The 50,909-nt window shown below is 42.2% G+C and overlaps 3 protein-coding genes across 4 annotated transcripts; 1 reads left to right on the top strand and 2 right to left on the bottom strand.

Moving 5' to 3' along the window:
- Nucleotides 1-7,527: 7,527 nt before the first annotated feature.
- cbx7a (chromobox homolog 7a) lies at nucleotides 7,528-13,082 on the bottom strand. The gene is made up of 6 exons (XM_026165635.2): nucleotides 12,754-13,082; nucleotides 11,608-11,651; nucleotides 11,409-11,474; nucleotides 11,226-11,292; nucleotides 9,227-9,527; nucleotides 7,528-9,134 (listed from the first exon to the last, which is right to left on the bottom strand). The coding sequence occupies exons 1-6, from the start codon at nucleotides 12,820-12,822 to the stop codon at nucleotides 8,608-8,610; spliced, it is 1,074 nt and encodes a 357-aa protein (XP_026021420.2). The 5' UTR covers nucleotides 12,823-13,082; the 3' UTR covers nucleotides 7,528-8,607.
- A 5,924-nt stretch (nucleotides 13,083-19,006) lies between these two features.
- top3a (DNA topoisomerase III alpha) lies at nucleotides 19,007-37,707 on the bottom strand. Of its 2 annotated transcripts, none has more exons than XM_026165607.2 (19): nucleotides 37,568-37,707; nucleotides 35,360-35,419; nucleotides 35,197-35,270; nucleotides 35,030-35,105; nucleotides 34,764-34,872; nucleotides 34,504-34,647; nucleotides 34,232-34,402; nucleotides 34,033-34,133; nucleotides 32,623-32,697; nucleotides 32,416-32,498; nucleotides 31,913-32,123; nucleotides 31,584-31,769; nucleotides 31,301-31,430; nucleotides 30,528-30,641; nucleotides 30,269-30,434; nucleotides 29,993-30,139; nucleotides 29,240-29,362; nucleotides 22,450-23,198; nucleotides 19,007-19,980 (listed from the first exon to the last, which is right to left on the bottom strand). In XM_026165607.2, the coding sequence occupies exons 2-19, from the start codon at nucleotides 35,408-35,410 to the stop codon at nucleotides 19,817-19,819; spliced, it is 2,874 nt and encodes a 957-aa protein (XP_026021392.2). In that variant the 5' UTR covers nucleotides 35,411-35,419; nucleotides 37,568-37,707; the 3' UTR covers nucleotides 19,007-19,816. The 2 variants fall into 2 exon arrangements, with proteins under 2 accessions (XP_026021392.2, XP_026021391.2); XM_026165606.2 differs by lacking the exon at nucleotides 37,568-37,707 and adding an exon at nucleotides 36,511-37,054.
- Nucleotides 37,584-47,993, top strand: smcr8a (Smith-Magenis syndrome chromosome region, candidate 8a). The gene is made up of 3 exons (XM_026165608.2): nucleotides 37,584-38,774; nucleotides 40,405-42,174; nucleotides 44,815-47,993. The coding sequence occupies exons 1-3, from the start codon at nucleotides 38,173-38,175 to the stop codon at nucleotides 45,269-45,271; spliced, it is 2,829 nt and encodes a 942-aa protein (XP_026021393.2). The 5' UTR covers nucleotides 37,584-38,172; the 3' UTR covers nucleotides 45,272-47,993.
- Nucleotides 47,994-50,909: the final 2,916 nt, after the last annotated feature.

Consider the following 50,909-nt stretch of genomic DNA (forward strand, 5'->3'; position numbering starts at 1 on the left):
CACATCTCTCTGGATATTTCTGTGAGTGTGTGGAGTTACAAAAAGCACCCATTTATGGCATCGCAGTTCAGTTCTTTGTTTGTAACATCTAACCCTGAACACTTTGTCATTGCCAAGAACAAGGTCAAGAAATGTGACGCTTGCTAAACCCTGAACCTGCTTCATGCTGAAGGCTCCCGGCCACGATGCACCGAAGATAGCTTACAACAAAGGACACAAAATTCAAAGAACAAGCTTGGAACACCCTGATGGTTGCAGAGCGGTACATCATAACTAATTAACAACCAGCCCAAAGAGCTTATATGAGTGTATCATTAATTAAATATAAACAGTTACTTAATGGTTATCAGTAAGTAGACCTAATCCACCAACTTCTCCATTACTCCTTTATTATTTCTGCATCCGTGCATTGCTGATTCCTCCATGTTTCAACTTCTAAATCCTCCAGTACAGTACAGTCACCTCTGAGTATTTTGACTATATCGTCTATCTTATGCATAATTTCCAACTCCAGGCCGTATACACTTGAATGGATATTGGATTCAGGGATGTCAGGGGATGTGTCTTTGTGTAATGAGGGAGAATGCGGCCTAAGGAGATCAACAGCCCATTTCAAGATAGAAGATAAATAATAGGCAGTGTCTTTTCCTTGGGCGAAATGGGACAAAAAAAGAGATTTGACTGACTCTGACAAGCAAAATAGAAAAAGTAAAAAGTTTTTCAGAGGGGTGCAGCATGTGCCATGATCACAGAACCATCAAACATTTTGTTGGCAGTAGTCAAAAAGTTCACAAAAACATGCTGTGAAAAGAAAAGATGCAAATGAATTGCCAGAAATTGGAGAAGAATCAAATGTGAAGGTGCCAGGAAGCCGTTATCCTCCAGCGCTGTCATAATCCAGTACTGCAGCCTACCTGCAGTGCCCAGATGGTAAAAGGCGTTCAGTGCTCAGAGACACGGAAGCTGCGTATCCGACTGAAAAGTCAAGACCGGGCCAAGAAATATCCAAGGACAAACTTATGGACCAATGAGATGAGAGTAACTCTTGACAGAGGATATGGATGGTGGCTCTTCCACTTCAAATCAGACTCCAAGGTGGAGGTGAGGTACTGGTGTGGGCTGGTGTTATTAAAGATGAGAAGGTCTGCATCTTTCAAGAAGACTGTGAATTTTATACTGGCTAATGTTCCATCGCAGGCCTTAAAGATGAAAGAATAATGACACACGGATTCAGTCCCAAACCACACCTAAATCCCACCGAGAGCCTGTGGGAGAGTCACTGTGAAGGAAAACAGCACACCTCTCTGAACAGTGTCTGGGAGGCCGCGGATGCTGCAGGAAAGGTTGATCGTCAGCAGATCAAGAAACTGACAGATGCCATGAATGGAGGTGTCTGGCAACAGCTTTGGTGTTTCAGTTTGGATGTATCCGTAGGTCGGCATACCTTCTTTGAACAACATGTGACAATCAAAGCAATTTTATCCCTTTATGAGCCAGCCCCTGTGAGAAACTGAAACAGTGATTCAAGAATGTGTAGTTTCCCTCACATTCAGCAGAATCTGCAAAGCTTCAGACGTCTTGGTGTCTTGGGTCTGTTGGATAATAGACAGCCTAACCTTCCTCTGATTACAACAGAAAGGATTCCCTTCACATACATTAGGTAAAAGCCATGCTCCACAAAAGTGCATGCCCTGTGCTCATCCATTTCTACTTGTTGTTATTGAAAGCCCTGTGTTAGTTTTTCTCTCCCCATGATCGTGGGAATTGACACTGATTTTTCTCTCTTCCAGTTAAACACTGTTATTTCAGCAGCGCCACCATTTCCCGTGCTGCACTCCTCTGACACGCTGACCCATGAATCACACTGTTCACTAGAATCTCATGGCGTCACTTACAGGAATGTTTTGCGTGAGAGCATTATGCCCTCTAGTGGAGGGTTTAAAAAAAACAAACAAAAAAAAAAACCCAACCAAATTTCAAACCACTGGATGAAGAATACAGTGTTGTTTGTCTTTAAAGAGGCATTGATAGAAGTGTGTGAGTGACTGAAGAGAAATGAAGAGAAGTTTGGCAATATGTGTTCAGGTTACTGTCTCCTCTTTGATCATTAGAAACTGAAATATGTGGAATAAAGCAGGACTTTCTTACCTTCAGTTTTGTACTTGATAACTGAAAGGCATGCTCTGCTCTGTTGGACTGAGATCAGGTCAGAATCTCCCGTTTCATTTCATCAGGCTGCTTCTATCAGCAGTCACATCAACCAGGCCCGCTCCGGAGCAGGTTAAGATTCAGATTAGAGATCAACAGGTATGAAATCAGCACCCAGTGACAAATCAGTTCTCCAGAAAATTGCATCACCATCAGTATCAGTAATAAATAATGATCAATTCTGATTTTAGACACAACTTTAATTCTTAATTGTTTTTCCCCTGTTGCCTGAAAGCAATTTTACCACAACCTCTCACTGACCTCACATCAAATTGAATTCTGTCTTTATATTTAAACGTTGCTCTCACACCCTTAAACAACAAGTAAATGGAGTGGGTTATTCTTTGGTGTAAAATTGGCTTTTTCCTTTTACATTTTCACTGACTCTCTTTTACTCGAAGTACAGCTACTAGCACACAGGACAAACAGCAAGAATATCTGTTCAATCAGTCACATTAACTTCACTCTGACCGGCCTACTGAAGTGATTTCCACGTCTCCTTTATCAGGCCATGTGCAGCAATACAGAAGCAAAGCATATAAAGGTTCTCTGTAAAGGAGTCCTAACAACATGACACTCTGCAGCCACACGTGATTTACGGAGGCTCTAGAACTCAACTTTGATCACAGAGGAGGATGGATGTGTCTGAAGATGAAGACCATCTTGAGGTCATTTCTGATTCTGATGATTTCCAAATGAGGAAAATGCCAATCATATCCCTGCAAGCACGACAATCGCATCAGAAAATGGTAAAATATAATGATCTTCATCCTCAAATGCACATCAGGCAAAACTGTTGGCATGAAGCATAATGAAGACAGCACCAGGGCCCACTAGGATGGCACGTGATAGACATCAAGTCAGCTTTTGAGCCCAATTCAATACAGACAGACAGACATGCTCAAAATGACTAAAGTGACTGTGGATTTTGGGGGGAGAACTGGAAGCTGGATAAAATGCATTTGTATGGATGTTTGAGGGTCCCATGTATGGTCAAAGGTTCAATCAACAGCCAGTTTGTGGGATGCAGAGACATATTTTATGCCATGATGGCCCTGGAGACTATGTTTTCTGCAGAGTAAGCCAATTTGACAATTGAGAGACAAGCACTGCCAGATGAGAGAAAGACAAATTGGCACCTATTGTTAGACTAGATTAAAAAAAACAATGTCATGAAAAATGATTGTATTTTATATGTAAGTCCTTCCAGTGTATATAATGAAAAACTAGTGATATCCTCACTGAACCCCCATGTGTGAGATGTAAGAAACTAATTGTATACTGCACTAATTATTGAATGAAATAGTAATGGAGTTAATAATGCTAAATAACGTGTATCGTAATTTTCTAAAAGTTTCTGACACTTTTAGATAACTAAATATGCCCCAAGTCAAACTGACCCAGGAACAGCGTTGCTGTACCGGAGAAATGAACATGAGGGTTAATCACCATTTGATAAGGTGTCTGGAGTGGGGATCATTTCTGTGAAAACAGGTCAGCTCATGAGCGGTTTCTCTTTGCATCATTCTGCTACAAGTTAATCTAGGTTTCATCTTTTTTTTTTTTTTTTCTCAAAGATATTTTTATTGAGTTGAAGCAACAAAGAAAAGCAAATACACGCAGAATTGACAAACACCAAACAAGCAAGTTTCACAGCGACTGTTAAAACTGAAATATCAGAATACAGATTAATGACACACTCACATGTCTTATAATTGCTTCCAGCAGTTTATCCCCTACCCACAACGCTTAGAACCCCTATCCCTCAGACCAGGAAGGAAAAAACCAAACAAACAAAGCAAGAAAAAAGAAGCAAACAAATAAAAACAACATCACAGATAAATCAAAAACAAAATAAGAAAAACACACAAACGACTAACAATAAATAAATAAATAAATAAGTAAATAAATAAAAAGAAGAAGAAGGGGGGAGGATTTACTGAGCAACGCTGGAAGTCGGGTTTGTAGCCTGGAGGCTGGAAAAGTATTTCAGGAATTGCCCCCACACCTTGTAAAACTTACCGCTGTTGTTGCTAATCGCATACCGGATCTTTTCAAGGCTCAGATAGTACATAAGGTCCCTCAGCCACTGAGCCTGGGTGGGCAAAGGGGCACCCCTCCATCTTAGGAGGATTGTACGTCTAGCTACAAGGGAGGCGAAGGAGAGCATGCAACGCTGTGACGAGGTCAACCGTGCATCAGCCTCTCCAGTGGTGCCAAAAAGCGCAACTAAAGGGTCAGGATCCATATGGTGTCCAACAAGTAGGGATAAGGTCTGAAATATATCTCTCCAGAATCCTTCGAGGCTAGGGCACTTCCAGAACATATGAATAAGGGAAGCCTCCGCACTCCCACACTTATCACAGGTAGGGTCAACGTTCGGATACATACGGGATAGTTTGACTTTGGAGAGATGGAACCTATGCACAACCTTAAATTGTAAAAGACAGTGGCGGGCACATAGGGACGTGGAATTAACTAATTTGAGTATTAAGTCCCATGTATCCATAGACAGGGACTGATTTAAATCTTGTTCCCAGGCCGTTTTAATCCGATCTATCGAAGAACCGTTCATGCTCACCAGCCTGTCATAAATAAGAGAGATAAACCCTTTACGTGTTGGGATTAGGGTGAGGAGCATATCCCCTGGGCTTGCAGCTGGCGCTACCGGAAAGTTTGGAATCTGAGATTGGAGGAAATGTCTGGTCTGCAAATATCTGAAAAAATGTGTACGTGGGAGATTAAATTTTTCAGAAAGCTGGGCAAAAGATGCAAAAGTATTGTCAAAAAATAGATCATTGAAACATGTAATGCCCTTATCATGCCAATCTCGAAATATAGGATCAGATAGTGATGGCTGAAAAAGGGGGTTAGAAAGAATTGGACTTAGAAGAGAGAAACCTGTTAATCCAAAATGCTTCCTCATCTGAGCCCACACCCTCACCGTGTGCCAGACAACTGGGTTATCGATTGTCTTGTTTGGGGGAAGGGGGAGTGAAGATCCAATCAGGGCCAGGACAGAAGAGCCTGTGGGCGAGTTCAACTCCATGAGCACCCAGGATGGGCAATTACCCTTGTTGTGGAAGTAAAGCCAAGATATAATGTAGCGCATGTTTGCTGACCAATAGTAATATCGAAGGTTAGGCAGTGCCAGGCCTCCACGACTCTTGGGTTTTTGGAGTTGAGCCTTGTTCAATCGAGGGCGTTTACCCCTCCATATATAAGACGAGATAATTGAGTCCAAGGAATCAAAGAAGGATTTGGGGATAAATACTGGTAACAATTGGAAGAGATACAAAAATTTAGGAAGTATATTCATTTTGATTGAGTTGATTCTTCCCACCAAAGAGGTGGAGAGAGGGGACCACTGTGCCAGATGTTTTTTTGCATTATTTAACAGAGGAAGGAAGTTCGCTTTGAAGAGACATTTATGTGTCCTTGTAATAATTACACCTAGATATGTAAATTGATTCCCTGCTATTCTAAAGGGGAGGGTAGTATAGTCAAACACTGGTGCCCCTCCATCCACAGGAAACAACTCACTTTTACATAGGTTGAGCTTGTATCCTGAAAACTGGCCAAATTGGCGAAGTATGGATAACATTGCAGGTACAGATATTTTGGGGTTTGAAATAAAAATTAAAAGATCATCGGCATACAAGGATACTTTATGTTCAGCACCTTTCCTCCGGATCCCATTGATCTCCCCACAGCTGCGGAGTGCAATGGCGAGTGGTTCTATAGCCAGATTGAAAAGAAGAGGACTTAAGGGGCATCCCTGACGGGTTCCTCGTTGGAGGTTGAAAGGCCGCGACTGTATGGAATTAGTAAAAACTGAAGCGTTAGGGCACATATATAATAACCTTATCCATGAAATAAATTTCGATCCAAAATTGAATTTATCTAGGATCGTGAATAAATATTTCCACTCTACCCGATCAAATGCCTTCTCCGCATCTAGGGAGAGAATGCACTCAGGACCCTGATTGGAAGGGGTGTATAATACATCCAATAGTCGGCGGATATTGGAATAAGAGTAACGATTCTTAATGAAGCCTGTTTGATCTTCGGATATAACTGAGGGCAAGATATTTTCCAGCCTACGCGCCAAAACCTTGGCCAAAATTTTAGCATCAACATTTAATAGAGAGATTGGCCTAAAGGATGAGCATTCCACAGGATCCTTACCTTTCTTTGGGACAAGAGCAATACTTGCCTCGTAAAAGGATGGCGGAAGTCTACCACACTTCCATGAGTCGGAAAGGGTTAAATGTAGTTGAGGTAAAAGCAAGGGTGAGAATGCTTTGAAAAATTCTACAGGAAAGCCGTCAGGGCCAGGGGATTTCCCAGGCTGCAATGAGGAGATGGCTGCGCTCAGCTCCTCTGGCGTGATGGGTTCATCCAATCTGTTTTTACTATCAGAGGAAAGCATAGGTACATTCAAAGTCTTTAGAAAGTTATCCATTAAAGTGCTTTCCTGCGGGAATTCGGAGGTGTAAAGTTGGGAGTAAAAAGCCCTAAACGTATCATTAATTTTGGAAGGGTCCGAAGTGATATTACCATTAGCCATTCTAATCTTCGTGATATGTTGTTTTGCCTGGAAGCCCCTTAACTGGCTGGCAAGCATCTTACCCGATTTATCGTAGGTTTCATCTTTTAAAAGAAATTTCCAGAGCTGTGCAGGCTCTGACACAGTCTAATCGAACCTTCTTGTTATTGAGTTTAACCAGTGGCTTGTACCTTGTTGTGAACATTCATGAAGGCGTCTTTTGATTTCAGACTTTGACGATACACCTACCTCACCTCCTCGAGTGTCCTTGACTTGGCTGGATGTGGTCTAACATCTAACCAAGGTCTGGTCTTTCACGCTGCTTTGAGCTGCATTCATTCTCTTTTTAAGACTGTACCAACTGGTTTTTGCTCTCCGTGTAAGGCCAAAAAAACCCCAAATAAATGGTTCACTTACATGTTTTTGTGCCTTGTTCTCCAAATTTCAGTGAACAGCTACCAAATGCAACTTTTCTCTGCTTTATTTATCATGACACGACAAGGGCGTGAAACTGCTCGTCAGTTGGTTGTTAGGTTTCGATAGTGGGTTTGAAACAAATCTCTCATCACGAGGCACTAAAGCAAAACTACAACAAAGAAGGTTCATTGTCAAAAAACAACAACAAAAAAAACCAAAAACCTTCCCAAGAAATGAATAAATAAATTTGGATACATCTGTGTTTCATGACTGGCTTCGTCATCTCTTTCAGAAAGGTAACACAGAAACATGTCTTTATACCCACCCCCTCTAAGCACACTCCAGGCGGCAGCTACTGTTGTACACATTTATTGGAAATAGAGTCAAAGTAAAAATGTATTTTTTAAGAGAGAAGACATCTTTGACTTTTCATGTTTGTCAGAGAGAAAGAGACTTGTTTGGACACACCGAGTGACATAAGTTAGTTTAGCTTATACGTGTGACATGCAATAAATAAAAGCGCACTACGGTCCGGCTGAATGTACACTTGCTTTCATTTGCACATTACCTACACAGCAGCTGAGTAAAACGACACCTCCTGTTTTGATATGCACAAAGGCTAGTGAAGAGAGTGGACTATCAAATGGTAATACAAAAATAGAACCAGGTAGCATTTCATACTTGAAAAATAAAGGGACAGACAAAGGGCGAACACGGCTGAGTACTTGTTTTTGTGCATCCATCCTCCTTGAAGCGCAGAACTTCATCTAAGCGACAGGCATTAATTCTCTGTCTTTGTTTTTTTGTTTTTTTTCTTGCTTTTGTGACAGAAATAAACCTCTTCAACAAAGCACAGGACAGGGCTTTGAGCATGTGTGGCACAGACTGACAGGGCATGCGGTTAGCTCTGTGCAAATACTAAAAAAAATAATTAAATGACAAAAGAAACATCTTTACAAAATCATTTGTAAGAAAGAGGAGCGACTGAAAACGGGCCCCGAGAACCGATCTGAGTGTGAGACCAATGTCTTGCTGGAAAGCACTGAGAAAAGTAGCTGCATCTGAGTAGTTATCTGAACTGCATCGTTTCAGGCTGCTGTCTCACGTGTGTCTCACTCTCGGTAAACCCAGCGGCCCCGGGGAAGAAACCAGCCAGAGACCTATTTAGTCTGCTGGATTCTTATGGATAATTTGAGCACTTTTTTAAGGGCCTCAGGCTTCCTATCACATCTAATAAATGAGCCACAATAATAAAATTACCACTCACTTTTTATGCAAAGGCAAAAATTTCTTCACTGAACTCAGCGGGAAATGAATGTAGCTTTGTAAACATGTAGAGTTATCTTACATACGTGACCATTTTACATGTACAAAATGAGTGGCAAGTCTAATTATGGTTATTCTGAGCTCTCGGTGCCACTCGTCACCCTTGTTCAGTAGCCCTTAAAGAAGCCTTCGGCCACCCTCGCTTCTTTAAACGTCACCGTCACAGAGTTTATAGTCACTTTTGTCAAGATGACGGTCTTCGGCTGATCTGCTGTTGGGGAAGCAGTCTCTGGGGCGACGATCGAATCGTCGCCTCTCGCTTCCTCCTTCCTCACCTCAGCCAGGGAGCAGACGGTAGCGGCGTCACCTGCCGTCCCCCTGCTCCCCCGAATGCTCACTATCACTGAGGTTGCATTGCTTCTCTCCGGGCCTGACTCCCAGCCCTCTTCTCCTCTGTCCGAATCTGACCTGTCACTCACAGAAACTGCATCGCCCAGTCTGGCCTCAGATGCAGAGGTGCTGTCCTTTGATTGGCTGCGCACAAGCATTGGCTTCGGTGTCGAATCGCACTCGCCCATAATGTCGATCCACGTGTGCGAGCTTACCGGCATCAGGTCACCACCCAACTTCTCCCCCACCTGCAGCTCCAGGTCATGTTGCTCGAGCAAAGCAGGTGAGCTGCACTCTGACAGGCCTGAAAAGAGATGGTGACACATCTTGTTCATTTTTAAGGGTCAAAGGTCATGGTGGGGCTACTGCGTTTTGTTATCAGCTTGACAAACCAACCATATAAACTGCCTTCACATCTCTCCCCCATGGTGCTCTCAGACTTCTCTTCTTCACTGGTGCCGCCCCAGTCCTCCTCCATGGGCTCCATCTTCTTCTTCTGCAGATGCATACGTTTGCCATCTCGCCCTCCTTTGGCCACCCTCTGCCAGCCATTCCTCCTCACCTGGCGCTGGTACATGCTGCCGTGCTCAACGTGGTCCACGTCTGTGCTCATGGAGCGGGTGAGGGAGAGGCGAATGCGGGGCGGAGGCTTCTCCGTCATCTTGTGAGCGCTGCGGAGGTCCATGGCAAAGACATTCTGGGGGAGAGCAGAGATGGTGGCAGGTCAGAAGCTGTATGACTGCGCACACAAGCAGGAAGCAAATACAGTTCTGTCTTTTGAGTTACTTACAGTGGAAACATAGGATGCATTTCATTTTTGACAGACAGCACGTGTATGGGAAATGTAGTCGTAAAGAAAATGCTGTGATATTCAGTTTACTTCTGCAGCCAACACCACTATCCAAACTGCAAACATTAGCTGTTTAGCATGTTTAACACCTTTGTTTTATTTTTGTTTTTTAGAAATGTCTTAATTCTGCAGAAATTGGTTGACAGGATGGTTTTAGCTAGGATTAGCTAGGATGGTGGAATACTAACCAAAAAATAAATACATAAATAAATAAAACAATCCTGCTGCTGTGAATACCGTATTTATAAGTACAGAAAATGTGCCAATATCTGCCATTAAAATCAGATTAAAAGATGTATATTTACAGATTTACTGCAGTTTGATACAAGTAATGGAAACAGTCATCATCTCACGAAACACCAGAACTGTTCTAAACTCGCTTCAAAAACAAGTAAATGGAGCTTAAAGGTGCAAAATGCAAATTCCAAACCAGCTATGCCCGGCTTGCCTTTTTTAAAAGTACCACCTATTTACCACAACAGGCAGCAGTGAGTTAGTGTTGCATGCATACTGTGTCGGTCCAAAGAAGGAGCACTGCACAGTGCACACAGTCTGTGACTCTGTCCAAGTGTTAATGCATGATTTTCTTTTAAGGACCCTCTCTGGTCCTCATCGTCATGGTGATATCAAGAGCTTGACTTGGCTAATTTGTGATGCTCTGATATCCACGTGTGGGACAAAGCTTGACAGCAACTCTTACAAATTGCACCTTTAACGACTGAAGTGATAATGACACAGTGAGAGCAACGACCATTCGGGGGTCACACCCCTCGCTTTAGAAACGTCTTTTAAAAACTACTGAGGCCATTGCGCCTTGATCTCTGCTGGGGTTTTGTATCTTAGTGATTGATTATCAGCGCTAATGGGTCACTCTGTAAAGAAACTGATGTTTTAAACTGTTAAAACATCTGGACAATAATGAACTGTGAAGAAAAAACAACAAAAGTATTGTTCACAATGATACAGCATTGGGGTTTTTTTTGTTTCCTCATATTTCCAGCTGTTTATGAGAAGTAAATGTTTCAACCAAAGGGGCATTCTGGCAATGTTATACATGAAACTTACATTTGAGTACCATTCAGCTAGTAAAGCGAGCTTGAAAAATAATCCTGCTGATGTCATGGTGATGTAATTGGGGTTATTGGGCTGGAGCTTGAGATCAAGTTGCATTAGCAGCAGGGTTACAGGTCAGGCGGTTCAGGCGGCAGAAGGCAGAGTTTGTTGGGTGCTAATGGTAAGGTCTGTGATTTGACACTGAACCTAAGGCGCTCCCATCAGAGGAACTTTAGGCCAATAAGTAACTAAGAAGAAAAAAGTCCCAGGATTCCTACATCCCAAAAATTTGTAAGCTTAATGTTAAATTGATGGAATACCCCTTTAATATCTTTTTTATTTGTTTGTTGTGTGTGTGCACAAATACCAAAAGTCATCACCTGGATAAATGTGCAACTGCCTTTAAACAAACAAGCCTGGCCAGCAGTTAGGATTAATGAAGGAAGATACAACAAAGGTTTGTGAGACAAGAGGAAAGGTAAGTGTCGCTACCCGCAGGATGGGCCTCCTCGGTCTAAGACCTTTCCTGCGATAGGTCAGAGTTCTTATCTTCTCCCGGCTGGAAAAGAAGCAGACAGAGAGAGAGAGAGAGAGAGGTCAGAAACAAAAGCAAGAATATGAAAGTGTGACTAACAGAATGAAAGGAAAACCACAACAGTTTCTGTAATTACGCACTTCTCCTCGTAGGCCAGAACAAGGAGAGGGTCCAAAATATTGTCCTCTGGTTCCCAGGTACTGTACCTGCCAGCGCACACACACACACACCCAAGATGTCAGTCTATCTAGTATGAAGAAGCACATTCTATAAACGCTCATAAATATACACCGGATGAGGGGAATGAGGTCACTAGATGATTACTCAAGGCTTACTCACTTTTGGGGCCATCCCTGCCATTTCAATAGATACTCCACAGCACCCTGAGGAGAGACAGAGGGGTGGGGGTGGTGTACACTTAGAGATGATGCAGCACACACACAAAACACGTGCTCCAGCGCATACAGAACCAAGCTGCTGTCGCTTTAAAGTGTGGATGGGAGGGACAGAGGGAGAGTCACGAGGATTTTTACTTCTTTTTTTTTTAAAGGGGTGTTTTTGTGAGGGGTGACGTCAATGACAGCGAGGCTGAGTGGCTGCAGCTAGTCTCTCGCTGGCGATGACGTGACCGAACGTGGCTACAGCAGGTGCCGGTTTCTACGATTCTCGTGCACGTTCTAGAACAGCCCTCCGCTCGTATAGGTGGGGCCACACGTGAAGATGAGGGGAGGCGGGGGCATGTAAACAACGCGGTGCTGCGCAATTTTATCTTAAAAAAATTAAAATCTTTTTTTACTTTTTAAATTATCAGCTCGAAAATCAATGCTCGCAGTTTGTCCCAGTGAAGACGAGATAAAAACAAAACAAAACAAGAGCAGCTCCGACGTGCGCACAGTGCGCGCTTTCAGGAGAAGAACGTGTTTGTTTACAGGCTCTATTAAACTTATGCGAGAGCGCATTTCTACATTATAGTGCGCTCGTGCTGCTCAAATTATCACCCCCAAATCCCCCCACCACCCCCAACTGCAAAAAATCAATGGGCCACCACCACGAAGGAGTCAGCGACGGATTTACGCAGCGCTCACCATCTAACCGAAAATAAAGTGCGCAGCTGCCCGCATAGCTACTGGCCGTCAGACCTGTTTTCAGGTCACACACCCCCCTTCTTCTTCCTCCACACATTTCACTACAACTGCGTAGGCTCCTCCAAAACACGAACACGCTGCAGCAGCTGCAGCGCCAGCCGTTGCACATGAAGGTTACAGGATGCGACTCGTGCGCTAAAACAGTGTTAAAGTTTGGCGCAGTTGCATGAAAACAGATCGGTGTTGTGTCTTAGCGTAAAAGCTGGAGAAGGATTTGGGAGCGACAAAAGTGCGTAGCCAGGTTTTGTTTGTGCATGGCAACCGGAGCAGAGCGCTCCTTCAAGAGGGAAAACAAACACAGGCGATTAAGTTTTTCTGTGAGTTACGTGCTCATTCTTACCTTTCTCACCCTCTTATTTGTTATCGACTCCACTGCAAACACTTGGTCTCCAATTGAAGACAGCTCCATCGCTGATCGCTGAATCCTGAGCAGGACGCGAACTGGGTATCTATGCTTTTTCGGTTGTTGTTGTTGTTTTTGTTGGCTTTTTTGTTGTTGTTTTTTGTCGCAGTGCAAAAATTTAAATAACAGATACTATTTAAAGACGAGTATGTGTGGGGAAAACCCTCGCACTGTCACAGCGGATGCTCGCTTGTTTTTCTGCCTTCGCTTCTTCCCCTTCACGCCTGCTCCTGCTGCCTGCCTCTCTCAGTGTTTAAAATCTGCGACACATCAACAGCAGCTTTAAGTCCTGCGCGCTCTCACACTGTTGCGTAGGGGCCGAGCCTCCAAGATTCGTGCCCGCACCCGCGAGGCCGCGCACGCAAGTTAGACTAGAGTGCAGGAGAGGGGCAGAGGGAAAGAGATCACGAGGACAGGATTATTAAGGGTTACAGCTAGGGGAGCTGCTGCTTTTTTGCTCATGAATTATTATTGCTTTTGTCGTTCATAAGTCAAAATTTCGGGTGACTGTCTGGGAATTTCTATTAAATAACTCCATATTTAATAGATTTTTACTCAATAACGCGAAATTTCAAATTGGCTATCTCGAACTTTCGACTTATTCAGGTGTTAGAATAGCTAACACGAAATCTGAACTTACCTCTGTCTGAATTTTTTTTCTAAATTAAACATGATTTTTTTTAACATAGCTGACTATGTTAAGCTTAAAATGTGTAGCTTCCTGTAGAAACTTACTTAAATCGCGAATTTATTATATAAATAAGCATTTTTTTTTGTATTTCTACCATTTAAAAGGTGTTTAAAAACACTTAAGAATTACATTAATTTATAACCCAATTGTTGTGATTGATTCCACCCTCCATGGCCCCCCTATTGTAGAAACAGAGCTTCCATAGCATCCAGTTTTCTTAAAATGTTAAAGCCAGATTCTCAGTTTTGTTTGGCTCATCAACTTAATTTCGCATTAATGCAGAAAAAGGAGGAAGAAGGTAGGATTCTTCTGAACAAGGCTAACAAAATATTGTCAACCACCTCCACCCCCCCAGTAGCAAAGGTCAATGTACACATGTAGTGTGTAGATGCTATCAATCTTTCCATCAAGCTCTGCACCAAAAAGCTAAAAAGTTCACTCACTGAAAACTACAAAGACACTATGTCAGTCTGGTCTAAGATCATAATATGACTTTTAGGGATTTATTGTTTTTTAATTTTCCCACTTTCACAAGTCCTTAGATGCACCACTGGACTCCAGCCTGAGCATGAAACAATATGAGCTCTATGTATTTTTATGTAACAGAAGTAAAGCTCAGCAAAGATCAGAATCTGCAATGGAAATGAAAGCCTCGCCTTCTCTCTCTCCCTCTCCCGTGGAAACGTCCACCCCTTCAACCACGTTTGATCCAAATATGGAACGAAAGAGCTAAACACTGACAGAAAGTCTTAATTTTACATCCTGAATGCTAAGCAACCTCTCTGCAGAGAGGAGAGCTGGAAATACAGCTGACTATAACTAAGATGAAGGTCTCAGCGATTAAATAATAACTGCTCATGCGATCAAGGAAAAAGAAAAAAAAGATGTTGTTTAACAGTGTGATCTCACGCACTTTTCAAACTTTATACCTGAGCATCTATTCACCCAGCCCCCAGGTGAGAACAGCTCATAAAGGTGGCACAAGTATTGTGGAAAAAGGGCCCAGAGCCAAATTCCTACTGTCTTTCATTGAGGTTGGTGTGGATCAGTTTACAGAAAAGAAAAAAAAAACTCTTTGTAACTCCACACAAACACAATTCATCCACACGGCCTGTGGTCCACGCTCTCTCTGCACCTGGAGCACTTGCATCACTTACGCATTGGGTGCCATGGCAACTGTTTCCACGGCAACAACTGAAAAGCTGGATGATGATGATGATGATGATGACACAGCAGGAGGAGTTGACAAACACTTCAAGGATGAGGAATGAGCTGAACTTGTCGACTTTTGACCTCCCAGTTTTGAGATTATATAAACATGTTAATCCAATGACACTGTTGTGTGCATGTTTAAATGTAGCCTCCGAGATATGAAGCAACAAACTGCTGTGAAAACACAGGACAGATGTGAATGTTGTTACCTTACACGCACAACATACTAACAACTAGAGATGGCACGATACCACTTTTTTATGTCCGATACCGATACCGATATCATAAATTTGGATATCTGCCGATACCGATATGAATCCGATATAGTGTTTTTTAATCAACAAAACTGTTTTTTAAATATCTTGCTGCATTTTGTATAAGTTCATACTCAAGTTTAAAACAACAACTACACTAAAGCTATTCTGTTATACCTGTATGCAAAAAAAATGTTTCATAGTTCAGCAATACTGATCAATCTAATAAACTTAAACCTACACCATCCTCCCTATTCTGGTATTTTAAAGAGTACTTAGCATAAATATTAAGCAACCTAACTAATAGGGTTCCAACTCCCAGCAACAACAAAAATAAATAAATAAAAAATAGGGAACCACCCCTCACGCTCCACCTCATGATGCTTAATCGACGTAATCAATCTTAATTTGATGCAGTGTGAAAAAAATGCACAGAAATCAATTATTTTTCAAGAAATATTAAATAGATTCAACATCTTTCTTCAACAAAATTGCAGACTGCACAGATGGTACCTTCCCAAAGGAAAAAGTACTATAGCTTACTAGGGTATATATATTAGACTTAATAGTTACTATATACAGTAATGGACTTCTATTCATTTTGCATCAAATTAAAACTTTGGGTGTCAGATAATTATTTATTAAAAGCTAGACATTTTAAATGAGAATAAGAAAGAAAAGTATGTCTTTGTGCCCCCTTTTCCCAGTTAATGCCCTATCGGCCCCCCTGGCTAAACTTTGCTAGATCCGCCCCTGCACAGTTACCAGCGTCAGCTACGTAGAAAAAGATCCTGGAGTAGAAAGTAATAATAAATACATTCTAACAACAGCTGATCAAGCTTAAACGTGCTGCTGTTGTTCAGCCGCTGGTTTCCTCTTTCTGGTGCAAAGTGGGCCAAAAGCAAACTAGAGACACGGACTCACGACAGAAAAGCCGATCAGCTGATCGTTAAGCAGTTTCATGATTGAAGTAGCAGCAAGAAGAGGCAGTCGCTCCATATATCGTTTGTTAAGCTTAACGCAGGAATGCTTTACAAACATTCAGAGATGGACTTACACACTTGCTTTACTTCTCTCGGGGATAACTTTGTCGGAGATGAAATGCCGGGTTGCTAGCGAAGCTCCAAATGCTATCCAGAGCACCAACAGGTCCCGCATGCCACAGCCGCTCTATCACGTGAGGTATACTGCTCAGACGTGCTAACGTTCTGAGGTGAGTTACGGCGTGTTGCAAGTTTTGTGAGGTGCTTTCGTGATATTTAATGGATCGGATTACATTTTTTATTTTTCTCCGATATCCGATCCAGTAATTTAGGTCAGTATCGGACCGATACCGATACGTAATATCGGATCGGTCCATCTCTACTAACAACAGACAATTTAAAAATGTCAAGTGTATTTTTCAGTCAAGAGAAGCTTGAAATGATCCAGAACTTGTAAACATGTGAAATCATCCTATTGCAGCTTGTTTCTATTGCTCATTTAGGGCGGGGCTAATCCAGCATTTGGGCGGGGCTGATTTATAGACGATATTTGCTGATATGTCAGTATCGGCATTTGTAACGGCTAAAAATGCAGAATGAAAACATAACGGCGAGATGAGAGACACACCTTTCACCGTGTTATGAGTGTTGGATTGTGTTCACCACGTGTTTGGACCTAAAGCTACAAAGAACAACCTGCTGATCTGAGCAGAGTCAGGCAGACTAAACAAGTAATCTGTGACTTGTTGTGATGATAAAAGACGATTATTTTAAAGTTTTGTTGTCATGTTATTTTAGTGAAGACTCACAAATAACAGCACTGTTATGCTGGAATGTGTTTAGGTTTTGAGTGCCTGAAAGATAATAAAAAAACCGTCTGAAATTGGCCACACTTTACTTATTTAACACAACATCAATGGAAAGCATTTTAAAAAGTAGCTGTAACATATTGTAACAACCTGATGAGATTGTGAACAGTGGTTATGAGAAGTTTGCAGGAGTATGAAATGCAGTAATTTACAGTGACCTTATTAAGCATTAATAAACTGTTAAGAACTGAAAGGTTATCAGATTATATGGTTACATGAAGAGTGACAGAAATATTAACACGTTTTAACATTTAGAATTAATTCCGTACTCACTGTTTACTTAAAACAAAGATCATTTACTGGTCCAAACAGCAGAGAATATACATCCTCATCCTTTGATTTAAGAACTACTGCATGATCACCATCATTATAAGAACCAAAGTCAGTCACCCCAGTTTATATTGACTGGGAGCATGAAAGCTAGATTGTGATTAGATTAATATCTTTACCATGACTCAGTGTTTTAATTATTACTTCCTTCCCTGGTCAGTGGCTGTGCCTTAAAAACTTTCAATTTTTAGCTGCACACACAATTTAAAAATTTAAATCTACGCCAAGATGCCCCTGATGATATAATGATGACCTCACTGAAGCTATTCTGTCAGAGTTTTTTGAGCAGAAGAACTTGTAAAAGTGGCAGAGTGCCCTTTTAATCTGATTTTGTGCAGTGAGTATTTCCACACGGGCGCTTTAATAACCAGCAGTGAGTTTGCACAGAGCGCTGTGGTGTTTTAGTTCCGGTAAAGTCCATAAAGCTCTGGTGATCTGACCGCCTGTTCTTTATGGTCCTATAGGGAAGAGTACACCTATCAGTCTGAAATACGGGATAAATGCGCCTCTTTTCCCGTAAGTAGGAGGTCATTCCTGCAATTCAGAGAAGAGATACGGCGGTCACATGACTCGTTATCTGCCCGGATACTACTGTAGCGGATTTGGGAGTCGGGATGGAGCGGCAAACACAACACGGCAGGACAGATCACAGCGCTCGCTCCCACCCACATGTTATGACTCACATATGAGTCACCAAACGTGCCAGTAAAATCAGGGCTGCTTCACTGGAATACGACCAGCGAAAAACATTAGTGTAACTTACAGCCCAGTACCGGGAATCCACGGGTTTATTTCTCCTGTCCTACACCCGCAAGGGGTGCATTTCAAGGGAACAAAGGCAAAAGGCATTTATGGGAAGACGGAACCGGTCAGACTTTTCCCTGGAACACAAAACTGCACAACTTTAGGAGAAAGAACTTGTTTACACTCAGCATTTGGTTTTAAATAGGCCTATGGGTGTGCGTTTCTGTAGTCGGGCCTTGTGGTGGAAAGATTGCAAAGTTGCAGAGAAATTTTGACTACGTCTGTGTACTCGAGTGTTTTTGCACACTACGGTTCATCCCGTGAAAAATCACGGAGTGATTTGAAAGAAGTCATGCAAATCTTACCTTCAGACTATTACGCAACATACAGTCTGAGCTACAGGCCTTAGTATGGCTATATTATCAAAAATAACTGTATGAAATATGCTCGCACTCCCTCTGTGTTACAATTATTTTTTAACACAGAAAGACTATATTTTATTTTATTAATACACAAAAAACTCACAAACATGAAGCAAGTGCAACAGAAATATATAAAAGCAAAGACGTAGTCATTTATATAATCATTAATGAAAAATGTGCTTGGTACAAACTGAATGTGACTGCATTAAATTAAAGGTGCACTTTCACGGGCTCAAAATTATTGGGGGTAAAAAAAAAAAAAAAAAGCACATTCATTACAATTATGAGATCCTTTAATGTACCTGTAAAAGTCTTCATGAAGGAAAGATTTTGCATGGCTTCATAAGTGTTATTGGATATGAAAGTTACATACTGAGAGATGTTGTGGGGAACCTTTTTTAGATTTGGTTGACTCTATTCCTACTTTACTTATGCATCGGAGTATTTCAGGCCAGAGCAAGTCTGTTTTCATTCATGCATGCTCTGCTTAGTCATAAATTTTGTTTCGTTTCCAAAGTAGGGCCGACTGAAAGTTTAAGACTCAAAACCAAAAGTAAATGAACAAAGAGAAGCAAACAACAGACTCAAAATAAAAGCAAAAGCTAAAGCTAATGGAAAACCCCGAACACTCCAAGCGAAACCAAAAGTTCCCTCTGTCATGACTGCAGAGATTCAATGTACTATAAAATGTTAAAATGAGTTTATTAACTTTTATCAGTGCGAACATCAGATGACCAGTCCAACCTTTGCAGTGTAAAAACAATTTTTTCCCCCCGCCTTTTTCTTCCACCTCCATAAATCGATACATGAAAATATTCAGATATCAATACATTTGGCCGATTAGTCTTGACCGGCATGCACGCCGTCTTTTAAAATGAAGTTCATTTGTCAGAGATGGCGTTGCTCCTGAGTCAGAAATATACAGGATTTTAGTTAGGATTTCGAGATTGTAAAAAGCAGAAAAAGACAGTGGAGTGGAGGATCGGTTGATCCAAGGCCATGTGAGCAAATTTTCAATAACTTGCTAAGCGCTTTCAGGTTGCTGTGGTTACAAACGCGAGTAATAAAACTAGTTCAGCACTTCAGCGTTTGTCTCAGAGTTTATTTTATGTGTGCTCTCCAGCATACATGGATCGTGTACAGTTCTGATTGGTTTGTTTTACACTTCAATATTAGCTTGACCTTATTTGTCCTCCCAAGCCCCACAGAAGAGTCGCTCATCTGGAACTGATCTGAGTACAGCTGAGGCATCGGTGCTGAGTGAAAACAAAAAGAAAAGCTGCAGTTTATGCTGCTGTTGGGCACTTTTGGTATTGGTTTGGCCAACACATGTGGGTGGAACACTTTCTGTTTTGCACACACTTATCCTGTTGACCCAGTTGCTTTGCAGATGCCCCACTCTATGTATAGTCCAAGTTGTTTAAAATTTAAAACTGAAGTCACAGACTTCATTAACTCTGCCCAATTATGGGGTGGCTTCAGTCACAGACAGCGGTCATCGCTGAGGACAGGTGACTCGGGTGTGTCCTGGCATGTGGCAGATGCCACAGGTGCGAGGTTTCTTAGCAGCAGGGGGTCTGTTAGCACTCGGACCTCCCATCATCTTCCTTCCCTTCCTCCCGCCGTCTCCATCACTATAAAATCCACCACCAAAACCACCTGACACGGGGAAACAGAGATCAGAGTTAAAAGAGTCAAAGTTACCAGTTATAGCATAGAAAGTACCAAAGAATTTTTTTCAGCATGTTGGGACTGCAGGTACATGTCATGTTGATGCCTCAAGGTCTCTGTGTTCGTGAGTTGTGACAGTACTTTCTTTTTTACCATCAAATGGTGAGCATAATATCCTTTTTTTTCTTAAACAAACATAATGTGCTTTGTAGAACTTTCGTAGAATTTTACAGCCAAATCACTGCAGTCAAGGTCCACTAAAACTCAATAGCATACACTGCAAATGCCTGTCTATAATACATTTATAATGTCAAGTACGCTTGCTTTTACTGAGATGACTCATCTTTTCAGAGAATCTATTAGAAAGTCTTGTATTGCTTGGTCTGAAAACCTGAATATGTCCACGAAGAATATAAAAGGTGGACGTAGTCACTGGAATGTGACAGAGCGCATCCAGGAAATTTTGTAGATCAAGTGAGCAGTTTGGCAGTTTTTCCATCTACTTCTGTACTCAGACTTCCTTCTGCCACCGAATGAGTCAGTCCCTGCTGGCCAGTAGAAGCACTACAGGTTTAATGAATGCACTTTGACTCTGGGTTCAATCTGAGACCTGAAAACTATGCCCATCCTTTTTATCCTAGACAGATAAGACCAGATAATTAAGATTAAGATGAAGATTAAAAAATTTCAGCTGGTAAACTAAAAGTCTTCATGCCAAGTTTTGATGGCGTGTAACAATAAAGAACACCGACTGGATTTCCCTAAGTATCCTGTCAATACTTTATTGGTCCATACTTTATTAGTATACATTATCACTTCTTGCATCAGTTTTATGATTTGTTGTTGATAATGTTTCGCTGTGTGTTACTTTCTTATCACATGTGAACTCTCGCTGCAGTATGAATAAAGAAATTTGGACCTGATAATAACGGTGTGTTTTGAAGGGTGACTATGCTTAATCAAACCACACTGCTTCAGTTATTACAGATAAAGCTTTAATTGGTTCATGTGGGCATCTACAGAGCCAAGGTTATTAAAAAAACACTTCTGTATTTATTTACAAGTATTAGAGCCCGATCAATATAGGATTTTTAATATCGATACCGATATTTTGGTTACTTAATCATCTGATATTTTGGCTGATATTACTTTTTAGCCACACCAAACACAAAGAGAGATCCCTGACATTTGTTATGTGTAGTTATTCAATACACTGTTGAGGTACCTAAGATAACAAGCAGTTTAAGAAACTGCAAGTGGATTTGCAAAGTGCACGTGGTCGACAAACTGTGCAACGTCAACACTAATAACGTGGCTGAAGGGTGCTTCTCCTGCCTCGTCTTTATTTCTTTAATTTACATTTATTGACTGTTATAATTGTCAAGAACGACATAATAGTGCATAGTTAATATCAGCCTGCAGATGAATCAGTCAGGCTCTAACATTTGTCTCGTAATATGGTCATATTAGAGACATTTTGAATTTGTTGTTTACAAACATCTGCCAATGTCAACCATGTGACTTAACCCAGTGAAAGTGGGTACACCAGTATAAGATCAGTGTCTATGCGCTGCGAAGATCAGCTTCCAAAACATAAGTCAAACTAGTTTTCTATTTTTAGGCTGTATTTATGTTTTGGAAAAAAGATACGTGTAGTTTGTAGATGCTATCCATATGAGACCAACTTGTTGATAAAGGTTCACAGTGAAGGCAAAACACAATCTGAAAATGAGCTCATCCTCATGTTGTCCTTGTGACTCACTCGTTCCTACGCATAATATGTGTTTCAGGTGAAGCCAATACAAAGGCAGTATATCCGCAGCGCATCCACGTCAAAGCCCAGGCTCAATAGCAATGACCTCAATAGAGCTGGTGACTCCATACGTTGTAACAATAAAGCAGTTCTGTTAGGAAGTTTGTGACGAGATTTCCCTGAAAATCAAGCAGCTGCTAGAAACACTTGTTCAACTATTTGTCCTGCCAGGAATGTGTTTGTCCATACTTGTTAAAGGAAATAAAGATGAGAATTAAGTTTATGCCCATTTAACAAAGTAATCTAACTAATTACATACTTTTCCTTTTCACTACCTGAGCCAAAGAAGTTACGTGATTGGTTCAGACTGTTTGTTTTTTCTGTCTGCCTGTTTGTTAAACGAATGACTCAAAAGGTTGTGGAAAGATTTGCATTTTTATCAGAGGCGGGGCCTAACTCATGTGTAAGTGACTGATGACTATGAGTCACTGTGTATGGATCCAGGAATTTTAGGAAGCATTCTTCACTGTTTTGTGTGTAATGTGCATCATATCTTCACAAATGCATATTGAATTGAAGTAAGAGATAACAGTGACACAGCTCGTGCATGTGTAGAGGGAATTTTCAGCCCTGTTGGAGGTATGTGGTCTGACATTGGATTATGATTAGGAGCTCAGAGGAGGATTTGTGTGTGAGAGCCCCACCTGGTGGAGGTACGTTCTCATCAGCCCACTGAAAGAAGCCACACTGCTGCTCTCTTGGCTTCCCACAGGTGTGGAACATGCGACCCTTGTTTGGACCGTCCTTCTGCACCGTTCGCGTCACGGCTGCCTCGTTGCAGTTGCACATCACCTGTTCCAAATGTCCTGGTGCACCCGCTTCCTGCCCTCTGCTTCCTTCAGATGTGTTTCTGAATCCCAGAGATGGCCTAGGAGGCTGGGAAGTCCTCGGTGCTGGCGGTGGCAGCCCTCGATTCTGTGGCGCCCCCTGCTGACTTGGTTGATCTGCCCAAAGAAAGAAGTTGCAGCTCCCGGCGTTGCACTTGTAAAACTGCCGGCCTTGATTAGGGCCGTCTTTGCGCACAGTCAGGAGGAGTGCATCCTGACCACAGTTGCACACGATCGCGTCACTGCTGGCGTTTATACTCATACTGCGGCCACCTGGTGGAGACGTCGGCTGTGGGGTCCAGGAGGGCACAGGCGGGAGAGAATGGCGAGGATTAGAGATTCGGGTTCTGGACGGATCAGGTCTGGGTGGCCTTGGAGGTGGAGGATGAGGGTCATCTCCTCTTCCACCCCCTCCTCCAACTCCTGCACCACCACCACCTCCCCCTGGTCTGAGATATTTCAGGTCCAGCACTTCTCGGAGGATCTCGTCACAGCCACCGATGCAGCCCACAAACTCCAGAGGCATCATGGGAGGAAGGCTACCCCTGCGGAACTTGAACTTCAACCTGAAGAAGGGAGGACACACAGGAGGCAACCTCAGTATGCACATCTAATAAATGAGCTGTGCTGTGTGGCAATCCATCACTTATTTAACATCCAAAGAGAGTAAGTCACTCTAAATGAGTCAAGTAAGCTACGGGTAAGCTCAGTCCTCTTAGCTTGCTTGACTCATTCAGAGTGGGCAATTTTAGTACAATCAACACAATCAGAATCAAATACCTCAGGTAATTTCAATTATTATACTATTTGTTCAGCAGGCCGACTGTTTCCACCCACAAAAGTCAAGTGGGTATGTGATGGCTGTGGTGTGGAGTATTAAGATTTCACAGTTCACTGTTAAAAAAAATCCTCCTGCATAACGTTATTGCAGAAAAGATTCTTAAACACATTCTTGACATAAATAGTTATATTACGGCAGAGGAGGGCAGAAGGCTGGTGGCGCTGACTGGTTGGGACCTTTCTGGATTGGGATCTTCTCCCTGCACCTGTGTGAGTTTTCTTCAGATAGTCCGACTGACTCGTGACCCTGCCTCTCGCTCTGTCGCTGACAGGCTCCAGTTCACCACACTCTTGTGGATCTGCACATGTGCTGCAGAAACACCATGAAGCTAAGACATCAATGATGACAAATTTCTAAAAAACAAAAAACCCAAGCTTTGCTTTCTGCACTTTTTTCTAAAAAAATGTTTTCTATTAATTATTATTGGTCAATATTTGTGCCAATACCAACATGTATTTGACACTCCAGCATGGCCCCATGAATGGATCTATCAGCTTGCTAATCCACCCCTTTGATGCAGAATGACGATCATCATTGTTAGACATAAAGTATGTAGAGATATGAATAAACTCTAGAAGATGAATCCTAATTACTTAAATATTTCCACTGACAATGAGGTTCATTCTGTTGTTCTGTGCTCGGCTGTGACTAAAAGACATTAGAAGGAAACGCTTAAAACCCCCACACACATCTGGATGTCTTAAGGTACAGGGTTTCTAACATGATATAATTGGCTCAGTGGTAACGACGTGTGAGTCACTTTTGCGCTTCTGCATGGACATTTGATTAATATGTGCTTCACTGGCGTAATTAAATTTGATCCACAGAGACGATTTATCAGTGAACCAAAGGCATATCATATAGAAGTTTAATTCCATGCAGTGACATTTTCTGTCACCCTCTGTCAATTTTAGTGGCTGTAGGTAACTGAAATTACCAGTAACTCAGGAGTATACACCATGACTTATGACTGAAATGTAATAAAATATATATTCTCATAGAAAACTGTGTGAAGCACTGAGGACAAACAGTCCACCATAAAGTGGCTTTTTCAAAAATCTGTACATAAGAAAAGTTGGTAAAACAGGGCAAGTTGCCGTGGCAACAAGTGAGGCGGTAGCACCAAGCAACAGTCTACTCCTGCGCACATCTGCATTTATCAGCATATGAAGTTATCCAACAAGCTGCACAGTGATATCTGATTTAAAAAAAAAACCAAAAAACTACATCGCTGACATTGTTCTGGAGAGAGGGCTGGAGCTCAACTTTGAGCTCGCCACCAGATTGGTTGCCATGGTAACAGATGCTGGTGTGGAGCACTTTGGCTCACTGCGAGTGAGCGTGCCCTATATTTGGACTGAGCTGAGCCACGTGCTCGTAGGGTTAACGCCTACTTGTGTAAACAAGATTTGGAGAAATTTCTCGAGAGCGTCAGGGCCGTCGCTGTTTGTTTGCCTGAGAGGGTAGCATAAGGCACGGAGGGAGTTTAGCACTGACGTGACCACTGAAAAAATAAATAAATACATGTTTTTTTTCAGTTAATGTGTGAGTTAAGTCTCTGTTGTGCTGAGAGGACGAATCTTTTACAAAAGCACTCATAACTTAGACATCCCTCCCTAAATCAGTCAAGTACAAAGCACCTTCAAAAATCATGCGTTCTGAAATATAGTTAGCAAAACAACACGTGAAACCCCTCACAACATAAGGGCTCTGGCTTAATCGTGTTACTGTGCCTTATGCCTGTGATGAAAGAACATTCAACACCAGTTACAGGTGCCAGTTACCAAAAACACAACACTCAAACACATGCAGAAAGCTGGACTGCTCCTGCATGATTCGAGAACGTGTTAATTTCAGTGAGAAACCGAAACCGAAATGATCGTCCAGGTCTGATGGAGACCTCAGAGCTGGATTATATGGAGCAATTTAAATGAGTTAAAGACAACAGGAAAGCCATGAAGCAGTTGCTGATTAAAAAGCATCACTGAGCACAGCGTGTGAGCACTCTAACAGAGAGACGTGAAGCATTGCAAATGTTTCTGCACATTTCTGCAAATGACCGAGTGTCCAGAGTTTGACCAGTTACTGGTTGAATACGTCTTTGTGATTAAAACTGATCACCTTCTATCAGTTGAGTAGTTTTGACTTCTAAAATATGTTCAAACTATTTCATTGTGTAAGTCAGCACATGCAGAACAATTCATCTAACTGTCAAAGTCTGCAAAGGCCACATGTCACTAACTGAGCTGAGATACATCTACCTGTAGTACAGTCTGCTTACAGACTGGTACTTATACGGTGCTTTTCTATATTATCTGAGCACTCAAAGCACCTTTTCCTAGAAGCCTCATTCACCTAGTCACACAAGGTTTGTTCAATGCACTTTGGAGTTCATTATCTTGTCCAAGCACACTTCCGCATGTGGACTGGAGGAGCCGGGGGTTGAGCACCGACCTGCTGATTAGCAGACTCTACAGACTCTCCTGAGCAAAAACTGCTTAAAGTCTGGTTAACTGATTTAGTTCCTCTTCAAACTTGATTTTTATTAAATAGTGGAGCGTTTCTCACACCGGGCCTCTGGTGTCCAGTTAGCTTGTAAGTCTAAGTCATGAGGCTGGAATTGTAAAACATTTTTATATAGCTCGAGAGCAGCTCAGGAGGATCTGAGTAGTGCAGCAAAGAGAAAACAACAGAACATCAGTGCAAATACTTTACAGCATATGGTTCTTTGGTATTTCCACTGTTAAGCTGGAAGATAGCGTGTTACTGGGAAATCTACACCATAGCTACGTCATACACGCAAACCTCTCTGAAAATCTACACTTTAACCGTATGCCTGATGTGTACCTCCCTAGAAATGCAACAACACGTCGTGGTGACACAGCGTGCATCTGCACTGACTGGTCTGTTCAGTAACAGTTCCTCCTGTACATTTCCAGCTACCCTTTGTTGCAGCAGTTTTTGAATTTATCAGTGAGAGAATAACAACCATTGTACTTATATTGATGCTAATAATGCCAATAATAGATATATAATGACTCACACATGTCAGTAAATTCCTAAAAGAATGGACGTGAGGAAATGTACAAAGAAGTGGAAAAACAGAAGTGAAAAATTTTGTCCCTGACAAAAAAACAAAACTGACCAAAACAAAGAGAGGTGGGGGGGACAGGAAAGAAAAAAGCCCCTGCATTTCTATCGACTATAACAGCAGGTCACTAACACAGGGTAATTAACACATAATGCACCAGCATAAGTGCAAGTGTGAATAGGTTATGTGGCCCCCTGTAGCACAGACCCTGACAAAAGTCTAAATCAGCAGGCATGATTTAGGGAGATGATTTAGGTTGAGACTCTTTTCTGCGTGACGCTAGGGGACGTTTACCGAATCCTAAAACAGTTTTGTAACTGTAAGAGTCTTTTGGAAATCTGAGGCCAGAGTACATACTTTACATGTTATATGTTATTAAGAGTCTACATGTTTTTGTTCTGTACATATTCAGATTTTTTCTGCGTTGTACTGTATTGTGTGACCGTTGCAGGGAAGGTCGCTGCTCTTTAAATCAGCATTTGAACTTTGATACATAACAGTGGTCAGTTAGGCTGAGATAGATGTATCTCAGTACAATAAGTAATCAGTAATCATGCAGGACAAGACTGCTGCAGTTAAAGTCCACTCTTATTCTAACAGTACCAAACTTGACATTTGCTGGTTATCTATTTTTGGGGATGTGTCTTCAGTGCTGAGGACTTCAGAAATATAATTAGTAAACTAATATATTTCTCCTGGGTTCATGTGACAAGCAGGAAGTGAAACAAAAAGAGCACTTCATGTTAAAGCTGTGACTGTCAACATTAGTAGGCTGTCAAAAAAACAGGAGAAGAAAAAAAACAACACAAAAACCAGTCTGTCAGCTGTTTTTCCAACGTACTTATTACTGCTTAGGGTACCTTCCGCTCTTCTGGTTAGAGCAGAGAGTTAGTGTTACACTTCCTGAAAGACCTTAAAGACTACAAGCATCACACACACACACACACACACACACACACACACACACACACACACACACAGTAGGAGGCACTCTTTGGCCTCTTGTGAAGGCCGTTTATCTACAGCACTGACCACATAATGTGCGATCACTGCTCTGGCTGGACAGCAGTGGATTGCAGAGGAAAACAATCCCAACTCCTTTAGTGCAGGACAGTCGTAAATACGAATGCTTCTTACCTATTTGTCACTCACATTGCATCAGAGGACATTTGCATAAAAACTGAGTAGCACTACAAATCTACTGTGCACAGTTTAAATGAGCCTAATGAAACACACAGAGCCAGAAGGACACAGTGAACAACGAGGACATGTGTGTGAAGACTCTTCAGCCACGCTTACAGCTCTGTGAGTCTGTATTTAAGGTGTAATTATTCTTCAGCTGGAGTGTTAATGACACAGTCAAATAATATGGCTCAATAAAAACCATATGCAAAAACTGATGAAAATATCAAAATAAATACAGGAAAATACAGAAGAAAGAAAATGGATGTTTAAAAATGTATTCATTTATTCAGAATCCATTCTAAACTGTGTCTCTGTGGCTTTTAAACCCCCCAAAACGCATAGTGTACGCTGTTAAGTGCCAGGAGGATTGCCAGGATTTATACATCAGGGAAACCTCTGGCGAAGCACATGGCACAACACAGAAGAGCTACCTCGTCAGGCCAGGACTCTGCAGTCTATTTACACCTGCAGGCCAGTGGACTCTTTCAGTGATGAGGATGTTCACATCTTGGACAGGGAGGAACGCTGGTTTGAGCGCGGAGTCAAGGAGGCCGTTTACGTGAAAAGGGAAAGAACATCTTTGAATCAAGGAGGGGACCTAAGGGTACATCTTTCACCATCTTACAATGCTGTGATTGCAGCCATTCCCCAACTCTCTGTGAACGGTACTCACAGCCATTGATCAGTGGTCTTTGATCAGTGAGCTTTGATCAGTGGTTGTTGATCAATGGTCATGAGAATTTGCATAATTATGATGAAGGAACTGACCTATTGTTCCTTCAGTGGTGCTAGCTTCAGTCATTATGCGAATGTACTGTTGATAAGATTGGGGAAACCTGCAGTCAGCTGAGACTGAAGAAGTCACTTGGATGAGTGACGAAACGTTTCTCCCACTGAAAACGCTACGTCCAGATTAACAGAATGGTAAATGGCCTGTATTTGTATAGCGCTTTACTAGTCCCTATGGGCTAAGGGCGCTTTACATTTTCAGTCATCCACCCATTCACACACTGGTGATGGCAAGCTACATTGTAGCCACAGCCCCCCTGGGGCGCACTGAGAGAGGCGAGGCTGCCGAACACTGGCGCCACCGGGCCCTCTGACCACCACCAGTAGGCAACGGGTGAAGTGTCTTGCCCAAGGACACAACGACTGGGACTGTCCAAGCCGGGGCTCTAACCGGCAACCTTCCGATTACAAGGTGAACTCCCAATTCTTGAGCCACGATCGCCCAAGAATCAACTTTTGGACATTTTATTTTATTTATTTTATTTTTTTAAAGGGAAAATACAAATAATCTTTTTGTACTACAAAGCAAATTACAAACTTGAGTCTTTGAGGAAGAGACAGATCAGCATTGTCACAGCATTACTCAACCCTTGATCCCAGTAAGCTAGCCTTACTTTATTTAGGACATTTCAGTTTGGTAACTTATCAAGCACTCCTATGAGGCTTTAATACTGTCCAGATTAATACAAATCAATACTCACATATGAATGGGGTGTGGCTGACAGGTAGGACATGTGCTTTCATCTCTGCTGACCTCGAGCACCACGTCGGGAAACCACACTGCTGTTTTACAGGCTGGGAAGCCCACACACGACAGGTATTTACTGCAGGAGGAGACAGAGAGCAGCTGAGAGGTCAGAGTGCAGCGAGGGTGCAAAAAGCGTTTATGTCCGCTACGATGGTAGAAACCTCCCCCCCCCCAAAAAAATAATCAAAATGAATAAATGTAACTAAAAAAATAAAAGTAAGATGTGATGGGTGCGTCAGGTAAAAAGAGAATCACATGAAGTTCCTACCACACAGGACTGTGGTGGCAGTGTTAGGATCTGAGGTTCCTTGAGCTGGTCAAGTTCAATCTTTTTCCATTAGTATGCCCCTTGGTGGCACATTAAAGATGGCAATGCCAGAACTCATCAGGCTCAAACTGTGATAGTTCAGCTCAGGGAGAATGACACACCATTTTCACACACCACGGAGTCCAGACTTTAACCCCAGTGAGAATCTTTGGGATGTGTTGAGAAGACTTTATATAACAGTCCAACTTTCCCACACTGGGAGATGCCACAGCGCATGTGTGCTTTTACCAAAGGTAAGGACCAAAATATTAGAAGGTGTGAGTTTCTTTTTTTGCCCAATCGGTGTATTTTTAACAAATACATCTCTACTGCCTGCTGAGGAAGGTTGGAAGAACGCATCCTTCTTTTTTACAGCTTCCGTTGTTTCCATCGTCTCACCTGTTTCCCTCTCTCTTCTTCTTCAGCACCATGTCCCGACCACAGTTAGGGCACTTCCTCACCGGCAGCGGGATCTCCATGTCCTGCTGCTCTGCTTCAGGGATCTCGTGAGCTGCACCGAGATAGGGAGACAGCGCTTCATCTAACCTGAGGGAACAGCAGACATACGACTTCTTACCAGCAGGATGCAGCGATAGCAGGAAAGGTTACGCACTAGTTTTAATATTGAGGATGCAGACATACACACGTGTAAACTACAAGGTAAATGCAACTAACTTCTTCGCTTTCCTGACAGACTCAATGAAGACGGTCTTGTATTTCTGGATGTGATGCTGCAGCACGCTCTGTTTGTCCTTTCGCCCTTCTGACACCAGCTTGAGGTCTGCTTCCAATTCAGCACGCAGGTTCGGTTTTGACATCTCATAGCCCATGGAGTTATAACCTGCACGCACACACAAACACGCACACATTGATATGTACGCAGCTTAACTGAGTGACCGAGCTTTACATTGAGTGCGAGCGTGCGTGCACATACCCTCCACCAGCCCCATGCCCAGCTCTCCAGGCGTAAACCTCTGGTCAGCTGTCAAGCCCACATACATGCGACTCTTTATAGTCTCAATGTGATCAGCGTGGGTTGCATCTGTACCTGTAATGTGAACAGTTAGCATAGTAACACTCACATTAGACACCAAACTGTGAGTACGGAGCAAAGAAGGTCTATACTGAGAGAAGCACGTGTTAGTAGGTGGAGCTGCTTTTATTAAACCAGATCAACACACAAAAAATATCCACATACACTCACTAGACACTTTATTAGGTACAACTTGTTAGTTGGGTTGGACCAAGTTGGACTTTCTTTTGCCTTAATTGTCCGAGGCCCCAATTCAACAAAGTGGGGGTAAAATGTAATATTCCCTCATTTGCCGAATACTATTGACCTGAGTCAATATAATCATGAATCTCTTTATAGAGATCACACTTTAAAGGTAATATTTAATTTAAACTATGATATTTAATTCACTAAATGATCAAAAACTAACAACATATTTTATAATGAAACATTTCTTCCATTAAATCACATGACAGTGAGCTGGTCTTGTAAATATAATATTTTAAACTGACACTTTATGTACTGGGTCTTTAAATCTCTCATCCTGTGAAAAACCACACATTACATATATTCATCATTTAAAGTATTTATGGACTAGTGACAAGTCGACAAATACACAAAACTAACTAACAAACAAACAAACCTAACAACCCACAAAAAAACAGAATTTCTGACTTTGTGCGTCAATTATATACCAATGCCGTGCTTCTCCATCAGCGATATGAGGTCGGCTTCAGTGAGCAGCTGCGGAGGACTCGTCTGTCCATCCACCATCTCAATAGCAGAGGGCTGGAACTGAGAGCCTTGTTCATACACTGGTATCACCTGTAGAGCACATTTGAATATGTTGTCCACAAAAAGCAATAACGTAGAGATGTGTAATGAATGCCAAGAATGTTTCAGTCACCATTTGAGCTGGTTAAGTGGGTTTAGAGCAAAACTGGTAAAGTTTGGTCAGTCTAAACACCCACACTGTACCTTTGTGCTCCACCTGTCATAGGGGTAAACATCCAGGTAGTTCCTTGCAATGATCATGAGTCCCGAGACGGAGAACTTCTCCTGAGCGATATCTATATCAACCACAGTCTCCTGTCCCAAAGCATCCTGGGATACACAAGCTAAGAAATGGCGAACAATGAACTCATACACACGTCCTTCATTGCCCTGGGAAGAACACAAAGAGACAACAAGCAGTGTTTATTGTAATTATCTTCTCAGATTCTGTGGTTGTTTTCTGTTCATAAAATTGAAACAATAGAAATGAAAAAATAAATAAATAATCCCTGTTATTGATCACACCAAGCTACCTGCAGTGTGTTAGTGAACTTGGTGGGATGTATGGGAGGGTGGGCTTGGTCAGAGTTCTTGCCCTGTCTTGGGTTGGGTCCCCCCGGCTGGTCAAGCACTCGCTGGGCGAATGCCCCCCACACCGGGCTGTGAGCCTGCTGCTCCACCAGTGGGGTAAGAGCCAAGTTTGCTGGAAAAATGTTGGTCTCTGTGCGGGGATAGCTGATGAACCTGAGCAGAAGAAGAAAAAAAAAGAACAAAGAAAAGGACGCATGATTCACGATGTAGGAACGCTCTGGAAATGTAAAATCACTGATTGCCGAACCTCCAGATTGGACGTTCTTTGTGTATAAAACTAAGAAAACATCTAAATGGACTTGTATGTTTCATTGAACCCACAGACACTCTCACACATCAGGCTTAAGAGTGAAATAAGTTCAGACATCGAGACATTAGTTTATTCTCTGGAAAGCAGTTTTTACATCACATAAAATGCTTTCGACTAAAAGATTCACACACTCACCCCTGAGTATAGAGCTTTTCTGCAATTTTCATGGTCTCTTTGGCACTTATTCTGAGCTTCCGTGAAGCCAGTTTCTCCAGTTCCTGTAGGCCAGACAAATGAAGAAGACTATTTGCAGTGGGCCAAAGCAGCAGGACAAAATCTTTTTTTTTTAAAGTTGCTGTGTGTTTTACATTTATGTGCAGCTGTTTGGCTTTTTATTCTTACCACAGTGTCCAAAGGCAGTGGCCTCCATTTACTCTTAGGTTTGCTGGTTACTGAGGTGACTGTTGCTATGGGATCCTGGAAATGAATGAAGTGATATTCTCTTTTCACACGCGGCTTTTATATCATTTTATTTGTGCAGGTTGAAAACACTTGAAACTTACTGTGGTGTCCTAACAGCAGCAGGAGAAGCATAGAGATGCGCTAACCTCACACACAGTTGGTACATGTCCATGGTGCCTTTCAAGGTGGATACTAACCTTGGATTGTACTTTTCACTCTTTTACTTTCTGCTGTTGGTTAGATTTAGCATCCTCAAAAATATTATTGATGTTACTTATCTGTTTGCAACAGCTGAAATAAACACCAGCTATTCTGGCCCAAGTGGTGTGGGGTTTTTGTGCATTGAAAAGCTTCTTGAATGGCGACAATGACCCCCCACAATGGATAGTTTAATTTAGTAGTAACAGGACCTGTAGTGCTTGATAATGTGAGATGCCTACCTAATCAAAGACCATCTCAATCTTGAGTGTGAGGTGTAAATAATACAGATTTTCAAATTGAAAGCAGAAAAAGGAACACAAATGTTAAGTGAGGAAGGAAATTGTTTCAGCACCTGTAGTCTGTTTTGGTGAAAAGCTGTGAATGCAAACAGGAAATGTGAACTTCTGTTTGTCTCCTCAGGACACATTTTAAAGTCTATTAACAGTTTTTCTCTGCCAACACGGGGGAACAAATTTAAAAAAAGAAAATAAAAGAAAGCTTAGTGGAGCCATAAATGGACCACACAACTGAATGCTGAACTCTTTGGTTTTGGAACTACATGTGAGCCGTCTCACCATGTTACTATAAAAAGATAGTGTGCACTTTTAAGGTATAATGCAGGAACTTCCTTGCTGGCCTTCTCTAACCAGAATCAGGCTCTCATTGCCCCACTAGAATAAGTTCATCACATCTACAGTTTGACTTGTTATCCTCCAATACTCTAAAGAACTGCAGACTAAACCCAGCGCACAGAGACAAACATTGCTGAGTCTCTCTGACTTAAGTTTTTCTTCCGATTCTCACATTTCTCTCTGTGGGCAACAGTGAGAATGAAGTGTTAATTACTGGGCTCGACAGTAAACAATACACGTGTCTCGATGAGAGTCATAGAGCCAGATGACAACTTTGTTCTCTCATCAATAAGCAAAAAAAACCCCAAACCAAAATATAACAACACAAAACACTCATGGCTGTATAAACACACAGAAAAATCACAGCAGCTACAGTCTCACATAGAATAACAACTAAAACAAACCCATAAAAGCAACAGATCAGAGGTCGTGACTATTTCACGAACAGCTCATGAGTTTTTAATCACTGAAGGAACAAAGTGTAGGATATTCAACATAAAAAAATGCAGGCACATACCTCCATGCAGATCTGGTAGAGCACTAGACAAGCTGTGTGATTGAAGAGGCGGTTTCGTTTCCAGTTAAACTCCACACAATCCTCCTCCACCTCGTGGATCACTGAGGCAAAGAGAGACACGAAGGAGAGAGGTGAATATCCTTTTAAAACCCAAATCACTGAATTTCTGCTGAGTATTGGGGTGTGTGCACGGACAAACCTTTGATCTTATAGAAAGTCTCGGGTATGAATGCCTGGATGGCTTTGAAGCGCTCCACCACAAAACCCAGAGTGGGAAACTGACAGCTGCCGTATGAGATCAGCTGATTGGCCAGGGACTCTGGGAAGATCTTCTGCAGGCGAAGTGTCTGGAATCGAGTAAAAGATGCACCTATGAAGGATGCATCAGACATTTGTTGAATCACTGACCTTTGACCCAATCCATTATCCCCACAAAGCCTTCCATGTGCTTAAGAGCGAGTGCTGTCTTACCTATACGCAAGTCCAGCTCCTGGCGGACATCAACTGCATCGCTGACGTTAGCATCAGGCTCTGTTAGAGTCTCACAGGCTCTTCGGATTGAGTTGGGCGTGATCTCAGAAAACTTTGCCCGAAAGACTTGTAAATTTGGCTTCACTGAAAGAAAACAAAATGCAGACAGAGGAGATGTTTTTAGCAGCAGGTTTTTCACATGAAGCCTGAACTTCTGAGGCCTTACACAGTCAACAAAAACATCCAGACTTCTGCTATACCTGCTTTGCAAACATCTATGATTTCGAAGCCAATGTTTTCTCCCTCTCTATCACAATCAGTCCAGATGACCAAGGCCTGGCACAGCCTCACCTCCTTCTCTAGCGTTCGCTATGTAAGAAAAAAAGGACAGAGAAAAGGAAAGTGAGGAGAGGAAGAATGTTATAGCAGTTGACTTAATAAACAGTAAACTTTGAACTGAAATACAAAATAATCATTTATTTCAGTAGATGTTTCCTATTATTAGGAGGACAGTTAATGAGCCTACCTTAATCTGTAACATATTATCCGGACAATATTTCTCTACTTCTGCATCAAACAGCAGCACCGGATTGCAGCTGTGCCTTTGGAGAGAAAAGGATAAAAAACAATAAGCTTTTTCTGTTAGCGTGTTTGATGCTTTATACCCCCAAAAAACAAAATTTTTAAACTTACCATTTCTGAAATGGAGCTTTAAACTCCAGACCCAGTAAATGCCCTGATACTGATGTCATTGAGACAGTCACATTCTGGTGAAGGAAGCACAGGGACAAAAATCAGACACAAAGCGAAACGCCAAAGAACAGACATTTAGGTAAATGTATGAAATTTTCCTTACTTGCCCAAAGAGATGATATTCATACTCATAGATTTTATTAAACTTCGACATTCCTTCCCTCTAAAATAAAAAAACAAGACAATGAGTGCTGGAGCAACCAAAGATTTGTTGTTGTATTGTCAGATGTATAGATGGAGAAATCGGTATGGTTGACAAGTCAAACTGTACAGGCGTTTCTTATTTTGCTCACCATATTTATGTAAGCTACACAATACAAATGTGTCTGTCAGAGATCTTGTTATTGTGTGTGTGTATATATATATATATATATATATATGTACTTTTTCCCTGCACATATTATTTAAATGGAGTTTAATTTACTCGAGTTTAAAATACATCTTTGTTTATCAAATGACCAAAAATAACAGACAAATTCACAGAAACAAGTAACACAATCTCACTGCTGGTCCAGCTATATGTGGGACCAGTTGTGCTTCTGTGAGTGTTCATCCTCCCAAAGGCCTGTTTTTAGCCAGGAGAAACCCTGATATATCACAGTTGTTACTCACAACAATAACATATCCCAGGGTTGTAGAAAGGTGCCTGTCATAAAGCCATTCTTAAGGAAGTAAACAAACCCAAACTTGAAACTTCTTACTCAAATCTCTTCAGCATGTACAGAGGAAATCAGCCTGTCTACAGCTATCTGTAAGACACGGTGGAGGCTCTGCCATGGTTTTGGATTTCATTTCAGTCAGTAATGTTAGGGAAATTATAAATACAGAATTGGATGGATTAGATTTGATCCACTCTAACTGTACTATCTCTGAAAATGTCCAATTGGCAACAGCTTCATTTTCAGCATGACAATATTCCCAAACACACTGCTAATGCAGTAAAAGCGTTCCTGGATAGAAAAAAAAACACACACACAATGGAACATCAGTCATGGATTGGCCTCCCAAGAGCCCAGACCTCAACATTATTGAAGCAGTGTGGGATCATCCTGAGAGAGAACAGAATAAAAAATGCCTTATATACTGTATTTCCATGTATGTTTGTGTATGTTTACTTAGCAAAATATAAAGAAATGATAGGTGGCTCAAGACTTTTTACCAGTGCTACACATTTTGGAACTGATAGAGAGTTGACACATTAGCCTGGTAGATTTGTCTGTCTGAGGTGAGTGTGTGAGAGGGGATGTGACTGACCCTCCTGGCCCTGCCGCTGGACATAATTTCAGAGATCCCCTTAGCAGCATCATTTTTCTCGGCCACGCAGAGGACCCGACGGATCTGCCCCCGGCTTCGGATCATGTCTGCCTCCTGCTGCAATGTGTCCTGGAGGACACTCTGCGCCGCACAGAAATACCTCCGCTGGACTCCCGGCCGCCGTAGTCCCGATAAAAGCACAGATCTCCTGAGGAGACACGCTACTAGCATACCCGCTCTCACGTGAAGCAGCCGGCTCAACGGACAGCTTCAGCGCTGTTCTCGTCCCATTTTGTTAGCATGCTAGCTGATGCGGGGAGCTACATATTATCAGCTCCCAGGAACTTCAACAAAGAGCAAAAAAGGCAACTAAAGCTTGACTAACTTCACTTCCCACAAATAAAACAGCGAACAAAGAGGAAATATATGCCTGCCACACGAAAATTACCAACAATTAGCAATAAAAAAAAAATGAAGAGGACCTTAGACACAGGAACACTCTTACTTCTGTTTACAAAATCCGCGCCTGCCTGTCAAAACTGCCGTCATCAAGGTCGGAACACTGTCGCAAATATCCTGACGCAAAACCTCAAATGAAAACCTTAAAACAGGCTTAGAAAGAATATTACAATACGTCCACTCAATTTTACTTTTGTCTAGATGTGTAGCATATGTTTTATAATTAGTTTTTTATAGAATAACGCTAACGCAATGTTACTCGGTTGTTAAAAAAATAAAATACACTATAAATACACCCATTTTTTACATGCCAGAATAACTTACTATTGGTAATTTGGAGTTTGATCATTGGGTTTTACTTTCTAGAATATATTACATTGTTTTGTTTTTTTTAAATCTCTAAAATGTAAAATTGATAATTAATTAGTAGCTTTTAAGGCTCTATAATAATTTTGGAAAAAAAACCCAGATCTTATTTCCTAATATGTATTTATACTCGTGGAGTGCTTTAAACCTCTATATTGACGAATTCAAATAAAATAAAATAAACTGAATTGACTTTCGGTTTCAGGGTGGATTTCCTTCACACGGGACTTACGTTGATCACGTGACCGGGCGGCAAGCAGCTGAGTAAACATGGCGTCCGTGTCCGACTGTGGGAATTCAGTGCAGCGCTTCAAGCTGTAAGCGGCGTTTCTGCGGCCCCGGTGTTTGAGCCACGGACTCAGAAATTACCGTGATACAGGGCAGACGTGAAGACTTGAAGAGGAGGAAAGAACAAGCTCTCCGCTAAAGCAGCTTTATCCTTTTTTCTCCTTCTTGCACAGCAGGGATGGCCTGATGCCTCCTAGCACGCTGTGATTGGCGCTGGATAATTGCTTTTGTTAACACAGACGCTGATTTGTGTTTCTGTGAGTCAGCTGCTTTCTTTCTTTCTTTTTTAAAATAAGCGATCCTCTTCTGTGGACTAAACTATGCAGGGGCACAGATGCCTTTAGGGACACCTGTGTCCCCCCGCTTTATGACTTATATAAAACAGATTGATTTTCTTGGACCCCTTTCAAGTCGCTTAATCAGCATCACCTGGCGAGGTGCTTTATGGACTGTGTGAGTGCAGGATGACCAATTTAACTGTTTTTTAAGGCTATTAGTGGAACTGCACTCGTGTCTCGTGTTTCTCATGTCTTGCTTAGAAACACCACTATGATAGGCTCCCCGGATGTGGTGGCTTTCGCTAAAGAGGACGAGTATGGGCAGACCAGTCCTGATCCCTGGCCTCTCCCAGAGGAGTTCTCTGTCCCCCTCTATCCTCTGGCTGACTCCAACCCCTGGGCCAAAACCTCCTATGCCAAGTTCACCAAAGACTTCATCCTCATCTCAGAGTTCTCTGAACAGGTGGGCCCACAGCCTCTCCTTACTATCCCAGATGATCCCAAAGTCTGTGGCACTTTCGACCTCAACTACTTCTCCCTGCGCATCATGTCAGTGGACTACCAGGCCTCCTTCGTGGGGCATCCGCCTGGCACTGGCTACCCAAGGCTCAGCTTTGTGGAGGACTCCAGGGTGGTGTTGGGCGACTCGAAAGAGGGGGCATTTGCCTACGTGCATCACCTTACCCTTTATGACCTTGAGGCGAGAGGCTTCGTGCGGCCCTTCTGCATGGCCTACGTTGCAGCAGATGAAAAGAAGATCATGCTGCAGTTTCAGGAGCTTTCTCTTCGCTTCTCGCAGGCTTCAGAGTGCCTGAAGGCCGGGAACAGGAGGGCATTTGCCAAAGAACTCCAGAGGAAGCTCCGAGACCTTGAGTAAGAATGCCAGCGCAACCTTAACTGTTCTCCTACATACAGTTTAAAAAGACTTCATCCAAATGAGAAGTTTACATCAGATAGTTGTATTCAGATTCTCAGTGAGCAGGATTTCTTGGCAGCTTGATCTACTGATGTGTGCTAGAATGATGCTTCTGTGTTTCTGTGGGCTAGAAGGATCAGGGATGGGTGTCATTGTAGAGTACTGACACTCTATAACACAAACAGGTGCTCTAAATGGAAGGTAGGGGATTCTCAACCCTTAAAGGAAAAACCATGTGTGTTTAGACATTTAGCCAGCAGAAAATAAGTGATGAGAGATTAGTTTGATTTGATATAATTTGATTAACTAGTTTGATTTGAACTGTGAGGCTGAGCTTTGGCACAGCTGTTATTTGAATAAAATGTTAACATGATGGCATTAAAAATATGAGTAATCTGATATTTAATTGATACTATGTTGATAGGTTTCAAAATATTTTTAAACTGCTATAATGCTAAATGAAATGTGAGAGGATTATCCTGTCCTCCGGCGACAATGTGCCCTCACCAGACACTTTATTAGGCACATCTTTGAAGCACCGTGTTGGCCCCCCTTTTACCTTCAGAACAGCTTTAAATCTTCATGGTTTAGATTCAGCAAGATGCTAGAAGCTTTTCTCAGATTTTGATCCATATTGACATGAGAGCATCACACAGTTACTGCAGATTTGTCGCATGGACATCTGTGATGTGAATCTCCTGTTCCACAGGAGAGCTTCCACTGAGATCTGGTGACTGTGGCAGCCGTATGAGTACAGTGAACTAATTGTCATGTTCAAGAAACCAGTTTGAGATGATTAATGTTTTTTGAAATGATGTGTTATTCTGTTGAAAGCAGCCATCAGATGATCACTGTAGTCATAAAGGGATGGACATGGTAAGCAACAACACTCAGGTGGACTGTGACGTAACAAGAAACTGTAGCCTCAGTTTTTTGTTCTTAGCTGACAGGACCCAGTGTGGTCTTCAGCTGCTGTACATGTTGTGTGTTCAGTGACTTTCCTCTGCATAACTTGGCTGTAACAAGCAGTTATTTGAGTAGCTGTAACCTTCCTGCCATCTGGAAATTCCCCTTTGGTGTCAAGAAGACATTTTCTCCCAGAGAACTGTCGCTCACTGGACATTTTCTGTTTTTCAAACCAGTCTCTGTAAACCCAAGAGATGTTTGTGTGGCACAGTCAGTAGTAATAGCAGTCGCTTCTGAAATATTTCAAACAATCCTTAAATGCTTTGAGTTGCTGCCACTTGATTGACTGATTAGATATTTGAACAGCTATATCTCGTAAAGTGGCCTGTGATTGTATTTCTGTACAGAATTTAATCCATTTTGTAGCTGTCAAAAAATCCATTTGACCATTGATTAATGTATTGGTAAAATCAGTTAGCAGATCAATACAGATATCATTGGAGCCACAATAATAGCATTGCTAGAAATAAAATGATCCCCACTCTGCTCCAAGATGTGGGTCTCAGCTGCAGGTATCCAGTGTTTCCTGTGCTGGGTTAGTCTTATCCTGTTGTGTCAGGTAATATTTATATCCCTGTGTGAAAAACAGGTCGATCACTATCTCTGTTGTGCTCTCCTCAGGTACACTCACTCTGTGCTGCAGCGGGAGGAGGGCCTGCAGAGAGAGGCGGGGCCTCAGAGCATGTACTCTGCTCATGCTGTGGAAAAGGCCAACGAACTGGCCAACGTGGAAAAGAGCATTTTTGAACACAGGGACTTGCTGAAGCAGATCAGCTCCTACCACCGCCGTCCACGACGGGATCCTCACGCTGTCACCTGCCAAAAGTGTGTGGACGAGTGCTTGAGTGAGTGCGAAGAGCTGCTGAACAAATACGCCAAGATTGCCTACCCTTGTGGTTACAGTGAGAAAGCGGGGAAAGGAGAGGATGGACAGGGTCATCCTCGTGGACAAGGTGAAGATGATGATGATGATGAGGAGGAGGAGGGTGTTAAACGCAAGCTCTCCTACACGCCACAGCTGATCAAAGCTAAATCTGCCAAATGTTTTGACAAGCGCCTGAAGACCCTGCAGGAGCTGTGTGACAAGACTTTCTATGAGGCCACTGTGGCGCTCCTGAAGGAGACAGAAAGAAGTTTCCGGGGTGACCTGTGTTACCTCTACACACGCCGCCTGGACAAGGCACTGCAGAGAAAACAGAGAGTCACTGCCTTTTTGTTTGAGGAGGACCTCAGTGAGGATGACGAGGATGAACTGGGAACACTAAGACCATTCTGTGCTGTGAACCATGCTGTAGATAATTATGTACTCTTAAATCCGCCTCCTATTGTTCTGACACCAGAACCTCATGAGCTGGATGCGCTGGAACGTCCGGAGCATCTAGACCCGGCTTCTGAGACCAGTGTTACTCAGGAGAGTGAGCTCGGACTTGGGGAGAGTCATCTGGAGTCCTCTCCTTCAGACCAGACTCTTGAAACCCAGGAGAGCTCAGAGGAGACCAAAGGAAGCTTCAGCAGTGATAAGAGTGGAGTGGGTCTAGCAGAGATGCAGCAGGGTCTGGTTAGTATGAAGTCAGAAGCGCCTGATCCTGATCCTGACTCTGACTTGACCCCTGACCCAAACCATAACCTGGAGAGAGAGAGCAGCAGTGAAGAGATGGAGACAACTGCAGGGGAGGATGAAGGTGAGACTGGTGGACACCAGACACCCGTGTCTTTGTTGGAAGTGGTGTCTGAGCTTGAGGCCAACCGGGAGGAGGAGTGTGAAGGAGTAAGTGGGTCTGAGTTGCTGGCTCCGATAGACACAGCATGCTGTATGGCCCAGGAGGGTTTCCTCTATGAGGCTTCTGCCCCAGAGGCGGTGCCTCGTCTCTGCCAAAACTCCCATCTGCAGCCCTCTCAAACTCTTGTGGTCAACCAGGAACCCCAGGCCCTCCTTCCACTCCAGGATGACTACACTGTCGGCTCTCCGTGCTCGGAGAGCCCTGTGACTGGGTTGGAGCTGCCTAGCGGCCTCCTTGGAGATGCAGTTTCCCGTACTTCGGCGGAGGATGGGTCAGACTGCACCATGAGTGCCTCCACGGGGTCCGATCAGACCGCGTCACCTCTCGGCTATGGGGCGGTGGTGACCTTGCGTCAGAGGAAGAAGGCTGGCCAAGGAGCCTTGAGGTTTGTGCGTCAGTACCCCTTTGCCATCCAAGCCCTGTGGTGCCTGCTGAGTGGCAGAACCCTGGTGGTGCTCGGAGCAGACGAGGGGAGAGTCCGCCGGTTGGTGGCGGCTCTGGCTCTCTTCGTACCGGCTCCGGGGAAGTGTGGAGAGAGGGTTCAAGCTTGGTTGTCCTGTCCCTTCACCCTGACTGACCTGCAGAGGTGGAAACTCATTGGATTACAGAGGTATGAATGGAGTCAAACTCTGATGCACTTCGGTATTATAGGTAGTTAATCACAGACATTCATACTTTCTAAGCTCAGGTAGGGTAGTACTAGGAAAATCAAACCAATGAGTGAGGATGCTTTTAACAAAGATTAAATAAAGCATAAAGTTTGCTTTTCACAGAACCTTAGCAAGTCTCCATCAATGTGAAGTTTGAAGTGACTGTTTATTCTACATTTTCTTGTTTGTGTTGCGCCGTACGCTACTCTTACTCATCCCCCGTGACTCACACTTTGATGACTCACACAGCCAAGCGTACTCGTACAAACTCTTTTTGTATCTGCTGTTCTATATACCAGAAAAATGACAAATTTTACCATGCTTTTTAATGTTTTACTCACAACCTTGAGCACATCTGTCCCTGAACTTCTTTTTCTACTCATCTTTCTGGTGACAGCGTGGGCTGCGAATCCCCCAAAGTCATTCACACAAGATGGTATCCAAGGCGACTGAGTGTATTTGTTACACTCATCCAGTTGATACATACACAACAAGTATAACATTCAGAATTGTGCAATGCTAAAGCTGTGCAGCAGGTAATGTAACACTACAGTGAAATCATTCATAAGTAGATAAAGTATCAGAATTGGTACATAAACTCTTTTATTATTAAAAGACTTGCCTTTTTAAATGATCTTAGTGTGAAATCACAAATCATTAATCTTCCATTTAGAAGTCAACTTTAAAAGTCTAAAGACTCAGAAAAATTACAGTCTATTTAATTCAACTCTCTATCACCAAATCACAACAGTCACTTCAAGGTGCTTTATATTGTAAGGTAAAGATCCTACAATAATACAAAGAAAACTCCAACATTAGGAAATCATCTGTGAGAAAGCACATGGCAACAGTGGGAAGGAAAAACTGCCTTTTACCAGGAAGAAACTTCCAACAGAACCAAGCTCAGGGAGGGGGAGCTATCTGCCAAGAGTAGTTATGAGTAAGGGGAGGGAGACAGGACAAAAACACATTGTTGAAGAAAGCCAGAGATTATTTTTTTCAGTAAAAGGACTACATGTTACAATCCCTGACAATGCAGATTACATGCAGAGTGTTGTGTAAACACATATTGAGTGAAGAAGAAACGCCCAGTGCACCATGACCTGATCCAGCCCTAACTATGTGCTTTATCAAAAAGGACAGTTTTAAACCTAATCTTTAAAGTAGAAGAGGTGTCTGTCTCTTAAATCCAAAGTGGGAGCTGGTTCCACAGAAGAGGGGCCTGGGAGCTGAAGGCTCTGCCTCCCATTCTACTTTTAAATATCCTACTTTTCTTTTTTTTAATATGCAGATTGAAGGATATATATTCTGGTCAGAAAAAGACTCAAAGATTCCTCACTGTGTTACTTTACAATGAAGTAAACAAGAAAAGGGGAGAACATTAACTAATCTCAAACACCTGGTAGCATAGTTAGATTAGTTACACAAGTTACTGTATATAACAAACAGCTGGGCAGTGCAGTGGTGTATCAGTCAGCTTGAACCTGTCCAAAGACCAATATGAAGTGGCTGTTTATATGACCGTAAACGGCTATCCATCTTCCTGTGTTAGCCTGTTTTTAAAAATAAATATATATTAAAAAAAAAAAGCCAAATCAAAAACGTAGGTAAACAGCTGAATGCATGAAATTAAATGAGTCACGTGCAAATAAATTGTAAGTGGATGAGAGTTAAATATCCAAACCCAGTTGCTACCCAGTTGATGGTGCTATCAAAGGGATAAAAAATTAATTCCTTGATCTCCCCAGCTCTGTGCAACTGTAGCTGTCCTTGGACTGTTAAAGTAACATTAGGGTTTATAGGTTTTCTTGTTCTGAAGACAGTTTGTAGTCTTGCTTATAGCTAGCAGTATATCAAAAAACAAAAAACAAAAGTAAAACCTTCAAAATGTATCTAGTGATTGAAATTCTGACATAAAACAGCAGTTTTCCAAAACTGTAATACAGGCCAAATTGGAAAATTGTGTAACTGAAAATTCAAATGGCTAATGGGATTGTTTTTTAATTAATGGCTCCACAGAGCCCTTAATTTGGTGCTTTTACCCACTTTTAAAATATTGTTTCAGTTATCTGCTGCACTGTACATCAGATGTGATTTTTGTGTCCCATCAGATTGTTCTCATTAGTCTAATTGTTTTTCCAAATACAGCCCTTTGCATACTGGGTTTAACTATTACATGCACATGCTACAGTATAGTTTGGCCTGTGATTATATTCTGTTAGGTGGTTGCTAGGCAAAATAGAGATATCATAATGTATCATGCATACGTTTTTGTTTTTTGTTTTTTTTAGAGATTAGGTGTTATTGGCATAAAATTAAAAATGACCTTGTCCTTTACCAGGTGTTATAGGTGCATAAACCCTACACAGGTAATTTTTGCCAGTTGCTAGGCAATGTGATGATGCCAAAAATAAGGGAGGATGCAATGAGATGAATTTTCAGGAGCCTGAAATGTTCCAAGTGTGGTTGCTGTCTGAACTCCTGATAGTTCCTTTTATCATGAGACTCATGAGTAGCATTCAGAATTGCCTTAGTTGTTTTTGAGTAACGGGAGAGAGGGAGAACTAACAGGGATCGCTGTCTCGCTCTCTTCCCCACAGGGTCGCATCCCCGCTGGGCTCTAGCATGCTTTACTCGCTCTCCCGCTACAGCCGCTACATCTCCATCCTGGACGCTGACCAGACGACCTTGCGCTGCCCGCCGTATCGTGGCCAGCTGCTCACTAACATCGCTGACCACCGCACCTACATCCGCCGGGGCTCCACCTACTTCCTCCACTTACAGAGTACGCTCTGTCACCTAGCGGCCAAGGCCTTCTTGTTCACTTTCACCCATCACCTCCACCTGCCAGTCAGCGCCACCGAGGGGCCCGAGGTCGTGGAGAGCCGCCGCCGGTGCTTCCTGCAGGAGCAGCTGGGGCTTGGCGAGGAGGACAGCCAGATACTGCTCTACCTCAGTCAGCTCATCACTCAGCAGTACCTACAGCCCAATGGCAGTAGTGCAGCAGCACCGTCTTTTAGTTTTAACTACACCACCAGCATTTTATATAAGATCTAATACTACACAGGGAGGAGGATTGTTACATTTTTGCAGAATTCATCTGTGATATTTCACTTTTTAATGGACCAAATGTGATCTTAATAAGGTCTAAGGTCAGTTTAGTTTCAGGACAAAACTCACTGCACTTGTTATTGTTTTATCCGTGCTCCATCTCCCCGTCTCTCTCTGCCTTGCTGTCTATTTTCCTTCGGAGCAGAGAGAAGGATACAGAGTGAGTTGTGACTGTGTGAGTGGATCACTTGAGTGTATTCGATCTGGAGCATATTGATGCAGCCACCGAGCAGAGCAACAGAGCGGATGAAGGCTGGCGCGCGCACACACACACACACACACACACACACACACACACACACACACACCTACCTGTTAAATGTTACAGAACTCAATCTGACGCCACTGCTCGTGTGTGCTCAGCCGGCAGCTTGCAAGCAGGTTCGGTCTCAGCTAAGTGTCACCTACCAGTCACGGAGCAGTTTGTCAGCTTTGACTTCATTCGCACTATATGTAAACATGTTTTTCAGGCTTATGGGAACAACCTCACATATGCTGACACTTTGTGCCCATCGAGGACAGACGTCTGCTTACGACACCTAATTAGCACCGCGGAGGCTTATTACAGCAGGTTTTCGTGACATTCCTATCTATTTGAAAATCACCGCAGAACTTTCAAAGGTCAAAAGACTTTAATTTTCTTCGTTTTGCACATCCACACTTATTTTTCATCCTCTCTTTGTTATGAATTAATTTTAAAGCACATTCCTGCACAGATGAATGTCCTGCTACCGTCTGAATTTGACCGAGTTAGACTTAACCCGTGAGAGCACTAAGGGCTGCTGGGTTGCTCATGCATGAAGAAGTTAGAAGAACTTGGATTCATTCAGCTCCATGTGATAAGTTGCATGTATTGTAATTGCACACGAATTTAACCATGTATAGAGCCAGCAGCTGCCGAAACCTGTTGGTATTCACTCCTGCTGAGCATTTTCACTATTATTATTCCTCACACAGCCAGGAAGATTTTATAGCCTCTTAACCTAAATGTATTCGATTTCACTGTTGTCTTAAACTTGTGTGAGGCTGTCGTGGTGTTGGGGTGTTCGCTGTACTGATAATCTTTTCGGTTTCGTCGTGTTTAGATGAAGTGACTTTGACCAGACGCTGAACAGTTTTGAGGACGCTTTTTGTTTTGTATAGTTTTTATTATGAGAGGAAATTCTTTCTCATGCCATCTGGGGTTTGATTTCAGACAGTTGCCTGTCCTTTATTTAACAAACCTTTGCTGGGGATGTGTTCTGAACAAATCTCTGTTGTGTATTTATTGTTATCTTTGATTCTGACCATTTGTCTGTGATTTGTGCACATTTGTGTTTGGACAATTGAAGAAGTAAGACATTTTAAAGTGGCTGTATTATTATTCTAATTTACAGAACCATGCTTTCATTGCTGAGCTCCAGTAGTGTAACTTCCCATGATTCACACAGTAGTCGGTATTTATCTTACTTTATATTGGGCACCTTAGTTCATCCAGTGTGTGAAACAAGCTGTCCCTTTTAGCCACCTTCCTGCTGATTGGCTGCTCTTCACCTGACTTTTACTACAGAATCTGGTGCAGGTGACTGGCGCCATCTCCATGTACCCGTTTATAAAGTTCTGAAAACAAACTGTAAGCCTATTAAAATGCACAGTTTCACGACTTCCCAATTCGATCCAGAAGAAGAAGATAGTGAGTTTAAGGTTTTACAGACAAGTTTACGCTGTCTGCTTATTGTGGGACAGAACACTGGATATTTATTTCAGCGTTTGCACAAAGTATATCCTCTTTAATAGTTGTATAGATGAGGAAAGTGGCTGAAATTGACACTAAAGTGGAAAACTGTAAAGAAATACCAAAGGTATGTGGCCACTAAAGTGTTCTGACAGTACAGTATAACTGCTATTACTTCTAATCAAAGCTCGCAAGCTTTAGCATAACTGCAAGAGCAGCTTAGCTAAATGTAAATGTGCCCTTCATTGTAATTACTAACTTACAGGTCACTTATAGCCTGGGGTTCGGACTCCTCAACCTTTAAGCATAATAGGTCCACTTTAATTATTGAAGTTATATTGGCCAGTAATGAAGAAGCGTCCTCGACAGTGTCTTTAAATTTTATTGTTCCTAGTTCTGTGGCGTCAGTGATTGGAGCTGTCATGGTAACTGTACTTGTGAATGCATGGTTTTAATGTGAAAGGTCAAACAGCATAGGATCAAGTCTGCTGTCTTCTAACTACAATCAAGGCTTTTAAAACAATTGACAGCAATCTGAAAATTTTAAAATTCCATTCAGTGTATTATTTCCATTTAGTGCAGTTCGGGCTTAGTGATTATCATTCTTTTGCTGCATGTGATGTCTGTTTAAAGCGCTTGAAAGCTACTTTTTGTTTCTGCTCAAATCTTACAGCATTTGTTTTTTGTTTTTTAGTAGCTAATGTCTCCCTAATGCAAAAAGCTGAATGTAATCTGAAAAAGCCATACCACTGTGTGCTTAACATGTTGTCACTCAGTGTCCTTACGTTGCCATATCATGTCTACCTTTCATCATGAGGGGGTGCTGAGCTGTCTTCCGCTCCGTACGGCGGTGTGTTTGCCAGTGACCTGAATAAAGCACGTTGTGAATGTCTTGATGTTTTTAATGCCATGTTGATGATATTCATTTATTAAATTATTTTTTTGCCTGATTAAGCACTTGTAATTGTGTTGATAATGCTGAACCTTACTGTGAGAAACTGCAAAGACAGACCAGCACAACCTGCAGTACAAATCACCCTTAAGCAGGACAGAGACCAGCAGATTTGTGTCTGCGTGAGTGGCTTTAGTGATGGCAGAGGTGTCAGTGTTTGAGGTGTCATGAATAATAAATGTTCAGCTGTGAATACATCTAATTGCAATGCTGGAGCAGCAGAAGGAAAAGTGGCTGAGGGTGGAGAAAGTGCCAGTAAATGAATAATGTGGGGAGAAAAAAGTCTGCACCAATACAGAAATGATTCCTCTTGATTTTATTTCCATGCTCTGCAGGAAGTGAACGTGTGGGCAGGTCAGTGTCTAACTTGTGATATTTGGTTCAGTCTTTAATGATCAAATGATTTTGTAAGGAACATGCCTTGATGTCTCTGGTGTTTGTTGTTTAGCATCTTGGTAAAATTCAAAGACGATAAACTGTCTTCATTATATCTTGCTTTTGAGAATATGTTTTTTGGAAGAAATATATAAATGTGTAGTACTGTGCAAAAGTATCAAGTCACTCCTCATTTCTCTATATTTAGCTAGGAAATGGAAATATAGGTGCATATACAGGGAGTGCAGAATTATTAGGCAAATGAGTATTTTGTCCACATCATCCTCTTCATGCATGTTGTCTTACTCCAAGCTGTATAGGCTCGAAAGCCTACTACCAATGAAGCATATTAGGTGATGTGCACCTCTGTAATGAGAAGGGGTGTGGTCTAATGACATCAACACCCTATATCAGGTGTGTATAATTATTAGGCAACTTCCTTTCCTTTGGCAAAATGGGTCAAAAGAAGGACTTGACAGGCTCAGAAAAGTCAAAAATAGTGAGATATCTTGCAGAGGGATGCAGCAGTCTCAAAATTGCAAAGCTTCTGAAGCGTGATCATCGAACAATCAAGCGTTTCATTCAAAATAGTCAACAAGAAGCGTGTGGAAAAACTAAGGCGCAAAATAACTGCCCATGAACTGAGAAAAGTCAAGCGTGCAGCTGCCAAGATGCCACTTGCCACCAGTTTGGCCATATTTCAGAGCTGCAACATCACTGGAGTGCCCAAAAGCACAAGGTGTGCAATACTCAGAGACATGGCCAAGGTAAGAAAGGCTGAAAGACGACCACCACTGAACAAGACACACAAGCTGAAACGTCAAGACTGGGCCAAGAAATATCTCAAGACTGGTTTTTCTAAGGTTTTATGGACTGATGAAATGAGAGTGAGTCTTGATGGGCCAGATGGATGGGCCCGTGGCTGGATTGGTAAAGGGCAGAGAGCTCCAGTCCGACTCAGACGTCAGCAAGGTGGAGGTGGAGTACTGGTTTGGGCTGGTATCATCAAAGATGAGCTTGTGGGGCCTTTTCGGGTTGAGGATGGAGTCAAGCTCAACTCCCAGTCCTACTGCCAGTTTCTGGAAGACACCTTCTTTAAGCAGTGGTACAGGAAGAAGTCTGCATCCTTCAAGAAAAACATGATTTTCATGCAGGACAATGCTCCATCACACGCGTCCAAGTACTCCACAGCGTGGCTGGCAAGAAAGGGTATAAAAGAAGAAAAACTAATGACATGGCCTCCTTGTTCACCTGATCTGAACCCCATTGAGAACCTGTGGTCCATCATCAAATGTGAGATTTACAAGGAGGGGAAACAGTACACCTCTCTGAACAGTGTCTGGGAGGCTGTGGTTGCTGCTGCACGCAATGTTGATGGTGAACAGATCAAAACACTGACAGGATCCATGGATGGCAGGCTTTTGAGTGTCCTTGCAAAGAAAGGTGGCTATACTGGTCGCTGATTTGTTTTTGTTTTGTTTTTGAATGTCAGAAATGTATATTTGTGAATGTGGAGATGTTATATTGGTTTCACTGGTACAAATAAATAATTGAAATGGGTATATATTTGTTTTTTGTTAAGTTGCCTAATAATTATGCACAGTAATAGTCACCTGCACACACAGATATCCCCCTAAAATAGCTAAAACTAAAAACAAACTAAAAACTACTTCCAAAAACATTCAGCTTTGATATTAATGAGTTTTTTGGGTTCATTGAGAACATGGTTGTTGTTCAATAATAAAATTATTCCTCAAAAATACAACTTGCCTAATAATTCTGCACTCCCTGTGTGTGTGTGTGTGTGTGTGTGTGTGTATATACACTGAACAAAAATATAAACGCAACACTTTTGTTTTTGCTCCCATTCCCCATGGGATGGACGTAGAGACCTAAAATTCATTCCAGATACACAATATAACCATCCCTCCCAAACAGTGGTCACAAATCAGTCCAAATGTGTGGTAGTGGGCACATCTGCTATATTGAGATAATCCATCCCACCTCACAGGTGTGCCACATCAGGATGCTGATCTGACATCATGAGTAGTGCACAGGTGTACCTCAGACTGCCCACAACAAAAGGCCACCCTGGAATGTGCAGTTTTGTCTCACAGCAAAATGCCACAGATGCCACAAGCAATGAGAGAGCGTGCAATTGGCATGCTGACAGCAGGAATGTCAACCAGATCTGTCGCCCGTGCATTGAAGGTACATTTCTCAACCATAAGTCGTCTCCACAGGCGTTTCAGAGAATATGGCAGCACATCCAACCGGCCTCACAACCGCAGACCTCGTGTAACCACACCAGCCCAGGACCTCCACATCCAGCAGGTTCACCTCCAAGATATATATATATATAGAATGAAACTTGAATATATAGAATGACACTTGAATATATAGAATGATCTTCTGAATATATAGAATGAAACTTGAATATATAGAATGATCTTTTGAATATATAGAATGAAACTTGAATATATAGAATGAAACTTGAATATATAGAATGATCTTCTGAATATATAGAATGAAACTTGAATATA

The sequence above is a fragment of the Astatotilapia calliptera genome, chromosome 4 (genome assembly GCF_964374335.1).
Source record: "Astatotilapia calliptera chromosome 4, fAstCal68.1, whole genome shotgun sequence".
In the NCBI taxonomy this organism is placed as follows: Eukaryota; Metazoa; Chordata; class Actinopteri; order Cichliformes; family Cichlidae; genus Astatotilapia; species Astatotilapia calliptera.

Coding starts and splice junctions, on each gene's coding strand:
- cbx7a (XM_026165635.2), bottom strand. CDS start 12,822: ATGGAGCTGTCTTCAATTGGAGACCAAGTGTTTGCAGTGGAGTCGATA. Junction 11,293..11,408: donor GTTCTGGCCTACGAGGAGAA/GTGCGTAATTAC, acceptor CTTCTTTTCCAG/CCGGGAGAAGATAAGAACTC. Junction 9,135..9,226: donor ATGTGAAGGCAGTTTATATG/GTTGGTTTGTCA, acceptor ATCTCTTTTCAG/GCCTGTCAGAGTGCAGCTCA.
- top3a (XM_026165606.2), bottom strand. CDS start 36,741: ATGCTAGTAGCGTGTCTCCTCAGGAGATCTGTGCTTTTATCGGGACTA. Junction 35,420..36,510: donor CCAGCGGCAGGGCCAGGAGG/GTCAGTCACATC, acceptor TTTTTATTTTAG/AGGGAAGGAATGTCGAAGTT. Junction 29,363..29,992: donor AAGAAGAGAGAGGGAAACAG/GTGAGACGATGG, acceptor CTCCTCCTGCAG/TAAATACCTGTCGTGTGTGG.
- smcr8a (XM_026165608.2), top strand. CDS start 38,173: ATGATAGGCTCCCCGGATGTGGTGGCTTTCGCTAAAGAGGACGAGTAT. Junction 38,775..40,404: donor AGGAAGCTCCGAGACCTTGA/GTAAGAATGCCA, acceptor TGCTCTCCTCAG/GTACACTCACTCTGTGCTGC. Junction 42,175..44,814: donor AAACTCATTGGATTACAGAG/GTATGAATGGAG, acceptor TCTTCCCCACAG/GGTCGCATCCCCGCTGGGCT.